Source organism: Gymnoscopelus braueri (assembly GCF_963280865.1).
Source record: "Gymnoscopelus braueri genome assembly, chromosome: 12".
Taxonomy (NCBI): Eukaryota; Metazoa; Chordata; class Actinopteri; order Myctophiformes; family Myctophidae; genus Gymnoscopelus; species Gymnoscopelus braueri.
This window is the reverse complement of record NC_137614.1, coordinates 4,223,726-4,295,814: the sequence shown is the minus strand read 5'-3', so window position 1 is coordinate 4,295,814 and position 72,089 is coordinate 4,223,726. Positions and strand designations below refer to the sequence as shown.

General features: G+C 41.3%; 4 protein-coding genes across 4 annotated transcripts; 2 read left to right on the top strand and 2 right to left on the bottom strand.

The window, feature by feature from the left end:
- Nucleotides 1-18,001: 18,001 nt before the first annotated feature.
- LOC308097360 (monoacylglycerol lipase ABHD6-like) lies at nt 18,002-27,498 on the top strand (the record flags this gene model as incomplete). Its single annotated transcript, XM_080445117.1, has 8 exons — nt 18,002-18,126; nt 19,436-19,595; nt 20,241-20,357; nt 21,415-21,547; nt 22,132-22,289; nt 22,766-22,820; nt 23,308-23,408; nt 27,316-27,498. 8 exons carry the CDS (start codon nt 18,002-18,004, stop codon nt 27,496-27,498), a joined length of 1,032 nt encoding a protein of 343 aa, XP_080301243.1.
- Nucleotides 27,499-30,529: 3,031 nt separating this feature from the next.
- Nucleotides 30,530-45,740, top strand: LOC308097164 (plexin-C1-like). Its single transcript, XM_080444797.1, has 24 exons — nt 30,530-30,625; nt 32,663-32,797; nt 32,952-33,052; nt 33,172-33,277; nt 33,757-33,925; nt 34,023-34,125; nt 34,213-34,285; nt 34,626-34,667; nt 35,127-35,260; nt 35,865-36,041; nt 37,483-37,591; nt 38,770-38,949; nt 39,137-39,304; nt 39,396-39,529; nt 39,938-40,046; nt 40,151-40,330; nt 40,946-41,113; nt 41,191-41,324; nt 41,786-41,894; nt 42,638-42,817; nt 42,985-43,152; nt 43,240-43,354; nt 43,467-43,571; nt 44,284-45,740. The coding sequence occupies exons 1-24, from the start codon at nt 30,548-30,550 to the stop codon at nt 44,376-44,378; spliced, it is 3,072 nt and encodes a 1,023-aa protein (XP_080300923.1). The 5' UTR covers nt 30,530-30,547; the 3' UTR covers nt 44,379-45,740.
- A 3,222-nt stretch (nt 45,741-48,962) lies between these two features.
- Nucleotides 48,963-49,901, bottom strand: LOC308097432 (beta-galactoside alpha-2,6-sialyltransferase 2-like; the record flags this gene model as incomplete). The annotated part of the gene is made up of 1 exon (XM_080445191.1): nt 48,963-49,901. One exon carries the CDS (start codon nt 49,899-49,901, stop codon nt 48,963-48,965), a length of 939 nt encoding a protein of 312 aa, XP_080301317.1.
- Nucleotides 49,902-53,899: 3,998 nt separating this feature from the next.
- On the bottom strand, nt 53,900-69,820 carry LOC308096740 (serine/threonine-protein kinase/endoribonuclease ire-1-like). Its single transcript, XM_080444177.1, has 11 exons — nt 69,810-69,820; nt 68,329-68,508; nt 67,905-68,072; nt 67,702-67,816; nt 67,489-67,596; nt 59,259-59,828; nt 58,984-59,144; nt 58,682-58,902; nt 58,410-58,533; nt 54,560-54,651; nt 53,900-54,136 (listed from the first exon to the last, which is right to left on the bottom strand). Exons 6-11 carry the CDS (start codon nt 59,617-59,619, stop codon nt 54,016-54,018), a joined length of 1,080 nt encoding a protein of 359 aa, XP_080300303.1. The 5' UTR covers nt 59,620-59,828; nt 67,489-67,596; nt 67,702-67,816; nt 67,905-68,072; nt 68,329-68,508; nt 69,810-69,820; the 3' UTR covers nt 53,900-54,015.
- Nucleotides 69,821-72,089: the final 2,269 nt, after the last annotated feature.

Below are 72,089 nucleotides of genomic sequence, written 5' to 3'. Positions count from 1 at the left end.
ACCATTTGGGTCACTATATGCAGTAGCCTACCTACAAGGTTATAATAGTTTTGGATTTTTCATTATAGTTTAGTTTTAGTTCGTTTTGGCTTATTTTTTTCTAATTCAGTTCAGCTATGAGTTTTTAGAGCGCGTTTCTGGTTTTTATTTGTTTCATCTTTGTGACAACGCTTAGTTTTAGTAAATTTTGTATTTGTTTTTAGTGTTAGTTATAGTTTTATTCATACTTTGGGTTATTTGTCAGGTGCAGGATTCAAAAAGGTCAGAGTAAGTATTGTGTAATAAAAACTCCAAAAGATACCATTTAAAAAATATATATATCCAGTTACTGTTGGACAATCAACAAGGACAACGAAAACTAAGGACATTTTGTCTATAATTTCAGTTTGTTTTTGTTAGTTTTGTAAACACAATGCAGTTTCAGGTTTTTTTTTACATTCATTTTTATTATAGTTTTTATTTAGTTCCAGTGGACCGGTAGGCAGCGGTTCCGGTAGGAGATACAAAGGAAACTCTTTGTGTCTCCTACCAGAACCGCTGCTGGTCATCAAATTATTGGCTTAGGAATGCAACAAAAACTAAAAAAATATCCATGAATTCAAGTCTCCATGGGGTGACTAATCCATAGGAAAAAAATGACATTTTGGTGGTGAACTATCCCTTTAAACCACCAAATTGTTTCTTCTTTCCTCCTCCAGGTCCTGAGTTGGGCTCCATCATTGGAGCCGGGGAGGAGATAGGCTTCGTGGTGAACACTCAGTCTGCGGGCATGGGGAAGGTGTCCTGTTTCGTGCTGACCCCCGACGGCAGCGAGGTCGAGGCCGATGTGGTCGAGAAGGAGGACGGGACCTTTGAGATCTGCTACACCGCCACTCAACCAGGGAGCTACATCATATCGGCATCCTTCGGCGGAGAGAGTTTGTTCACGAGTCCCTTTGAGGTCACAGTGAGTGATATTGCATGTTTTGGCGTATATCTAGCGTTGACAGCTTTTTGATTTGATTTATTTGAAAAAGCATTAGCCTTTAGGCATGTTACTGGTTAATACTAATTTGAGGATGATGCACAATTAAGTCAAGTGCTTATTTTCCATTGTGGTCCACACAGCACAAAATTGCAATAGTATAGTACAATAGTACTAGTACATAGTACAATAAATAATAACTAGTGCATAGTACAATAAATAAAACAATAGCCAACACTAATCAAATAAATTCAAAGAAATCAGCCCTCACTAAATGATTCAACTTAAAATCTACAGCCTATATCAAACAGGAACCTTTTCCAACAGCCATGATTTTATTAAAAGTGTAAAAGCTTTCAAAAGTCAGTTTGATTGCTGTGTCCATTTGGTTCCACTGGGCGGCGCCACATTGCAAGTAAAGGATCCGTTTCCCAACAGAGTCCTAAACTTATACAGGTGCCAGTGTTCATTTTGTCAACTAAAACTATTTGACTTTTTTTTTGTCGACTGCCTTTTTTCACTGACAAAAACGAAATAAAAAATAAGCTATGAAATAAGCTACTTTATAGTTGTTGTTTGTTTGTGTTTTTCATGTGCACACAGGCACAAGATGAGGATGTAAGAATGAACCATGGTCAGGTGTCCAGGTCCACTCATATGTCCAGGTCCACTCATAACTCTTCATCCACAGATCAGATCCAGCCTATGGTATGAACACACGTCATGACAATAAACAATAATGTGCAAGTAGACAAATGTACATGAATGAGGGTTGTTATACTGTAGGTGCTGTAAGTGATATGTCTTGGTTAAAAAACAGGGGTCTCTCCAGCGCTTTAACACATTCCATGCCAGAGTTTAATCTCATAATGTACTCACCAGTGCCAGCGTTTTATTGTTGTTTTTTTGTTTTTTTCATGTCGCCACAGACCTCGCTAAATAAGTTAAAAGTGCGCGTTCATTTGGTTCTAAACACACGGCGGATCCGTGAGAAACGGCCAGCGAAAATAGTTTCCAAATCCGTGCCGCCATCTTGAAGATACAGCCGATCAACGCTAAACAGTGATCAGCGAGGAGAAAAACAACAACCGAGAAAATCGAGTTTTAAACAGGATCCCAGACAGGAAGCGGATACGATCGAAAAAAACGGAACCCGAATAATTCTGTTTCCGACCGGAAACCGGAAACGGAAATGGATTAAAAAAAATCGGAAAGTGCACCTGGGGCAATTTCAATGGGAATCGGCGGTTCGCGTAGATCTACGCGACTGGCACACTGCGGCTTTAAATAGGTTCGCGTAGATCTACGCGATTGGCATTCAATGTGTTAATAATCAGAAAATGCATTTTCAGGTGGGTTACAAATTTCATCCAATTAGGAGATAGAATCTCACAAAGATCATTTATCAGCTTGTGTTTCAGTTCCAATTGTTTCGTCTCATTTTAGTTTTTGTTCCAGTTTCACTCGTTTCTGCTTTATCCTTTCTCTCTCCCAATTGGATCCAATTGGTATTCCAACCTGAGAATGTATTTTCTGTTTTGTAAAGAGCTGGAGAGAGGTGACCCCTGTCATTGAACAAACTCTCAATAGCAATGATTTAAATGGAAATACAGAGCGAGAACACGAAAATCACTTACAGCATCTTTAAAGAAAATGTTGCCCCACCATGACTTACATCTCCTCCTCTCACCATCTGTCCGTTCATAGATGAAGCATGGCTCCTACATTCCACTAAGCACTGTGAACCGACACCATGGACTACTGCCGTTTGACATAGTTATGAGCTTTGGTTTGCCTGATGCTGAAATAATAGGTAAGGTAACAAACACAGGCATTAAAACCGGGAACGCATCTTTGTAACCACTTTAAGATTGCTATTTTTTTTTTTATCGTGACACATCTGACACATGTGTGCACATCTTTGAATATATATATATTTTTAAAGCGAACATTTTTAACTAAAATCTTTGCTTCTGGGGGGTCCCTGGAACAACATATTTTGAGTTGGGGGGGGGGGGGGTCCGTGGCCAAATACATATCATTTTGGGGGTCCTTGATATGAAAAAGTTTGAGAACCACTGATATTAGAAGACATTTGTAGAATCCCCAGAAGCAAAGATTTGAGTTAAAAATGTTCGCTTAAATATATATATTCAGATTTTTCCAAAAATATCAGATCTACAAGCTAGCATATCTGTATATCTGAACCAAAGAAATCTAAAATGACACAGATGCCTTCCCGGTCTTGTGGGTTAACCATATTTGCATCCCTATTTTGGGCTTGTCAAGCTTGTCAAGCTCACGTCAAGCTCACAACGCATCGCGCTGCGACCCGTTGTGAGGTTATGACAGAATGCCCAGAATAGGGACTCTAGAGTTCATGTGGTCATTCCTTTCTCTTTCATTGATGCACATCTAATGATGAATTGCTGCAGGAGAAGTCCACATGCCGTCAGGGAGCAGGGCTCAAGCTGAGGTCATCGATAACAGAGATGGAACGGTCACATTGACCTTTGACCCCACAGAGGAAGGCTTGCATCAACTGCACATTAAAGTTAACGGTGCCACCATGTCAGGTACAGAAAGAGTCCTCTCCTTTAACCACAAAATGCGCCTTCATATAGACTATTTAACTGTTGGGATATGTTTAAAACAAATGTCTTATCCCAGTTTATTGTGACTTTTATCAGAGAGTCCTCTCCAGTTCTATGTGAACAACGCCAGCAAAGGAGAGCTGATGGCACACGGCCCAGGTCTGGTGTACGGCATTTCCAATGAGATCGCGGCCTTCACGATCTTCAATAAAGATTTAGTGCAAGGTGAGCTGTCTCAATCAGTGTTGATTTCGTCAACTAAAACTATGACGAAAAATGTTCATCGACTACCTTTCTGACGAAAACCCAAATAAAAACTAAGCTACGATGACTAAAACTAAGACTGAATATATTTTTTATTTAGTTAACAAATAAAAACTAGACTAAAATATTAGTGAGGGACTAGTGGAGAAGAGATCCAGTAGAACTAAAAGACAAGTCATTTTATGTTTGGTTGCGCTCGGGTGTTGCGCTCTGAAAATAGCAGATCTATAAGCTCACAACGCGTCGCGCTGCGACACGTTGTGAGCTTGTAGATCGGCTATTTTGAGCATGCAACCAAGTGTAAAATCAGCCATTACGACACCATCAAGGTACCGCCAAAATACATTTTAGTCGACTAAATCAACTGTAGTTTTAGTCGACTATAATCTGATGATATTTAGTCGACTAAAACTAGACAAAAACTAAAACATTTCAGAATGACTAAAATATGACTGAAACTAAATCAAAATATGCTGTCAAAATCAACACAATGAAGAAACACTGTCAAACACAAGATGGGTTTATTTGTCCCTCACACAGCTACAGCAAAATCCTTTAGTATGAATCGGTGTGCACTGTCTTAAATGACATATTTGACATATTTAGTTTCATTGTTACTCCAGGTGAATTGGACATTGCTCTGGAGGGTCCATCTAGGGCTGATATCCGTTGCCTGAACAATAGAGATGGGACCTGCACCGTCACCTACCTGCCCACCGTCCCCGGAGACTACAACGTCCTGGTCCGTCACAACGAGGAGCACATCACAGGCAGTCCTTTCACTGTGAAGATAGCTGGTAACTACACTGTAGTGTACAGTACTACCGCGTCTTCAAGACACATCGTCACTGTGGGGTGGGACCTGTTTTCCAATGGGTCTTATGTAGTCATTACTTTTCATTGGTGAAATATACATTATATTTCTTTGTAAAATATATTTTTGGGGGGTTTTCTGCCTTTATTTATACGTATAGTGGAGATGGACAGGAAACGGGGAGAGACATGCAGTAAAGATTGTCAGGAACGGGACCTGTACTTAAGTACCAAAAGTAGAAAGTACTCATTATGCAGAATATCCCATTTCACAACGTTTCAAATTGACGCATTGTGACCTTGTGAATGTATATAGGGCTGAAGTGGTTAATGTATGTTTTGTAATAATAATCAAAATCTACAAAGTAACTAAAGTTTTCAAATAATTGTAGTGGAGTAAAAGTACAATATTTGCCTCTGAGATGTAGTGGAGTAAAAGTAAAAGTACCGAAAACTGGAAATACTCCAGTACAGTAAAAATACCTCAAAATTGTACTTAAGTACAGTACTTGAGTAAATGTACTTAGTTACACCACTTGTCTCCAGGAGCCTGTGTGGAGGCGGACGGCGGCGGCGGCGGCCCGCTGAGGTCTCAGGTGCGGTTCGGCACGGTCCCAGACTTCACTCTGGACATCACAGAGGACGACATCAGCCTGCTGTCCGCCAGCATCATGTCCCCATCAGGACAGGACGTGTCCTGCCTACTGAAGAGACAGCCGGACAGTCACATAGGTCAGTGGCTCTCAAAACATTTTTTTTTTTGCTTCAGTCAGTGTTGATTTCGTCGACTAAAACTATGAGGAAAAATGTTGGTCCACTACCTTTTTTACGGACGAAAACGAAAAAAAGAAACCGAAAAAACTAAGCTATGTTGACTAAAACTAAGACTAAATATATTGACAATTTCGTCAACAAATAAAAACTAGACTAAAATGTTAGTGTTAGTGGAGAAGAGATCCAGTAGAACTAAAAGACAAGTCATTTTATGCATTTTATGTTGCGCTCGGGTGTTGCGCTCTGAAAATAGCAGATCTACAAGCTCACAATGCGTCGCTGTAGATCGTCTATTTTCAGCATGCAACCAAGTGTAAAATCAGTCATTACGACGCCATCAAGGCACAGCCATAATATATTTTTGTCGACTAAATCAACTGTAGATTTAGTCGACTGTAATCTTATTATATTTAGTCGACTAAAACTAGACAAAAACTAAAACATTTCAGATGACTAAAATATGACTAAAACTAAATGGAATTTCATTCAAAAGACTATGACTAAAACTAAATCTAAATTTTCTGTTAAAATCAACACTGTGACCCCTTTCCTTGATTTCGGGCTGATTTCGTCCCCCTTTACCCAACATTTTGAAAACAGAAAACACATGATTCTATGAATAAATAAGCCACTTTTTGAAGAACATCGTTGCTGTCGGGCAGAAACCTCTTATCTCCATATTCTAACTTTTTGTGTTTTTTTGGTAAAGTAATGCCCTACTTACATGATACATACTACAGCATCACACAAAAGTATCAAACGTAGCAGATCTACAAGCTCGAAATGCGGCACGTTTTGTAGATCTATATACAATATAACATTTCAAATTAAAAAAGGAGTGAAATAGCTACAACTAGTGCATCCAGAGTAGATTTATTTAAAACGGTGGCCAGTCCAGTGTTGATGCCAATGTGTTAAAAATGAAACAGCACAATAAAAAAATTGTCAAGTTTATGATTTATATTGGTTTATAAGACTTTATAGATCAGCAGGTTCAGCAATGCTTTATCACTACAACAGTAAAATACAATGTTCCATTTTCCACTTTCTTTACTCCCATTTGAGAAACACTGAATTAAGTCAGAAATCACGCGCAGGTCCTTTATAATATTCCTTTAACAGGTCCGTTCATGAAAGTCCTTACGGTCCTGTTTCCAATGAGGGCCTGTGAGCAATTAGGGGTTAAGAGTCTTGCTCAGGGACAAATTTCATTTCATCGACACATTTGCTGGCCTGGCCTGGAATCGTACCTGGGGCAACCAGGGCCTCTGGCTCCCTAGGTGGGCTCACTAACCACTCAGCTATGGCCGCCCCTCAAGGTTGTGAATTATTGCTTGCAGGTTGTGAATTATTGCTTGGATTTTTCAAATCGGAAAAAAGTTTCCTTTCTTTTTCTTGTTCCTTCCGTGCAGGCATTTCGTTCATTCCTAAAGAGGTTGGAGAACATCTAGTGAGTGTCCTGAAGGATGGGGAACATGTGGCCAACAGTCCCATTCCCCTCACCATCACTCCCTTAGAGATCGGAGATGCAGGTCGAGTCAAGGTGTTCGGTCCAGGGCTAACCGAAGGAAGCAGCTGTGAAATGTCCGATTTTGTGGTCGACACGCGCGAGGCAGGCGAGTAACTCTCTTTTCATTTATTTATACATTTTTACTAAATAATTTTGAACCATGAAAAATTACGACAAATTAACCTCTAACTTAAAGGGATATTTCACTTTCAATTTCAAACATGTTTGGTGTCATTTTATCGTCTACTCAGGCTTTTGTGAACCCCCCAGACAGTTTTTAAGTTGCTTGATTCTGTATTTTGATATTTGATATTCATTTTATCAGACACGCCCCCTTCCTATACAAACCCATTGTAACTTCAAACTCCATTTTAACCATGATAGATTCATCGAAAACACACGTCCTTGGTTTTGGTGACTGGTATTGTCCTTCTAATATATAATCTATAATACGTGAGGGGCCGTGTTTTTTCAATTACTTTTATTTAACTTTTTTTTGGGGGGGGGAATGAAAAAGTAAAATACAATAAAAAGATGAATGAAAATTAATGAGCAATTAATTTGAAAAGTAATAAAAAAAAAACACGCCCCCTCACATATTAGGAGGGCAGTCACCATACCAAGGACAGGTGTTTTCGATTAATTTATCATGGTTAAAATGGAGTTTGAAGTTTTGTATAGGAAGGGGGCGTGCAGTGTCTGATAAAATTAATATCAAATGTCTAGATACTGAATCAAGCAACTTAAAAACTGTCTGGGGTGAAACACAAAAGCCTGAGTAGACGTTAAAATGACCCCAAACATGTTTGAAAGTGAAATATCCTTAATGACATCACGAGCAGGTTACGGAGGTCTCACGTTGGCCATCGAGGGTCCCAGCATCGTGGAGATCCAGACCGAGGAGTTGGAGGATGGAACCTGCGGCGTGTCGTTCTGCCCAACGCAGCCTGGAACCTACAGCATCTCTGTCAAGTTTACAGATGAACATGTTCCAGGTACTGACCTTCACATGAACCAGGGTTAATGTTGACAGATCATTTAGATTTAGTTTTCGTAGTCATATATTTTGAATAAAATTCCATTTGGTTTTTAATCACATTTTAGTCATCTGAAATGTTTTAGTTTTTGTCTAGTCTTAGTTGACTAAATATCATACGCTTATAATTCTACTGTCTGGATCTTGTGTGCACTATCCTCCCTAACATTTTAGTCTAGTCTAATTTTTTTTAAGAAATTGTTAATGTATTTAGTCCTAGTTTTAGTCACCATAGCTTAGTTTTTATGTAGTTTTCATCAGTGAAAGTCAAAGATTTTTTTTGTCATAGTTTTAGTCAACAAAATTGACAGTGAAAGGAACATTGTTAAAGAATGGTACATGTGCATGGAAGCACTCAAGGATAAAGCGCTAAAGGATCATTCAGCTTGGAATTAAGCCATACTGTAGATCAACGTGCCTAGTGATTACTAATTGGCACATTGATATATTTTGATATTGGTTTTAAAATAAGTATTGAACTGGCAATGAAAGGTACAGTAGTGCATTGTTTAATGTAAATTGGCAGAACAACTACAGTACATCGGGGAGAAAAATGAAAACAAAAAGAAACACATTGTAACTTGCTCAAACATTTTGGAGATGTCTCTGCATTCCCAGTGTGTTGTCGTCCCTCCAGGCAGCCCTTTTAAAGCTACGGTGACAGAGAGGGGCCAAAAGATGGAGAGTATAACTCATTACCAGGGAGCCGCCACTGTTGCCAACGTGGGGAACGTATGTGGCATCAACCTCAAAATACCAGGTACACCTTTGACTCACGCTCTCTGCTTCACTCGCTGTAGCTTAGTGGGTAGAGAGGCCGTCTGGTAATCAGAAGGTCACCGGTTCGCCTCCTGGCCCCCGGCCTATGTGTGGAAGAGTCCCTGAGCAAGACGCTTAACCCCTAACTGCTCCCCCCAGAGCACTCATCACATCTGAGCAGCCAACCGCTGGGTGAAGCTGAAAAACTGAATTTCCCCCACGGGACTATTAACGTAATCTAATCAAATTGTTGTGAAGTACTTCATCATACAACGGTGTCTCTCACTGAAAATAGCCAATCCACAAGCTCAGGGCTTGTAGAGTTTGTGAGCTTGTAGATCTGCTATTGTTGGTGAGCAACACTGTCGTGTGACTTCAATGTATCCATTGAAGTCACACATGTTGTCAGAGTATAAGATGCTCTTTCACAATATGATACTCCTGGCCAATTTTCTGTTCTATATTCAGTCTATTCCTTCTGCTTATATTATGCTTCTAAATGCCTTCTACATCTTTTAATGCCTTGTTATGGCTTTTTTTGTGTGTAAAACACAGAACAAAGCACAAAGCTCAACTGAAATGAAATGTGCGAATAAACTTGCCTCACCATGATTAAAAGCATGGGAGTCATCTTGATAAGACTTGGTAAACTGGACCTTTTTTATGTCAACACCAAATCTCTTCGCCAAAAAATAGCCGATCTACAAGCTCACAACGCGTCACAACGCGATGAATTGTGAGTTTTTAGATTGGCTATTTTTAGCTAATGTTCCCCCCCAGAATATGGATGCAAGTGGTTAGCTGCCAGTGGTGGAAAAAGTACTAAAATGTTATACTTAAGTAAAAGTATCAATACTGCAATGTAGAAATACTTTGTTACAAAGTAAAAGTCCGGAATACAAAATGTACTTGAGTAAAAGTACAAAAGTATTAGTATCAAAATGTACTTAAAATACCAAAAGTAGAAACTAATCATTATGCAGAATGTCCCATTTCACAAGTTTTCAAATGTATAAAAAATCTTTTGAAAATAGCAGAGATCTACAAGCTCACAATGTATCGCATCGCAACGCATTGTGAGCTTGTAGATCTGCTATTTTCAAATGGCCGAAATATATATACAGTAGGGTTAATGTATGTTTTGTAATAATAATCTAAATCTGCAAAGTAACTAGTAACTAAAGTTTTCAAATAATTGTAGTGGAGTAAAAAGTACTTGAGTAAATGCTCTTTACTTTTACACCACTGTTAGCTGCACTGACTGGTCATTTTGAGCTAACATACAGAAATGTTGTCTTATTGTCTGACCAGGTCTGGATCTCCAGCATATCTCCGCCGAGGTTTCCAGTCCCTCGGGTTCCGTAAACAGAGCCACCGTCAGCGTCACGGGACATGACACCTGTACGGTGAACTTCGTGCCCAAAGAGACAGGAATCCACGGCGTCAGTGTCAAGTACCGCGGCCAGGCCGTCCCAGGATGCCCCGCCCTCTACCGCTACACCGTGGGCCCACTGGGGGAGGGGGGGTCGCACGAGGTGCAGGCATGGGGCCTGGGTTTGCAGGGTGCTGAAGCAAGTGTTCCAGGTAACATGGTTCATGCAATGAAATGTACTTACTTACTTACTTACATACATTCACAGTGGTGGGAAAAGTACTACTTTTTTTTTACTAAAGGTAGGGTAAGTGATTTACTTTTGTTAAAATAAGTGTTAAATAGCTCTATATTCTGATAGTACTCATTGCTATAGAGTGTTTGTTCAGTAAAAGGAATATCCATGTCTCTCCAGCTCTTTATTAAACAGAAAATGCATTTTCAGTGCTCTCTCCTGATTGGCTTACATTTTGTCACCTACCTGAAGATGTACTCTGTTATATTCTGTTTACTAAAGAGCTGGAGAGACCCCTGTGACCGAACAAACACTCTGTAGCAATGATTACTATCACAATATAGTACTTTAACCTTAAAAAAAAAAACATATCACTTACCCTACCTTTAATTAAGTAGTGATAATCTATATGGCCAGTTTATAAAGACCAACATGAATATTGTCTCTCCATTACAGCTGACTTCAGTATCTATATGTACAGTATATAATGATGAATGTTGTTTCTCCATTACAGCTGACTTCAGTATATTATATATGTACAGTATATAAATGATGAATGTTGTTTCTCCATTACAGCTGAATTCAGTATATTATATATGTACAGTATATAAATAATGAATGTTGTTTCTCCATTACAGCTGACTTCAGTATCTGGGCTCGTGAAGCAGGATCTGGGAAGCTGTCAGTGACCATGGAGGGACCTGGGAAGGCAGAGCTGCTCTTTGAAGACAGAAAGGACGGATCCTGTGGGATCTCCTATGTGGCTGCACTACCTGGTACACATAGCAAACACACAAAGATCACAGAGGTCCCTTTACAGGTCCCATAACCCTGAGGGTTATGGGGGTCCACATAATCCTACATGGAACATCAATACTTACAATGCTTAGATTGTCACACATCCATCCCTTAATAATCAATGTCTTATCAGAATGTAACATTTTCTCCAAATTAATCATTATTTATTATATTGCATCAACGTAGTTGAGGTATGAACAGAAAGCAGCTCATATTATTTCATATACTGAACATTCCTCACATTAATTATATAATTAATGTTGGATACTGGCTAATAACAAGAAACAGTTTCACATTAATGATACAATTAATGTTGGATACTGCCCTAATAACAAGAAACAGTACAGCTTTCACATTAATGATATAATTAATGTTGGATACTGCCCTAATAACAAGAAACAGTACAGCATTCACATTAATGATGTCATTAATGTTGGATACTGGCTAATAACAAGAAACAGTACAGCATTCACATTAACCACTCATACCCTGTACGCAGGGGTATAACCACCTTCCTCTTGCTTTTCAGAGTAATCCTTATCCTTTCTTCTATACTAAAAGAAAGAAGGAGTCCGTGCTGGAGAACTGGTGATTTAATAACAAAAATAGATTCAATAAATCCATGTGAACAGGGTTCTAAATGGTATCCGTAGTAAAACATAAAATATATCACTTCCTTGCTTTCAGTGCGACCGCTTCCCTCTACACCAGAACAGAAGTAAACAAACAACAGAACCATCCCATAATACCTTTCGCCGGTGTGCTCAGCCCGCCAACCAGGAACATACCCCTCTTTTTCTATCATAGGGTACAGGGGTCTGTACTGGGCCCCTTCATTTTTGCCCGCTCTACTGCAAATAATCTCTCAGCCGATCTACAAGCTCACAACGCGTTGCAATATGACATGTTGTGAGCTTGTAGATCAGCAACTTTTTTGTCCGAATGTTCGCCTGTTATCACGACATGCCCAGAACAGGGATGCTAGGGTTCATGTGAACATTAAGATCTTCTTCTTCCAGGTGACTATGTGTTGTCGGTGAAGTTCAACGAGCAGCACATCCAGGACAGTCCGTTTGTGGTGCCGGTGCTTCCTCCTCCTTCTGGAGCCAACAAACTCACAAGTAAAAACCTCTGCTCTAAAACCTCTGCTTCATTTGGGAATCAGCATTCTACAAGTGCCTTCTAAATCGGTCGTTCTCACACTTTAGAGATTTTTTCAAAATTGTTCAAAAATAGCAGATGTTCAAGCTCGCTTGCGTATCTGATTCTTGAACAAAGTAGCACGCTGTGAGCTTGTATATCTGCAATTTTTGAATAGCCAACGCCAACATCAAAAATGACACAGATGCATTGACATTATGACCATGTGATCGCAGATCATCAGACGAAAAACGGATCGAGTGGCGTGCGCAGCCTGCCGTCCACATCGTGGCCCTCGTTTACGTCCGATGCGTCCAAGGTGTGCAGCAGTGGCCCGGGCCTGAAGAGGGCTTTTATCGGGAAGAAGAACGCCTTTGCTGTGGATTGCGCCCATGCAGGTGAGCGTGTGTTAGGAGCTCTTTTACAGACTGTGTTTTCTACAAAGAGACTTTGCATACACCTTTTTACGTCAGTGGTTTTCAACCGTTTTCATATCAAGGTCCATTATTTATTCGGCATTGCTATTCCACATGCTGTATTGATGTTGGTACCAATAGGAGAGATTAACAGGCAAACGTTGATCAAAATAACAATTCTTTAACTAATTCACTGCCAATGATATTTTTGGGAGCTTTTTATGCCTTTATTTGACAGGACAGTAGGCTGACAGGAAATAGGGAGAGAGATGGGGGGGTGACACACAGCCAAAGTCGAACCCGCGATACGCTGTCAAGCTGGATTACCAGCATATGTGGTATGCGCCTGGACCGCTAGGCCAGCGGGCGCCCCCCAGCCAATGAAGTCTTTTGACGGTTCTAAATCGAAAGCCGTCACTGCCAATGACGTCTTTTGACGTCTTTTATAATTTATATTTTTTTAAATTATTATTATTATTATTATTTTAATTTCGCACACAGAACCAGGCGATAACACGATCCAAAGATTTACTGCTCCATTCACTTCCTGGTTAAAGTATTTGGGAAATATTCTGTATCTCCTGTGTTTTACTATGTATTTTTGGCGAGACATGCTATTTACAACGGCGTATGACAACCGAATGGGAGGTTGCGATTTTTTCGCGGAAGCACAGTGAAATCCTCCGTTATTAGCAACCATCAGGGGATCGATCATACTGGAGATAAATATTCTGTGACTACTTGAAAAGCTAATTAAGTAATTAAATAAATAAAGTTAATTATCTATAAGATAAGATCTATAAGGGTCCATTTGGTCACCAACTCTCCATCATTTAGCTGGGGACCACCTGGTTGAGAACCACAGTTTTACGGCATGGCTCTGCAAGAGGCTAGCCATCTGTGTGCGTGTGTGTGTGTGTGTGTGTGTGTGTGTGTGTGTGTGTGTGTGTGTGTGTGTGTGTGTGTGTGTGTGTGTGTGTGTGTGTGTGTGTGTGTGTGTGTGTGTGTGTGTGTGTGTCTGTGTGTGTGTGTGTGTGTGTGTGTGCGCGCCTATATGTGTGTGTGTTTGTGTCTGTGTGTCCAGAGCTATACTCTCGAAAACCGTTGGACCGATAAGCACCAAACCTCACATGCACACTGCCAGTATATGCCACAGAAATATTTTCACATTTCACATGTTTTATACTTTCTGAAAAAAACATAAACCGTTGTTGATGTTTATCATGGATGGAAGCCAACGGGGCCTGAATTTAGTCATACGTCATAGATCATTTCATGACCAGTGGTTCTCAAACTGCAGTGCAGGGTTCCATTTTAGATTTCTTTGGCTGTTCAAAAATAGATAAGCAGATATACAAGCTCATACTGTAGCTCAAACCGTTGGACCTTGTAGATCTGCAATTTTTTTGAAAAATCGTGAAAACATTTGAAAATCTTATATATATATATATTTTTAAGCGAAGATTTGAAACTCAAACCTTTGCTTCTGGGGGGTCCTTGACATGAAAAAGTTTCTGAAAACTGTTTGTAGAATCGGCCTCAGGTCTGAATGGATTAAATATTGGTTTTTTTTACCGCTCCTTGTTCGTGGTTTCCAGGCACCAACCTTCTCTTGGTGGGCATGCACGGCCCCACCTTCCCCTGTGAGCACATGTCCATCCAGCACCTGGGGAGCAACCACTACGATGTGAGCTACGTGGTCCGGGAGACGGGCAGCTACATCCTCATCGTGAAGTGGGGAGACGAACACATTCCTGGATCCCCCTTCCACGTCCACGTTGCATGAGATGCACTCAAATGTTTTACTTAAGTAAAAGTATCAATACCCTTCTCAATTACCGGCTCTGAGAAAACATTCTATAAGACCTAGCTGGGGTCCGTTCATGACATTCTACCACAGCACACAAACTACATAGTGTGGTGTACTTTGCTTTGACTATAACACCAATCTACAACAAACCTAAAAATCTTTATATTATCTGCTCTGGTTATTTTTCATGCTTTTATTTTTTTTGTTTTAATCTTGAGATTTTGCCTTACAACTGTCCTGGGGACTGAGGGTGGGGGGAGGGTGGGATAGGGGAACATGGTATATATATTTTCTCTCTCTCCTCTTTGTATATCTTTGTGATGTATTGAATATTAAGATGCTATGTATACTCGCCCCTGGGCTTTGTCTAAAAACAGAATAAAAAGATTTTGAAACGAAAGAAAAGTATCGATACCCTATTGTAGAAATACTCTGTTACAATTAGGCTACAAGTCCGGTATTCAATTTTTTTTACTTGAGTAACAGTACAAAAGTAATTGTAGTGGAGTAAATGTACAATATTTGCCTCTGAGATGCAGTGGAGTAGAAGTAAAATTATGGAAAATTGGAAATACTCCAGCAAAGTAAAAAATACTTGAGTAAATGTGCTTAGTTACTTTCCACCACTGTGCATAATGTTGGTTTATCAGGTTTACTGCACACAGTACAATCCTCGCTGTTATTTTCACCACACCCTGCTGTCGGGCAGATCAACCTCTTATCCCCATATTTAAACTTTTTGTGTTTTTCTTTCTTAAATTAACGCCCTACTTGATCATACTACAGCGTCACAATTCACGAAGCACACGTTTTGAGCTTGTAGATCTGCTATTTTTGCTATATTTGAACTTTAATTCAGTAACAGTTGCCCAATCGGCCAAGGTCCAGGAATGCAACTTTTAGGTGCATTTATTCTTCTCCAAAACGAACACCAACAGTCTGTGAACAAATAATATACAGTGCTGGCCAATGCAAAAAATAACGTATTAAATAACAAAAATACTCTTGAGAAAAGACTTGAGAAAAATTTGAATAAAAAATAAACACTTCAAGGCAAACACTAAGGAAATAATAACAACCCAAACAGTTAGGAACTCTTGCAGGCTATATACCCTTTCACAAAGGGCCCTGCAGCTCTCTCACAAAGATGTTTTACAATAAATTCAAACATCATTTGTTGTTTCATTCAAAATGACAAGTTTACCAAACACATTACTGATAACAGCACATACAAACACCCCTCTCCTCCACAGCACTTGGCTCCTTCCTAATCAAGAGGATTGCCACCAGCAGTGCATGAGAGACAGGTGACTAACACAGTTTGCTTTTTACACAGTTTTCAATACACAAGTTTAAAACAGTTTACAGTTTAGGCATTTAGCAGATGCTCTTAATCCAGAGCGATTTACAGTAAGAAAGGACACAAGATGTAATACACAATACATCAAATGCATAAAAGAGTTATCTAATAATAAAGTAATGCATTTGTAAACCAATAATCTAATAACTAATACATACGTAAACCAAGAACCTATCATCAGCCTACATTGAAACTACACACACTATAGGATGCCAGGCCAACAATGACCTGGCATCTGTCTACATAACATGCTATTCTAAATTACATTTTAGCCTTTGCATAATCCTGCCAGGTCAAGGCTGGGGCAAGTGCTACAGGCTGAGATGGAGTCTGAAGAGGTGAGTCTTCAGATTACGGCAGAAGATTGGGAGTGAGTCTGCAGTTCTAACTGCTATGGGGAGTTCATTCCATAGTTTGGGAGCAGTTTAGCAGTTAGATATATGATATACTGTAGGGCACGGGCTGCCAATGTAGAAGTTACTGCAACTGCACCTTTAGTTATTTATATATTTTTTACATTATCCACTTGAACCCTAGCGTCCCTATTCTGAGGGGAACATTTGGCGAAAATAGCCGATCTACAAGTGCACACAAGCTTGTAGATCGGCTATTTTGGGGGCGAAGATGTTTAGTGTCGAGGAAAAAAAGAGCAGACCAAGTAAAGAGCCAATTAAGGCCAAGTACTGAGCGATTAAATGGTTAAATGTCTGAAAATACACAAAAAAAACATGAATCCAACACAATGCTACACAACACTGATGATAGCGTCTGTTAAACAAGTCTATGAGGCGATCTATGAACTCTATGAAAAAGTGTAATCTACACAATTTTATACAATATGTAGTGGAGGGGGGGGGGGGGGGTGGCGTGGACCCCCATTTCAAAATGTTTTGTTCCAGGGACCCCCCCCCCCCCGCAGAAGCAAAGATTTAAGTTAAAAAATGTTCGCTTTAAAAAATATATATATTCAAAGATGTGCACACATCTTTCACGATTTTTCAAAAAATAGCAGATCTGATATTATTGAATAGCCCAAAGAAATCTAAAAATGACACAGATGTGTTCCCGCTCTCACTGGATTAAGGAGTCCCCTGGCCTGAAAGAAAAACTGTAATGTAGTGTAATCCATGTTGTAATGACATTATTTACTCACTCATTCCAGTGGTCTGTCTGTGCGTTCACTTTAAAGGATTGACCCAGTAATGCTGTGGCCCGTTTTTCATCCGTTGCAAAGCATTAATCAATAGTCTCATCAGAACCTCTGTTATCTGTCAGGAGTCAGGACTACTGACTGTTCTCTGGAAGCATTGTTGCCACATTTGATCAGAGCAATCAGAAGATAAGTTGTATATATTTTTTTACTTTCTTCAAACTCCTTCTATACATGAATCTATGTGTAGATAGACTTAGAGAATCTGCTGGATCATCATCGTCAATAGTTGGCTTGTGACTGAGGAATTGAATAATCATCTGATAAAGTAAGTTTAGATATTTATTTTCATAGAATATAGCAGCAATAAGGTGTATAATGTATTTGGATTAGAGCATGATTAAACACACTGTTTACAGCATGCATGTTAGATGTCAATGTCGTATGCTATTTTATTACTGCCCTACAAAGCCAAAGTGCAGTAACTATGGGGGAAAATATAACTGATAAATGGGTTTAAAAGTGTTTCAACTGGTCAGACAAATGAGATATTGGGCATATAAGTGATGTTGTTTATCCTCCAACATCACAAAGGCTAATTTGACCTTTGGGATACACAAATAAGTCGGTGTGTCCAAAAAACGTAGTTACTGCACTTTAGCTTTGTATGGCATCCCCTCATATGCTACGTACCCTGGTAAAGACTAAATACTGGTACTCTTCTGTGTGCTATTGTTAAGTATAGATCAGTTTGGAGAGCTATTGTGAAGCTTTTGAAAGAGTCTCGCCATAACATAACAAAGCATTGTATGTGTGTCAGATATTGATTACAACCCTCCCCCACCATGTTATCCATGAGTTATCATGTGGCATGGGCATGATGCACATCATACAATACATGAGTTACCATGTGGCATGATGCTCATCATACAATACATGAGTTACCATGTGGCTTGGGCATGATGCACGTCATACAATATAATGTGTTCTTTCTGTCAGGTGAGCCATGGCTGCTGATCCAGAGATGTTGAACCTGTTTGTCATTGCTGGTGCGACATTGGCCATTCCCATTCTGGCTTTTGTAGCTTCCTTTCTCCTGTGGCCTTCAGCGCTCATAAAGGTTTATTACTGGTAAGGCTGATTTGTTTTAAATAAATGTCTTTATCGAAGGGGTTCCCAGATTGCGGTTGATGATAATAATATCAACCGCAATCTGGGAACCCCTTCGATTAAAAAAACCATAATAAATTGCCCCATTTGAGGGATTTAACATCTTAACATTTATATTAAAGGTAGGGTAAGTGATATTTTTGGGTTAAAACAAAAAGTATTTTTTTTAAAGGTTAAAGCACTATATTCTGATAGTAATCATTGCTATAGAGTGTTTGTTCAGTAACAGGAGTCTCCCCGTCTCTCCAGCTCTTTAATAAACAGAAAATACATTTTCTGGTAGGTGTCAAAATCTCAGCCAATCAGGAGAAAGTACCCATTTTTAAGCTTCATTTTTAAAGTGTTCCAGTTCCAATTTTGCCTGCTCATTTCTTAGTGTCATCACTTTCAATTTCACTTGTTTAATCTATATCCTGATTGATTTCTCTATCCTGATTGGATAAAATTGGAAATGAAACTGAAACGAAAATGCATTTTCTGTTTTATAAAGAGCTGGAGAGACATGGAGACTCCTTATATGGACAGGACACTCTATAGTAACGAGCACTATCAGAACATAGACCCATTTAGCAATTATTTGAATAATTGCAAATCACTTACCCTACCTTTAACTAGACCATACCCATCGGGGGATATGAGCACCCAAAGTATGTGCAGTTTGGGTTATGCGCTGTGCACAGACAGTACATCAGGCATACACGGATGTGGCAACACCAGCGCTTGTTTCACGCACATGATTTGGCAACCCTAGAGCCAGCGAACACAAAACGCTAATAAACAGCTGACATTTGGGGAAAGTGAAAAATGGGCCTCGGTGTTCTGTGCACATGGTCAATGGCTGTGTGCAAATGCAAAGCAATTGCTCCAGCCGCTGAGGAGAACCGGGCAGAAGAGATTTTGGGGACGCACACACGCATTATAAGATATATTAATTTACTAAATGAATACATAAATCCATACATACAACACTGTACTATACATACACTAGATAAATCTAGAACATTAATTATATCTGGCACTGCAGGGCCTAGCCCCACATAAGTGTGTGTGTGTGTGTGTGTGTGTGTGTGTGTGTGTGTGTGTGTGTGTGTGTGTGTGTGTGTGTGTGTGTGTGTGTGTGTGTGTGTGTGTGTGTGTGTGTGTGTGTGTGTGTGTGTGTGTGTGTGTGTGTGTGTGTGTGTGTGTGTGTGTGAAGAAAGACAACACTCTGCTAAGGACAACATGACACAAGCTGCAGTTGAACATTAAAGCTGAACATCCTCTCCTCCAGGTACTGGAGGAGGACTCTGGGCTTGCAGATCCGTTATGCAGACTGTGGAGGATATCGCTTCTGCTACTCCTCCAGAGGAAAGGCAGGAGGCCTGAGACCTTCCATCCTGATGCTCCATGGCTTCTCAGCCCACAAAGACTCATGGCTGACTGTAGTCAAGGTACCTGGATCCACAACATACTACTACTACTACTACTAATAATAATAACCATTCTACTCCAGTGATTCTGAACATTTGTACTGTCAGACGCCTCAGTTTGATAACAGGCCCTAGACCCCCATTTTGGCAGAAACCGCTTATCTCCATATTTTAACTTTTTGTGTTTTTTTCGTAAAATGAACGCCCATACTTGATTATACTACAGCGTCACACAAAAGCATAAAAAGTAGAAGCCCCTTCCGGAACCCTCTATACCTTTTTGTTGTATGTGGGATGACGGTAAAGGTATACAGTGTTCCAAAAGGGGCTACAAAAGCAGCAGATCCACAAGCTTGTAGATCTGCTACTTTTGCTACTTTTGAATTTGAATCCTGAAAAGTAACGGTTTTGGACATAAGAGGTTTTCCCCCGACAGAGACGATTTGATACAAAAAAAAAAAAACTTTAATCTCTGGGACCTCAGTCAACCCTAAAATAACTCAAGAGAGTTACAAGCTCTATGAGTTACACTAACACTCAGGAATAGACAACAGTGACATTTACACACTCAATATTTGAATCATTTCAGGAAGAATGGTTTAATTGTGGTGGTTATTTCATTAATAATTGTATTTATTTATTTTCCTCTTGACTGCCTCTCTTCAGTATCTGCCTAAACATTTGCACATAGTGTGTGTGGACATGCCTGGTCATGAAGAAACAACTCGTACCAACAACACAGACGACTACTCCATTGAGGGTCAGGTCCGAAGAATCCGTCAGGTAACGCTATATAAGCTTTCACACAGTGATGGAAGAAGTACTCACATGTTTTACTTAAGTAAATGTATCAATACTGCAATGTAGATACACTCTGTTACATGTAAGTCCCGTATTCAAAATGTACGTAAGTATCAGCAACAGCATATATAGACCCACTTATATAGTCGCTTTTATTACCTAAAGACTTTTACCCATTGTGTCCTACTGTATTGCTGCATAATTTCTTTTTTTTTATTGCTTTTAAATGTTTTCTTATTTTTGTGCTCTCCTACTGTATGGTGTATTTTATCTCTGTGAAGCACTTTGTAACTTTGTTTCGAAAGGTGCTATATAAATAAAGCTTTATTATTATTATTATTATTATTATTATTATATACTTACAGTACCAAAGGTAAAAGTACTCATTCTGCAGAATGTCCCATTTAGTAAAAGTAAAATAATTATAAAACATCTTTTGAAAATAGCAGATCTACAAGCTCATAATGCGTTGTATCGCGACGCATTGTGAGCTACAATAAAGCATATCATAATCGCAAAGGATGTAATAGACGTTTAACTTCAGATTTGGTTGTGAATTGTTAAATTCATTTCAATCTGATACTTCATCTTCCAAGATTCATTTTCCTCTTCTGAAATATGGAGTTAGTGTAGGGCTCTGTTTAATTTATAGCCAGAAATGAAAGTCAAGGCAAGGGATCATCTCATATTCTTAGAAATGTACCTTCTGTGAAAGCATGAACACTGGCATGTCAAAGGTGACTGTAGTTTGATGTGACATCAATCCAACAAACCCCTGTCTGTCTGTGTGTGTGTCATGTAGTTTGATGTGACATGCGGTCCACTGAACCTGTGTGTGTGTGTGTGTGTGTGTGTGTGTGTGTGTGTGTGTGTGTGTGTGTGTGTGTGTGTGTGTGTGTGTGTGTGTGTGTGTGTGTGTGTGTGTGTGTGTGTGTGTGTGTGTGTGTGTGTGTGTGTGTGTGTGTGTGTGTGTGTGTGTGTGTCATGTAGTTTGATGTGACATCAGTCCATTGAACCCCTGTCTGTGTGTGTCATGTAGTTTGTAGAAAGCATCCGGTTGACCAGGAGAGCCTTCCACCTGGTTGGAACCTCCATGGGAGGAAACGTAGCCGGGGTTTATGCAGCCTGCTACCCTTCTGATGTCTGCAGCATCACTCTCATCTGTCCTGACGGTCTGTCTGTCTGTCTGTGAGATTATATTACTGTAGTCTATATTGTATTATATTATTAGAAAAGTAAGGTATACTGTATAAGATGAATTGGCTTAAATCTATCTATATAGAACATATATTATGTACACAAACTTCAAATATATATATTTTTTATTCGGATTTTCTATCAATTACACACCCCATGAAGCCTTGAATTCATGGAGATTTATTTTGTTTCTTGTCGCATTCCTGAGACAATAATTTGATGACCGGTTGTATGTCCGATAGTAGACACAAAGAGTCTACTTAAATTGTGTCTCCTACCGGATACATTAGCATCTTTCCATCGGTAAACAAATTATTGGCTTGAGAATGCGACAAAAACAGAAATTCAAGGCTTCATGGGGTGTGCAATTGATAGAAAATAAGTCATTTTTTGGGTGAACTACTCCTACTGAAACTGACAGCATGTCCCTCTTCACAGTTTAGACAGAAAGAGAGAAATATGTTATTGAAGTATATGCTTCAAGTGCTATAACTGTTTATAAACTGAATCCAGTCGTGTGTCAGTTGTTCAGTAGAATCTTGGCTTTTTAAACCCACAGGTATAAGACATCCTTGTGAGAGTAAATTTGACAACCATCTGGAGGACCTGGAACACAATCACTACATGCTGAGCATCCCTCTGATCCCTGCTACGCCAGAGGAGATGGAAGACATGCTGAGGCTCTGCTCCCATGTCCGCTTTAAGATCCCACAGCAGGTCTGTCTGTCTGTCTGTCTGTCTGTCTGCTCCTATGTCCGCTCTAAGATCCCACACCAGGTTTGTCTGTCTGTCTGTCTGTCTGTCTGTCTGTCTGCTCCCATGTCTGCTTTAAGATCCCACACCAGGTCTGTCTGTCTGTCTGTCTGTCTGTCTGTCTGTCTGTCTGTCTGTCTGTCTGTCTGTCTGCCTGCTAGTATGTCCGCTTTAAGATCCCACACCAGGTCTGTCTGTCTGTCTGTCTGTCTGTCTGCTCCCATGTTCTCTTTAAGATCCCACAGCAGGTCTGCTGCCATAACACATTTCAGTCATTTGGATTCAACATGTCTTCTATGGAAGCATGTTGCGCAGTCGCCGCAGTGAAATAAATTGTTTAAAATAATTATGTAAAAAAATATATAAAGAAAATGTTCGGTCTTCTTATAACCATGTGTCCCTCTTCCTTCTACTTTGTGTTTGTACATGATTCATGATAGATTCTTCAAGGCTTAGTGGACGTTCGGCTTCCTCACAATGACTTTTATCAACAAGGTCAGTACAACCTGATGTAGCAGTAGCCTATTAGATACCTCCTACATGACACCATCATCTAAATCAGTGGTTCTCAAACATTTTCATGTGAAAGACCCCCTAAAGCATATGCTGTGGATCCCTATTTGAACAGATTTCTTGTCAGGGTCCCCCATAAGAGAAGATCTTTGCTGTTAGAGTATTTAGCACAAAATTAGGCAACTGTCTATAGTACTATAGGAGAAGAGAGAGACACCCTATGATGTGAATAGTCATTCTTATACAGTACATTCTCTCATTGGGATAACTTCTAGTTGGTGTAATAGTATAGTGGAAATGTCCTGTTCCTCATTTTACTGGGGACCCCCTGGAACCCCCCCAAGGACCCTTTAGGTGTCCCTGGACCCCACTTATTATACTATATACTATAATACAAATTTAAGAACCAGTGGTCTAGACTTATAGGCTGAAATGTGTCTGATAACTTCTATGTCTATGTTCTCTTTAGTTTTCATGGAGATTATCGGTGAGAAGTCCAGATATGCCTTACAGGAGCACCTGCATCTGATCACTGCACCGTTACAGGTGATCTGGGGGAAACAAGACCAGGTGATAATATTAAGCATGGTGTAACATCAAATTCAAATTCAAATTCAAAGGGCTTTATTGGCATGAGAAAACATACGTCTACATTGCCAAAGCAGAAAGCACAATACAACAATACAGCAATACAATCAAAAACAAAAAATATGTAATAACATAAAGACCAGGTGATAATATTCAGCATGGTGTAACATCATAACATAAAGACCAGGTGATAATATTCAGCATGGTGTAATATCATAAGGTTCTGATTCACAGGGGTGGAAAAGGTACTCACATTTTTTACTTAGGTGAAAGTATTAATACTGCAATATAGAAATACTCTGTTATAAGTAAAAGTTCAAAATTCAAATTCAAATTTTACTTGAGTAAAAGTAAAATATTGGTATCTTAAAGTACCAAAAGTAGAAAGTACTCATTATGCAGAATGTCCCATTTCACAACTATTCAAATGTATAAAACTAGATTCTCGGCGCCCCTCGAACCCATCCGCTGCGCGGGGCTTTGTGTTTGTTGTGGCCTGAATAGTTATAGTATAGTTATACTATGAATAGTTATAGTATATAGGGCTGAAGTGGTTAATATGTGTTGAAATAATAATCAAAATCTACAAAGTAGATATTGTAGCCCTATTATACATTAGTATAATGTAGACGTTCATTGCAACAGCGGTCTCTCTTTCTCTCTCTCTCTCTCTCTCTCTCTCTCTCCCTCTCTCTCTCTCTCTCTCTCTCTGTGTGGAGGGAGCATGGTCGAGTGAGCATCAGTTTGTATTGAGAGAGAGAGTGGACAATGTTGCCATGTCCATTAATTGTAAGCGACTTGTAAGCTACTTTGAGCGAGGAGGAATGGAGGAAAATTCACAGACCGCATTGCTTATTTCTCGCGCGCAACCTGGCAACGTTGTTTCTCCGTGAATACTCTAGCGTTGTTGATAATGTTGTCTTTGGGATGTACATGGCACGTGAATGACGGACATATTACCGTGAGTGTGCTGTGATAGAGGCATGACTAAAGTGAAAGCAACGGCGCGGGTTGAAGCGAAGTGGTCGCGTGTGTTGTTGTTGTGGGGAGATTTCAATGGCGGCTGCGTTGTGTTGGTTTCGGTTGCACTCGGCGGTGGTCGGTGCTCACGCTAAAGGGAACAAAATGGTGTACCCGTAATGGTGTCAGTTTGTGCTGGTCGCAATTAATTATGCTCCGAGGAGGCAAAATGTGTGGTGAGCAATGAAAAGTAGCCTACGCCACCTGTCAATTAATCGCGCACGTTGTGGCTTGTGTGGTTAGTGACATGCGATATGTTGTGGTTGTGTTAATGGAAGGGAAACAATGATAACGTGAATGATGACGGAAGACGGGACTTATCTGCAATGTATTATAGGATGGATAAAAATATTTAGAAAATAGCAGATCTACAAGCTCACAATGCGTCGCTTTGCGACGCATTGTGAGCTTGTAGATCTGCTATTTTTTTTAGATTGGCTATTGAGCTTTGAGATTGGCTATTTTCAAATAGCCTAACTATGCATAGGGCTGAAGTGGTTAATATATATTTTGTAATAATAATCGCAATCTACAAAGTAACTAAAGTTGTCAAATAATTGTAGTGGAGTAAAAGTACAATATTTGCCTCTGATATGTAGTGGAGTAGAAGTAAAAGTTACTAAATACTCCAGTAAAGTAAAACATACCTAAAAAGAAAAGAAGCCTGTATGAATTGGTGATGACATGTTACTCCAACTTGCTTGAAGTTTCTTTGGTAATAATGCAATATGTATTACCTTAGTTCAGAGGTGGGACAAAGTCCCTATGTTGCAAGTCCAAGTCGAGTCTCAAGTCTTTGCTCTCAAGTCCCGAGTCAAGTCCAAGTCAACACAGCCAAGTCCCAAGTCAAGTCCAAGTTCTCAGCTTTTTGTTTCGAGTCCCACACAAGTCCTTAGCATTTTGGTTCGAGTCCCACACAAGTCCTAACCTTTTGTTTCGAGTCCCAAACAAGTCCTAACCTTTTGTTTCGAGTCCCACACAAGTCCTAACCTTTTGTTTCGAGTCCCACACAAGTCCTAACCTTTTGTTTCGAGTCCCAAACAAGTCAAAATGTTAATTCAAGATACGTAAAGATTTACATAAATCATGAGCATTTTTCACAATTTGCATTTGTTTTAAAACAAGGGTTCTTCCAGGCCAACAGAACGCAGATACTGTACTTTTAATTTCATCCTTGAGGACAGGGTTTAAAAGGGCCCTTTTTAATGAATATAATGCAATTTTGTACAATCTGTATGGTAGAGTATGTTACTACAATATAACTTATACAATCAGGGTGGTTGTATTTTGTCTCCCTGCTCTTCTATTGAGACATTTAGATAATGTCAAAGGTCATGTCTCACCTAGACACAGGATCTGACACACATTCAGTGTATCCTCTGATCAAGCAGGCAGGCTCTATTATCACAATGGTGAAATTTCAGCACTTGCACTGGAAACCGCGTTCAAATCCGGGGTAGAAGAGGAAATGTATATAGCGCTGAAGTGGTCAATGTATGTTTTGTATTAATAACCAACATCTACAAAGTAACTGGTACCTAAAGTTTTCAAATAATTGTAGTGGAGTAAAAGTTGGCTAATATCTGCCTCTGATATGTAGTTGAGTAGAAGTAGGTAGCTGATATATTGCACTTTTATCTTAGCGCTAGGTATTCTCTTGGTTGCTTGTTTTTGCAGAAAATGCACTTAAGACTTCTGGTGTTTAGTAGTTTCGTTCCCTACCTATGTTGAATGCACTTACTGTAAGTCGCTTTGGATAAAAGCGTCTGCTAAATGACTGTAATGTAGAAGTAAAAGTACTGAAAATTGCAAATACTTCAGTAAAGTAAAAAATAAGTCAAAATTGTACTTAAGTAAAGTACTTGAGTAAATGTACTTAGTTACTTTCCACCACTGGTTATAGTTTGCTCTTAGCACGCAGTAATGTTAATGTGAAGTATAGGTCTTGCCTTGCATACTGCTTTTCTCGTCTTGTCTTCCACCTTGTAATCTTTAAAACCGAAAGCTATAACTGCTGGAGTTGACATTTTATTCCACCTGGCTTCAGTTCCAGCAGCGACGGCAGGAGTGAAGCCGGTGTGTTGTTTGTTTGGTAATGTGCAACATGTGGACCAGTGTTGCCAAGTATCGGGAGAGAAACAAGCGAACCGACTTCCAAAAACAAGCCAAAAACAAGCCAAAGTTTGTCCAAAAGTTAGGGTAAATAAGCAGCTTTGGCAACACTACACTAGGTGTCACTGACGGCCGGGATTTCTGACTAATAACATTATAGTTGATGCACACTTTTTAAACATTTTTGGCTTGCTTAAGTGACTTGAAAGTGACTTGAAAAGACTTGAATTTTCAAGTCAAGAGGGCTCAAGTCAAGTCAAGTCTCAAGTCTTTAGCATTCAAGTCAAGTCAAGTCTCAAGTCTTTGGCATTCAAGTCCCAAGCAAGTCCAAGTCTATTTTTGATTTGGTCAAGCAAGTCTAAAGTCATCAAAATCGGGACTCGAGTCCAAGTCGAGTCTCGAGTCCAAGTCCCCACCTCTGCCTTAGTTAGCTGTCTATATTTAGTAAAGTCTGTATTTTGGCCTCTGTACTCTGTACTGGCTCTTTTTGTTCACCTCTATGCCAAATCTCTTCGTCCGGAAATAGCCGATCTACAAAACTCACAACGCGTTGCACTGCGACGCGTTGTGAGCTTGTAGATCTGCTATTTTTGTCGAATGTTCCACCCAGAATAGGGATGCTAGGGTTCAAGTCGTTCAATCAGTAGCTGTGTCACTCTTCAATTCAGCTATTGACTGGTAGCCATGGTACACCAATATCTGTGATGAACTGCAGACTTTACTCTCATATAAATGATTAACATTCCTCCTTTCCTAGGTGGTGGATGTGTCTGGAGCCACGGTGATGGCAGAAACCTTGCCTACGTGCAGAGTGGACCTGCTGGAGAACTGCGGACACTCAGTGGTGATGGAACGGCCTCGGAGGACCGCCAAGCTCATCCTGGACTTCATTATAACTCAGCAGGCCACCAGGGGGACCACTAATAAAAAGTCCTCATGAAATAAATGTGTTTTCCTCCTGCTGTATAAGCTTGTGTGTGTATTCTTCTGTGTATCTGTGACACTTAAATGTACATACAGATAGCAAGGCCTACGCTGGACCAGCATTCATGAGATGTGAGTAGAATTTGCGTGAGAGCAATTAACCCATTAAGACCTGGAACGCATCTGTGTCATGTTTAGATTTGAGCTAAAAAGCATTATTTTACACTTTGGCTATTAAAAAATAGCAGATATACAGTGCCGAGCTACGAGCTTGTAGATCTGCTATTTTTGAAAAATCTTGAAAAAGTTTGCAAATCTTTGAATATATATATTGTTAAAGCGAACATTTTTAATTCAAATCTTTGCTTCTGGGGGGTCCCTGGAACAACATATTTTGAGATGGGGGTCCGCGTCCGGTCCGGTCCAAATACGTATGATTTTGGGGGAGACTGTTTTTGCTCCCGTCCTTCCATCCGTGTGTATGTATGTATGTATGTATGTACAGTTTGTACATATGTATGTACAGTTTGTACATATGTACGTATTGTATCTCTGTCTTTCCCCTCAAACGTAGAGACCAGTCACAACTCATGCCACTGCTGTATGTGAATGATGCCGTGAAACTAAAGCACCTCCAGTCACTAGTGAAGTAAAAGTTTAACTCAAAGGGGAAATTCCACTTTAAAACACGTCCGGGGTCATTTTTACATCTAATCTGGCTCTTGTGTGCACCATATATGACAGTTTTTAAGTTGCTTGTTTCAATGATTAGATATTTGATATATTAGCCCACTCCTATATTAACCCATTTGAAGTCCATTTTAACCATGGTGGTGACTGATAATTGTCCTTCTGATGGTAACAGGATAGGAGGGCACTAGGGACATCTGGGCACCTCAATGTGAAATTGTCTATTTTGTCAAAAATGTTAAAACATTTCATATTTGAAAAATGGTCTCAAGTAAAATAAAGTATACATGATTAGAACATGCTTAAACATGGCTACAAATGTCTACAAAACCTGTATATCTGATGCGTGCATGGAGGGCATGTTTTTTCCTTTAGTTTTTTTTTCTTTTTCGAAAATGAACACACCGAATAATAATAATATAATGAAATAAGTCACTGTAGGAGATTAGAGCATTCTCCTCTACTCCCCCCACTCAACATCGAAAAGTTATACAAAATAAAATAAAATAAACAAAATATAGGTTATTAACAAACATCTTAATTCACCACACACAGATGTTATTCTAATATCTTTCTACGCTTAAGTGTTTTTTGTTGTAAAGAGTAATTCTTTCTGATGTAGCATATCTCTAATTTATATGTAACACATACTGTAGTGCCTATAATCAGGTTTATTTCCCCTTCCTCATTCTGCACAACCGGAACATCACATCACACGTTTAGGCTACTCAGCACTTGTGGTGCAAGCTGGGTGGTGAGAGTAAAGCATAGTACAGGCTGGGTGGTGAGAGTAAAGCATAGTACAGGCTGGGTGGTGAGAGTAAAGCATAGTACAGGCTGGGTGGTGAGAGTAAAGCATAGTACAGGCTGGGTGGTGAGAGTAAAGCATAGTACAGACTGGGTGGTGAGACTAGCAGAGTGCAGGCTGTCATTCATGCTGTCTGTCCGTCCCTCGGGACTTGACACTTGGTATGGCGATGAGGGCCGTTCTACTCCAGCTGCTGTTTGTACTGAGTATGAGATGTGGTTGGTGTGAGGAGGATGTAGTTTTCACTTTTGATGGAGACGTCCGCGACTTTGCTGTTGGCAATGATTCCGTTTACGTTGTCACCAAGGAGCGACTGTACCATCTGAGCCACTCGTTGTCCCCGCTACAGAGTCGATCTCAAAGAGGACACCTGACAGACGACAGTTTTCAGAGGGTTCCAGAGGGTGACCATGGTAACGCAACTTTCGTTGTGAATACGATGGTGCCGTTCGTTAAGAACGGTACTTTGATCACCTGCGGTCTGACGTTACATGGATGTGACTACTGTGAGTTACTGGACTTAAAGAATATCTCAAAATCATTGCATATGGAGAAGTATAGTTTGGGGTCTGGACCCAACGACACGTTTACTGGAGGCCTGGTTGAGGTGGAGGTGGGGGCAGGGAAGACTGAGGTGTACATTTTAGCTGCTAAACGAAAGTATCAAGATTGTGGCAACTTGGCGGACAGAGGGATTTACCTGCATGATACAAATGACCATCAGCCAGGGGGTGGGGGTATATTTAACGTTGTCGGTAAAATTGGCAGGCCTCAAATCTGGACAAGATCTGATATAAACTTTGAGTTTGTGGATGGCTTTCAGATCAATTCAACCATTTACATATTCTCTAAAATACCTCCAGATGGAAAAAATGAAGGTAGAATTCGCCTTATTTGGCTCGAAAGCAAAACGCATAAGACGGATACTTTAAAGTCCCTGCGAGGTGCAACACTTGAGTGTTGTGCTGACATAAAGCGCACCAGTCTCCGCTCTTCCTCAGTGGTTCCAGGCGGCGGTCCACAGGTTCTGTGGGCAGGTGTGTTTGAGGCCAGTGGCAGCGACTCGCAGGACGGTGCAAATACAGCTCTTGCCATCTTTGACATCAGCCCACGGCCAGGCTTGGGATGGACCGATGACGATCCAGACTTCTGCAGCATTTGTAAGGACAAGGATAAGGTACAGTAGGCCTACAGCAATTAATAAGATCATATACTGTAGGCCTAAATTATAGATCCAATCCTATACAAAAGGGTTGCGTTTAAATTTGCAGAGCTCTAATCTTAAGAATGTTGCACAACTGGTGCATTCAAATAGGCTAGTTATTTGATTCAAAAATTAGTTTTTGATTTTTTTAAGGTTTCATGAAATTTCGTGTGTGTGTGTGTGTGTGTGTGTGTGTGTGTGTGTGTGTGTGTGTGTGTGTGTGTGTGTGTGTGTGTGTGTGTGTGTGTGTGTGTGTGTGTGTGTGTGTGTGTGTGTGTGTGTGTGTGTGTGTGTGTGTGTGTGAGACAGGGCAATAAGCCCAGGTTGCTGACACCAGAGTCAGTGTTGTTTAAACACAACTCCATGACCTCAGTGCTGGCAGTGAGACAGAAGTCCTGGCTGGTGTTCTTCATCGGAACAGGAGATGGGCAACTCATGAAGGTCTGTGACTGTCATATGCATTCAGTTTGGACATGAACATGAACATGTGGATTATTATATATTATTTTATTAATTATAACAATATAACACACCACTCCCCTACAGTAGGCTATATCAAGTTGCTTGCACACAACAAGGACATCTAATGTATTCATGCAGTGCACACAGACCAATATGTACATGGTTCAATCTCCCATGGTTCCATTTGGAAAGCAGAACAGTATTATAATGTTTATAATTGTCTAATTTGGAAAACAGTAATGTTTTTAAAACGTTTTTGAATAGGCCTTTGAAAATTAAAATAAAATACATAATTTTTTCTACCTTTTAGAGTCAATTAGAGCATGAGTCGACATCATTTTGTCACATGCATAAAGTGGTTATCCTAGCCTTAAAAAGGAGACTCTGAACCACTCCTATAGGAAACAGGGTTATTGTTGGACAAATGATAGTGAGAATTCACAAATTGGTCTTGCACAGCTGTGACGACACTCAAGCCCCTGGAACAGCTATATTAAAGAGCCATAAAGTATTTGATTAAAAAAAAAACATCACTGCAGCATCCTAAAAATATATAGTTTTTTTCCCTTTGATAACGGGCATGTGCCGTGTATAAAACTTCACATGGTTTATGCCCGCCTCCTATGGAGGAATTTATGAAATGGAAGCCCGACACAGGCATCAGTACAAGGGCTGTCACCAGAGGGGATTGTGAGCTGCAGTCTAGAAGACACACAGCCTTAATAATCTTAAAGTAATACTAGGTAACGTTTTCAACAAAACTAAAGTTAAATTGTATATCTTTTGCGAGTGGCAAAAGTTTCACAACACCCACTCCGTGAATTTCACCCCCGGAAGCCTTTTATTTATATATTTTCTATTGAACGTGTACGGGGGGGACTTTCCCGGGAAAATGACGTTCCTGGCCAACGTCATGACGTCGTGGCCGACGTCCTCAGGAACTACCGCAACGGTTTCCTGTTTGGCCAGGAACTACCGCGCTATTAACAAAAAGGAACCTCACGCTGATTTTAAGATAATGTAGGATTGGAAGATCGAAAAAGAACAGAAAAAGAAAGCACAGCTCATGGTAACTAATGCTCCACTGGCTAAGAGAAACGATCCGTAGATAGTATAAAACAATTAAAAGATCGCTTTTTGAAACGCTTCCGGCTTCCGGTGAAAACGAATGGAATTCTGGGTAATCGAGGACTAGGGAAATTGTATGCAGTGACGGTAGTGACCAGCAGAGGTTGCTAAAAATCGTTAGTTGTGATTTTGCATTGTACAACTTTAACTAACATAAGAGTCCATCCTTTATATACTTTAAGGTCCTACTAAAAGGATGGATCATGGACAATCAAACAATGAACATTTTTAAATAGGCTTAAATGTAGTTTTTTTCGTTTTAGTTTTCCTGAGTCTGCGGTATTTTAGGTCAAAACTAGGCCTTTTTTTACTGTTGCTTTTTTCTCTTCTCTGTTTGTACCCTCTTAGTAATGTTTATATGTGCTCTTTTTGTTATGTTGCTTGTTTTCTGTTTGGGGACTACGGATGGAAATTAGCATCCTTGCTAAATCCGGCGTATTTACATTGCATTGTATGTGTGGTGTTTATTAATATGTACTATCCCTCCCAAATGAACGTATAAATAAAATAAAGAATAAGAGAAGTTTTAGCTTTGATTTAAAGTAGCCGTAGTAGCTTCCCTGATATCTGTAGCGAGAGTCCAATTCAAGAGAAAATAGAAAAGTGAAAGCCCTGTTGCCTGCTGATTTTCTTTAACTCTAGGATTGTTAAGAGGCCCCATAGTTACTATATCTGAGATACCCAGAACCCAGTCATTAGCTGTAATCATGACCCCAGTCTGTACAGTACAACACTACTTTTACAAAGGTCGTTGAATGCGGTGCAATATTTTTGCTTACTTTATTTCATCTATACGTTGCGTGTTACTATGCCATCCTCTATGCAGGACTTCTGACTGTCACAAATAAATTAGATATACTGTATTTGTTGATTTCCTCTTCATGTCAGTTTGCTGTAGACAAGGCCTATCAGAATGTCTGTCCCAGGGTGCTGTACCAGACCGATGATGACCGCAAAGTGTTTCACAAAATGCATCTGGACCCGGTGGACAGGAAACATGTATATGTGGCATTAAAAAAACAGGTTGGTCATAAGTGTACATAGATAATATTATATGTAACATGACTTTATAACTATGATGCCATATGAGGTGTGTGTGTGTGTGTGTGTGTGTGTGTGTGTGTGTGTGTGTGTGTGTGTGTGTGTGTGTGTGTGTGTGTGTGTGGGTGTGTGGTAGATGAAGCGTGTGCCTGTATCTCAGTGTGAAAAATACACAGATCTGGAGGCTTGTTGGTCTGCACAGGATCCCTACTGTGGCTGGTGTGACTCTAAGAATAGGTGAGACACATACAGTATTTGTACTGGTTCCTCATCATACTCGTCATCTGTGATTGTTCTCACGTTATCTTATTCCTTGTTCCCCGCACACTTCATCATTTCTTTTGACCCCTTGACAGCTGCACATTTGAGGATGAATGCCCAGGTTCAGTTTGGCTGTCCATTCCGGAGGACTCCAGTGAATGGAAAATTGTGTCTCATCGAGTAGAGATGAACAATGGTCAGGTACAGATACACAAAAATGTGTGGAACATCGGTTGAGTCCATTTCACAATTCAATATGCAGTTTATTATTATTTAGGATTGAGATACTTTTTATTTGCTTCTTTCAGTTACGGCTTGCGGGAAAAAAACATTGTAAACATTGTTTTGGAAAGTGTTATGCAAATAAAGTTAATCTAGTATTATTATTATTATTAGTAGTAGTAGCAATTATTATTATTATTATTACATTCTCAGCCTTTATTTTCCCTGGGTGGGGGGGGGTGAAAAAAGGACATGGAGGATGATATTAGCTAGGGCTGATATGGCATTGGCAGCTGACAAATCAGTGCAATCTAAATTGCAACCACATGCTAGCTGTCACCGTAAGCGACCTTGCTGCTGAAGGAACTCACCGTGTCAAACATGGTTGCTGTGGATGATGTGGTAGATTTATGAATTATTCTATGAATAGTGACATTCAATGGGTTTTCCTTTCCCAGATCATACTAACCATCCAGAGCCATCTGAGCAGCAGTGGGGATGTAGCACTGACTAATTTCGCCTGTCAGTTCAGCACCACAATTGAACACGTGTGTGACTTGGGAGGTCCAGCCCCGCAGTTTCCACTGTGCTCCTGTGTTTTTCCTAGTAGCAGGCTCCCTGCTGAAGGTCAGTGATCTTTGAACACTGAAAAACTCTTCATATCAACAGAAACTGTGAGAAAACCAACATCTCAGACCTACATTGTATTGTGTTGTATTTACAGGGCTGATTCTCACAGTCAGGGTGAGACTAGGGCAGACACAGCTGAGGAAGCAACTGACGCTGAGCAATTGTTCTGATATCACTGGACCGCCCACTTTAGTCCTGTGAGTCATTATTTGTCATGGTAATATTTGAGTGATATGACTTGATATTTTGTACTTTACATTGACTTTTGTATGTGTTCTATTCAGGTGTCATCAGTGCATCATGGCTGGATGTGGATGGAGAAACAACACCTGCTCCTGGACAAACCTGGGTGCTGATGTAATGATGCATGCTGTCATTGTCTTAGATTCACACACAGATATTAATACCAGATGTGCCAGGTCTCGGAGAGTCTGTCATAATTTAGATTATTACAATAATCTATTGGACTCCTCATATCGATTGATTGATTGATTGATGGAATACTCTATTAACACGATTATTAACAGTACAGGAGTATAGCACAACAGGGCTTGTTTCCATTGTGGTCCATTGTACTCAATTAATCAAAAAGGGAATATATGTATTGTATTCTATATTCAGCTTTTTAAATTCCATTGTTAGAGTGTGGTTTGTTCGTGGCCAGCATCTCCATTTCACCTTTCACTTCCATCCACAGGACAGCGTTTGTCAAACAGCTGAGTCAGACATGAACTACCCAGTAAGTTCTCTGCAGTTTTCTTTTTAACTTTTTTTGTTTAACTGATACATTTATTTCAGCCCTTACCCCTTTCTGTCAAGATGCTTTACCCTTTGCCAGGCCAACATTGTAAATAGAAATGTGTTCTTTAATGACTTGCCCGGTTAAATAAAGGTTAAATAAAAAATGAAATCAAATAAAAGTTCACCATTTGCATCGGCCATTGACTTTCCTCTTTAACCAAATGTTATGTGTTACTACAATTCTCTGGAAGAATTACAGAAAAAGCTGAAAGAATATTCATATCACTTGTCAGGGTGATGGGTTAGATTATAATAGTTTCTAACCGTTAGAATAAGATCATAAAAAAGACATGTGTGTGTGTGTGTGTGTGTGTGTGTGTGTGTGTGTGTGTGTGTGTGTGCGTGTGCGTGTGCGTGTGTGTGTGTGTGTGCGTGCGTGCGCGTGCGTGCGTGTTAGAAACCAGAGATCTCCTCCATCACTCCCAGTGTCGTGTCCTTCCATGGCAGAAACCATGCCCTGATGACTGGGCGTAACCTCAACCATGTGACCAGGGTATGGATCCAGGGAGACATGGACTGCAGTCCAAAAGAGTGAGTGGACATTATGTTCCCCATGTATTGATAGGGACAGTAGAGATAGACCAGGGGAGTGACATGTACTGTAGTAGCAAATGGTCTGTGTGGCCCAGGAGTCTAGGGACTCACTGTCAGGCATTGGAGCCTATGTGGTACGGGCCTTAAAGGGATAGTTCACCCCCAAAATGACTTTTTTTCTATCGATTAGTCGCCCCATGGAGACTTGAATTCATGTGGAAAAAATGTGTTGTTTGTCTCATTCCTAAGCCAAAAATGTGATGACCGGCAGCGGTTCCGGTAGGAGACACAAAGAGTCTCCTTTGTGTCTCCTACCGGAACCGCTGCCTACCAGGTCCACTGGTCATCAAATTATTGGCTTAGGAATGCGACAAAAAACAAAAAATGCATAAATTCAAGTCTCCATGGGGTGACTAATCGATAGATTTTTTGTTTTTTGGCGAACTATCCCTTTAACTATCCCAGCTCCCTAGAGTGTGTGGATTTAAGGTTATTCATGATTTGGCACAGTAATGTATGTGTGGCAGTTTGCTTGTAATTTGTTGCAGATAGTAGAACTTGTCTTGTTTGTCTTTATCTTTCTCCGTGTGACTGTGTGTAGATCTCCAGTATGGAACAACACAGGGGTCAGTCTAACTTTCCACATCCCCAGAGCTGACAAAGGCTTTGTCAGAATATGTGCCGTCCTCCCTGATGGCAGTTGCCATGGCAATGCCATCGTTATCTACGGCTCATCACCAAAATGCTCCAGGATCATACCAGACACTACCTGGGCCAGGTATGGGCACATTCAGAAATATTCAGTACTTAACTCAGATCCAAGTCAAGTACAGATTTCCGCGTCTGTGGCGTCTGTGTTAATTTATAAATGGCTGTAAACTAACCCTGTATTATATGACGTATATTGGTATCATAGTTGTATGATATGACAAATTTTAAACCTTTTGTAAAATTTGAACAAATACTTTTAATATCTAGTTCGACAGTCTAGACATCTACGTAGTTTGACAGTCTTTGACATCTAGAAATAAATAACAATTTAAGTGCATCCATAATTTAGTAAAATATTTTTTAAAACAATACAGTAATAGTATGAAATAGTAGTACAAGAGCAACTTAAAAACAAAATAAATCAAGGAATAAATCATTATTTTAATAAATTGTTAAATTGCAGCCATAATGCAACACATATGACTGGCATTACTTGGTGATCTTATTATGCTCTTTTGTGTGATGCATCTTCAAATGCTTTATAAGATCTGTTGAAATTGGCAAGACTAGTGCCACGGCCACCCATCAAAACTAAGTCCTTGAATATTGTAATATACTGTATACTGTTTGGTACGTACCTCAGTTTTGAAGTCACGGTTCTTTTTGTCTTTTTGAGTGGTGCCAGCCACTCCTACACTTGACCGTGTGTGTGGGTCTGTCCGTCCGTCCATTTGAGCACGGCCTCAACAGCTGCAGCTGAATGCAACACAAGGATGCAACCAGTTACACTAATTCAAAGGCACCACTCTCTTCACACTGGGTGTGATTTTTTTGTACAGTACGGGGGGAAAATGCATTACATAAAATGACTTGTTGTTTATTATGAACTATTATGAAAAAGCTGATCCAGATACAGGGTTTCCGCTAGGCACTTTTTTGGCCGGCCACCTCAGAACCCTGCTCTGATTATCATGTGTAGCCTAATAACCCGTAATCGGTGCTGATCAGGAGGAGAGAAACACAGCTGTGTAACTCACCTGATTAGGCTGATCTCAGATCAGATAACTGCAGCGCAACCAGGCAGCAGGCTGTCGGGAATTAAACCACACTGACCATTCACCAGTCAAGTCCTAATTAAATAGCATTTCATCCGACCACGGTGGGCGGCAATGGTTATATTTAACGGTCAATTAAGGTTTTAATCAGTCAATGGCCGGCAACGGTTGATCGGTTCAAGCACACAGCGTGTCAATACAGGCTGCGTGCATTATGGATATCATGATGTCCATAATGCCTTAACCCTAACCCTAACCCAAAGCGCCCCTCAGCTCAAAAGGCTACACACTCCATTATAGACAGCTCACGGAAATTGGCTAATTGAATGGCCAGCCTCTGCCTCTCACCTGTTTTTAAATGTCACTGTAGCCTATGTTTGATATGACCTGACCTGACGAAGATGTACTCTTGAAGATGTAATCTTGACATGGAACTGTTGTGTTTTTCCTCAGTGGGAAGAGGAGGATCATGGTCCAGGGTTCATATCTGGAGTTTGTGGAGGGAGTCATCCATAGCCATGTTCCTCACACAATCTCCTATCCCACAAACACAAGCATGGAGGTGGGGACTTCACAACAAAGGCGCCGGCATGGGGGGGTGTGGGGGATTAGTTGTGGGCACTGTCAGGTTTGGCGTAGCTCCGAAGAGTAGCCTGTACACATGTAACCACATTGTTTTGGACTCCTCAGTATTTAATGAACTAACTATAAGCACTATTGTGTTAGATGACAATTGTGAGCTCTGGATAAAGACCAGGTTGTAAATGTTAAAGTAATTTTCAGACTTTCTATTTAAAGGAGAATACCGGACAAATTAAGTGTTGTCTTTGATGTCTCGTTACTCACCTATTGACGTGAAAAGTGGCGTTCTCAACACGAGTTGCCAGGTTCTGGAAAGAAACAAGCATCCAGTGTTAAATCGTTCGGCAGTAGCGCTAGCCTCTCAGGCTAGCTACTCTCATGTTTGACTATCATGAGACTCCACAATGACTAGCAGTAGAGAAAAAAACAACTTTGCATCGGTTATAATAGACGAATCTCCCTAACCCACGCGCTCCCATTATGACAACGGAGGGGGTTTAAAAAATGACGACAGGGGAATCTATGAAAAAAAAGAACGCCACTTTTCACGTCAATAGGTGAGTAACGAGACATCAAAGACAACACTTAATTTGTCCGGTATTCTCCTTTAAGGGAAATTCAAGCTTACTTGAAAGTTAGAAGAACTACATTAAACATTGCATTTCAATAAACAAAGCACTTAGGCATAAGGAAGGCAGAATAATACATTGTAAAACTGGAGCACGGAAGCTCTGATCATGAGTAAACAATCACGCAAATTTATCCTAATATAAATCAAAATCATCTAAACATATGTAGCTTGCTTCTTAGCAGAAAAAATAGATGTAAAGACATTTTTAAACATATTTTGTGAACGGAAATGCCAGCTTCCTCTCTCTGATTTCGGGAGGTGTAGTTCCATTCTCTTTATAGCATTCGGAGATTGTGGAACAGTTGTCTGGCTACGCATTCTAGTGATAGAGCAACTGCACATAGCCCTGTTATTGCAGTGAGAGGCGTGCAGCCAATACACAACAATTGCGCAACACAATGGGAAATCCCCCCCTGGCGCCTTTGCTTCACAACACTAAAACACACATACTGTATGTGTATCATCTACACACAGACATGCACAAGGCTTCACATCAAGTTTTTCTCATGTCTTATTTGTCACTATAGACTCTATTGTATGATACACCTGGGGCTGCAAATGCTGATGACACATCCACTAGCACTGTGTCCCTGAGAGTAGCCAATGAAACCCTGCCCTGCCCAATGAAGCTCACCTACCACCCGGATCCACACTTCATCAACTTCACCTCCACATGGACAGGAGCTAAACTGCTAATCGTTATACAGGTACAAGATTCTCATGAGCATGCATGCGCACACACACACACACACACACACACACACACACACACACACACACACACACACACATGCACGCACACGCACATGCACACACACGTTTCTATTGATATACTGTACACATACATATACACAGGCTGATACATAAAGGTAAACATTTGTCTCAATCTTTCAGAAAAAGCCTGACAAACTGAGCATGACCGTGGCTGATTTGTCAGTACAGGGAGTACAGGATGACAAACAGTACGAGTGTGTTGTGGAAACCATAAAAACCAGCAGTACAACAGACTTCGTCATCTGTGAGATTCAATACAAACCTGATGTTAAAATTCAGGCCCTGAAGGTATCTAGCTTCTAAACTACTGTACATTGAGCTAGTCTAGTTGATATCCTCAGTCTTTAAGCAAACACACTGAGCTATTCCTGTGTTTCAGATCAAATATGGAAATATCACCGTAAGCCTCCCTCTTGACCCTCCATCTCTTGCATCTAACCATGACAATGCCAACATCAGCAACCACTCATCTCCAGTCTGCTCCATGATTATACCAGATACTACCTGGGCCAGGTATGAGCACAATCAGAAATGTATTTTTAGTACTTGTTTCAGCTGCAAGTACCTGTACTGGTACTTGGATCCACATAAAGGTGTGAACTGACGATTAGTCACTAATATACTCGTTCTAAAGAAAGATATTGAATTTATATAATGATGATTGGAGAAAGCAAATAATAACTTTTTGTTGAAAAAGTTCCATAATTTCAATGTAGAACTGTTTGATTGTTTTAATGATTTTATTTCACACTGCACTGTCTTTTAATACTATCCATGTTATCAAGTAAATTAATATTAATATTAATGATATCCTGCAATGTTTACATGTTCATGTATGTTACATGATCATGTATGTTATTATTACTGTTATTATTACTTATTATTACTATCACTTATTGGCTACTGTTGTGTTTTCCTCAGTGGGAATAGGAGGATCATGGTCCAGGGATCACTTCTGGAGTTTGTGGAGGAAGTCATCCATAGCCATGTTCCTCACACAATCACTTATCCCACAAACACGAGCATGGAGGTGGGCCCTTCACAACACTAACACACATACAGTATACTGCATGTATATCACAGACATGTACAAGGCTTCATCATGTTTTTCTCTTGTCTTATTTGTCACTACAGACTCTATTGTATGATACGCCTGAAGCTGAAAATGTTAATGAAACGTCCACTAGCACTGTGTCCCTGAGAGTAGCCAATGAAACCCTGCCCTGCCCAGTGAACCTCACCTACCACCCGGATCCACACTTCATCAACTTCACCTCCACAAGGACAGGAGATGACCTGAGAATCATTATACAGGTACAAGATGCTCACAAGCACGCACACATGCATGCACACACACACGGGTGCACACATACGCGCGCACACACACCTGCACACACACACACACACACACACACACACACCCCCACACACACACACACACACACACACACACACACACACACACACACACACACACACACACACAACCCCCCAACGCGTCACGTTGCACGCTAGAAAACCATGTGACTTCCATAGGAAATTAATTCAAACGGATGTGTGTGTCTCTCTCTCTCTCTCTCTCTCTCTCTCTCTCTCTCTCTCTCTCTCTCTCTCTCTCTCTCTCTCTCTCTCTCTCTCTCTCTCCACACACTGATGTTGCAGCTCATCATTGAGATTTTATAAAAAACAGGAGCATATACCGAAACTGCCTACTGAACTGTTCAATACGAATATGTGAACCATTACACCCCTAATAAACACACACACACACACACACACACACACACACACACACACACACACACACACACACACACACACACACACACACACACACACACACACACACACACACACACACACACACACACACACACACACACACGCACACACACGAAAAAGTAAACATTTATCTCATTGATCTTTCAGAAAAAGCCTGACAAACTGAACATGACCTTGGCTGAGTTGTCAGTACAGGGAGTACAGGGCAACGAACAGCATGAGTGTGTTATGGAAGCGATAGAAACTGGTAACGATACAGACCTCGTCATCTGTGAGATTCTGAATAAAACTGATGACACAATTCAAGCCCTGGAGGTAAATATTTAGCTGATAAACTACTGTACATTGAGCTAGTCTACAAACAAACACACTGAGCTATTCCTGTGTTTCAGATCAAATATGGAAATATCACTGTAAGCCTCCCTCTTGACCCTCCATCTCTTGCATCTAACCATGATAATGCCAACATCAGCAACCACTCATCTCCAGTCTGCTCCATGATTATACCAGATACTACCTGGGCCAGGTATGAGCACAATCAGAAATGTATGTTTAGAACTTGTTTCAGCTGTAACTTCAACTGGTACTTGGATCCACATAAAGGCGTGGATGATCCAATCAATCCAAAAGACGATTTGTCGCTAATATACTCGTTCTAAAGTTTTTAAAAGATTCTGAATTTATCCAATGATGATCGGAGAAAGCGAAAAATAACATACTGAAAATATTGAAAAAACGTTCCAGAATTTAAATGCAGAACTTTTGGTTTGATTGTTTTAATGTTTTTTTTTACTTTTGTTTTTAGTTTATTTTTAATAAGTACTTTCTATTAATATGAATGATATCCTGCAATGTTTACATGTTCTGGCATGTAGCCTAAGTTATTGTTACTGTGGTTAATTAAATTACTTAAAGTATAAAATTAAATCTTTGCTTCATTTCTTTCTTAATGTTTTGCTTTATATATACGGTTGTGTTTTTCCTCAGTGGGAAGAGGAGGATCATGGTCCAGGGATCACTTCTGGAGTTTGTGGAGGGAGTCATCCATAGCCATGTTCCTCACACAATCACTTATCCCAGAAACACAAGCATGGAGGTGGGCCCTTCACAACACTAACACGTACATTATACTGTGTGCATATACACACAGACACGTACTGTACAAGGTTTCACATTGTAAAAATGGTCTGTTGTTGATAAATATGGCGGATGAAAACGATGGTCATTTAAATATCCCGCTCTCGTTTTAAAGGTCTCGTCGACACAAAGAAGTGGAATACGGCCAAAACAGTTTTGAAAGTCAATAAGAAAGGGCAGATTCGCTGATGTGGAAATTACCCCTCCAATCATATCAGTTATGCTCACGTCAAATTGACGACAGAGTTGACCGTACACAGCACATAGCGCACTACATCCATAAGTGACACAGACAGTCGTAACTCGTAACAAGTGCAAATCCAATCAAACTAAATATGTCAGAAGAATGCGGTCAACAGTGGCAGAGATACAGTAGTAAATCACTAACTTCAATCCTTCAATGACACTTTAAAAGATATATCCAAAACGAAAACCGTAATGCATGAATTACACAAACATATTTTACTAAAGGTGCATTGTCTATTTACGGTACCCTATTGAATAGGCTACTTGAACTTGCAACATACATTTAGAAGTCATGAATGAGGTGCCCTCTCCGTCGCACAGTCCCCATTTGGGTATGTGCTCACGTCAAATCGATGACAGATTGATAATGCCGACAGTTGAGTTGACCGTACACCCATTTTTTTGGTCTGCGCAATTTGATAAAATGTTTTTCTCTTGTCTTATTTGTCACTATAGGCTCTATTGTATGATACACCCGGGGCTGCAAATGCTGATGACACGTCTACTAGCACTGTGTCCCTGAGAGTAGCCAACGAAACCCTGCCCTGCCCAGTGAACCTCACCTACCACCCGGACCCACACTTCATCAGCTTCACCACCACAAGGACAGGAGATGACCTGAGAATCATTATACAGGTGTGTGTGTGTGTGTGTGTGTGTGTGTGTGTGTGTGTGTGTGTGTGTGTGTGTGTGTGTGTGTGTGTGTGTGTGTGTGTGTGTGTGTGTGTGTGTGTGTGTGTGTGTGTGTGTGTGTGTGTGTGTGTGTGTGTGTGTCGTAAACATTTGTCTGGTTGATCTTTCAGAAAAAGCCTGACAAACTGAACATGACCTTGGCTGAGTTGTCAGTGCAGGGAGTACAGGGCAACCAACGGCACGAGTGTGTTATGGAAACGATAGACACCTTTTATGGTGTATACTTTGTCATCTGTGACATTCTAAATAAAACTGATGACACAATTCAGGCCCTGGAGGTAAATATTTATCTTCAAATCTACATTGAGCTATCCTATCCTTGATACACTCAGTCTTTGAACAAAGTCACTGTGCTATTCTTTCAGATCAGATATGGAAATATCATGGTACGCCTCCCTCTGGATCCTCCTTCTGCAGCAGCTCATGACTCTCGACTGATACTCATCGTATTATTGCTGCTGATTACATGTAATATTGCTGGTCAGTAAGCCATTTCTATAGTAACCCCCACCATCTACAGTATATGTGTAACATGTTATTCATTTGGCTGCATGGTTTAAGTCACTTGCCTTGTTTGTGCCATTTACTGTAGCTGTGGTATTTCTGTACTACAAAATACAAAAGAGACGTACAGCTCAGATGAAACAACCCACTGAAGAAGAGCTGGAGCTGGACATCAGGAATGATATTACACAAGGTCAGTAATATGAGTTAAAACTCATTTAGCTAAAACACAGTGTGTGACTGCCTCCACAAACAGCCACACACAAACACACACAGGGCCCTATTTTTGCCAGTGCCTCACCCATTATCAAAAAACATAGCAGATCTACAAGCTCATAGCGCGGCACCTAGTGCTGCACTATGAGCTTGTAGATCTGCTATTTTTTGAAAAATCGTGAAAATCCCTGGAAGGTCCCTGGAACAAAATATTTAGAAATGGGGTCTGCGGCCAAATACATACTATCTAAAAATGTTCTAAATCCTAACAGTATGTTGCTATATCAGTGGTGCTCCAACTTTTTCATTTCAAGAACCCCTATTGGATTTAAAACGTTTCGCTTAAAAGATATATACATATTATATACAAGATTTGCACACATTTTCACGAATTTTCTAAAAATAGCAGATATACAAGCTCATAGCTATGAGCTTGTATATCTGCTATTTTTTGAATAGCCCAAAGTATAAAATAATGGTTATAGCTAAAAGAAATCTAAAACGACTCAGTATGTGTTCCCGGATTGAATGGGTTAAATATATGACCCTTAGTAGCCTGCCTGGTAGCATGACTATGATGATTTCTCACATAATGTATTTGTGAGTACAGACAAACTGGTTGTTTACTATGACAAATATTCCTAAAGAAACTCACTAAATTGCATGCCAACCTCTCCTCTCCTGACCAGACCTGCACCTGTATGAAACCATGCCCCTCTCTTCACTCTCCACCCCTCACCGGTATGAAAACGTGGCCCTCTCTTCACTCTCCACCTCCTCCTAACCCATCGGAAAAACCCATCAGAGGCGAGGGGAAATGTGCCACGAACCATCTGAAACCCCATACGACGTCTCTTTCTCGCTGAATGCTCGTCAACAGGAAGAGACCACTTATCTCACATGATCAGTTGGTCTTATCTTACACAATCTACTACCAATTTTGTTTTTCCGAGAACATAAAATAGCTGAGCTCTTTAAACGCATAGTCTGGTGCATGGAGAGTAGAGAGAGACACACACGCACGCACGCACGCGCGCACGCACGCACACACGCACACACACTCACACTCACACTCACACTCACTCACTCACTCACTCACTCACTCACTCACTCACTCACTCACTCACTCACTCACTCACTCACTCACTCACTCACACACACACACACACACACACACACACACACGTCTGGTGCATGACTATGCAAATAGGATGAGAACCAAGTCTTTGCTCAAAGAATTCTAGTTGCTATGGTACACTGTGGGTTTGAGGTAGATTTTTTTAACTCAAACTTTATTTTTCTCACACTTTACCACACACTGTTACTTTCCATGCCATACATTATCGTGTATTATTACGTGTATTATTAACGTCAGTCATAATTACTTTTCAATATTACAGAGTTAGTTGACTCATGTTATTGATTATGTGCATTTTAATGATTCTTTTCACTTTTGCCATTATTTATCCTGTTTTGATTACTTTATTGATAATTATTGTATTGATAATTTCCATATCATGGAAATTCTTTTAACTGTTTATTGATATTTTCCATTGCCTTTATTGTCTCCGCCGGAGAAGGAGAGTATGCTTTTGCTTCGTCCAACTGTGTGTCCCCCCCCTAGCCAAGCTAACATTGGTCAAGCTCCACGTGACACGTGACAATATGTTGACACCAATGCTTTTGATTGGCTCGAGGGACGCATGACGAAATAAAATCCTATAAATAGGTGTGTCACTTCAAAAAGCCATTTATGTCTTTTGAAGTGAGGTAAGACAGGATCAATCAGTCTTGATTGGAACAGTACCTTCCAGTACAAATCACCCGTCCGTGCGTGTGTGTGTCCCTCTGAGAACACCTAACATTGGTCAGTTTCACGTGACATCACAATATGTAATATAAATATATAAATAGCTTAGACAGGAGAGGCTGAGATCACACAATGAAACTAACTCCCATTACGCAAACTGAAGAAGCAGCAAATCATCATCTGAAACCTGATGAAGAAGCAAAGGCGCAGAAGGCCAAAGCTAAGAAACAGAGAGAAAGAACACTAAACAGAGACAAAAAAATCCCTAAATGACAAAAAACGAATGTGTTTAACATTCACCTTTTAACAAACTTTTTGTTTAACTAAAAGATATATCTTTTACCCTACTGTATCTCATTAGTTATTGTTATGATAATATAATTGCTATATATCAGATGCGTCATAGTATATATAATTTTTTGTAATACAGTAATACATTTCTGACAATTAATATTATTGTCTGTTCTTCTTTTTTAAGAAATACATAAATAACCTTTGATGTATGAATCTTTTTTTGTTCTCTTTTTTCATCTTGTTTTTCTTTCAACAGTGCAAGACAAAATATGGTTTTTAGAACATTTGTTTGACAATAAATATTTCTTTAACATTCACCTTTTAACAAAGAACTTTTTGTTTAACTAAAAAATATATCTTTTACCCTACTGTATCTCATTAGATACAGTAGATACATGTTCTATTTTAAGTAAGAATTAGAACATTCATAGAGAACTATGGTTAAAGATAGGGTAAGTGATTTCATTTGATTAAAATAGCACGGGTCTGCTGGCGGAGACTTGTGCATCTCCGCCACGCGGCGAAGAGGTGGAGATTATGTATGTGAGTTTAAACTCAGCTAAACCTGTCACTGCCACAAACATGTAGTGCACGCTGCCAGTAGACAAAGGACGACCAAATATCTTATACTACAATTAGAAAAGGGTGGAATCATCATGCCGCTTCTCCCAACAGTTGTACAATTGGCTCCAAACTTGACACAACTATTGGTTGTGGGCTCTGCCCTTTGACAAACTACTTTCTTTTAAAATTCAGTCTTCTCAATAGATTTTACAGTTTACATTAATATTAGATTTTTGGCCCATATTTTGGCCACTAAGGCACCCAGCCCCCACACCTCACCCACTCCTGCCTTCCAACACAGCGGCCAAATGGCACAGAGCCATTGAGATAGAATGGAGTTCACTCCGTTGGGCCACAAATGTAGGCTTTCTGACCCCTCGTTGATGAAACTCTTCTAATTATTTTCTTTATTTTCATCAATGTCTGACGTGCTTTCATGTTTGTCTCAGACATTTTAGTCATTTCTGCAGACAGACAGGACAGAGTATGTGCTAGCTCTCTCCATTAATTAATGACAATCTTGTTGTGTTTGTTGTAGCTTAGAGCCATGTATTTTCTTTTATTGAATAAAATGTTATTTTCCCTCACTTCCTGAGACAGGAAAGCTACATGGTGCAGCTTTATATTTATGTGTAACTATAATGTCACAGACGAACGTACATGGAACGTATCTGACAGGTTATGTAAATAAAACAATGTCAACAAGCGCATGGAGTGTCAGATTATAATCACACAGGATGTTCCAGTGTATGTCAGTGAGGCCAAGTAAGAACCTGCACCCCAACTATTTCACATCGGCCTCATGGTGGCGCTGCAACAGCCTACTTCACGTTTTGGCCAATAACTCATGAACCGTAGTCCGTAGGTCGTACTATACAAATATTTTGTTCCCCTGCGCATTCCTTGGATCCTCACTCTCCATATAGGCCCCAGCCATTTGTCCCAGACTACGTTTTCCACCATTTATGTTTCCTTCAAAACACAGTTTTTGCTACTACTCCTGCATATTTTGGTTCATGGTGGAAGGGGCCAAAATGGCCAAATGCCTGAAAGGGGGCTTTTTTTTTGTGTTATCAAAAAGCAGCAACATGCCCTGCTGCTGCTGCTGTTCAAAGCCGTTCAAAAGGATCTTGCGCCCTCCTGAGGACAAACTGTGATATGTTAGTGGACTTAAATTGCTCTATATCTGTGGGCTTAATAATGACAATGCAGTGAATTATGATTTCACAGTATTATACCTGTTTGACTCTGATCAACAAGTAGCATTGCAGAGATCTATTACATTTCATCTAATCCTTTTTGGTGCCATTAAGTATTTGCCCATCACTAGCTTCAGAGATTAAACTTGTCTACGCTTTATGATTTGCCAATTTGACGATGACAAACTCAGATTTCAATCTTGGAACTAAAACCTACAACCAAACTAAAACCTTTGTTTTAGTTACATTATTTCTCCAAATCCTACACTGTATGATGGATGTTTGATTTACAGGTTAAAATGTATAAAATATACCAGCTAGTGAAGCAGAGTGAATGCCTTCCCTTTCTAAAACTAAAAGCATTTTACAACAATTTTTCAACAGTTTAATTTTATGTGGTGTCCCACGCTTTTGCCAACACCAGACTATATTAACCAGGCTCTGTACCGACGCAATAACTTTAGTGGTTGCATATTATCTGAAGGCTGGGGAGTGGGAACAGAGATTATATTTTGTGTGTGTGTGTGTGTGTGTGTGTGTGTGTGTGTGTGTGTGTGTGTGTGTGTGTGTGTGTGCGTGTGCGTGTGCGTGTGCGCGTGCGTGTGTGTGTGTGCGTGTGCGTGTGTGTGGAGAAGTTCTCCTGCACTATTCTGCTGCCAATCATACTGTTAAAACATTATTCTGTGAGCAACCCCCAAATTATGATTTGCCTTAAAGAGTGATATTCAGTGCACAAAAACATTTTTTATGAGATTTTATGATGAAGAACAACTGTATTTGTAAAACAAAAACAAAAACAACAATCCTGCCATGCAGGATTGTTGTCATTGTAGGATTTATTATCCTATTGAACAATTAAGTTCACCCGCCCTCTCTTTGACCTGTTTCCCACACTGGCATCCATAATAATAGTCCAATAAATCAATAAAATAGTCTATAAAGTTCACACTTTGTTCACACACAGCCACATGTTTGCCATATCCTCCTATCTCTGCCGGCCGAGCGGCTGTACCCCTCCTCAGAAGAGAATACAATCAAAACCAACTTCATAAAGGAACAAATAATAAATTAATCCCTTTCTACCCACCCATTCATTCCTAAAAAATAGCACAAAGGTCAACAAAGAAAAAGAAAAAATATATTGTACAATTGTAATGTTAGTTATATACTGTTATTAATATTATAATTATAATTAGTATTATCATTACAAAACATAATAGTTAAGCCCTATTTCTTACGTCAGCTATAAAAAACAATTATTCTATTTTTTTATTGAAATGCTTTTTGCTATATTTTTAATTGCTTATTACCATGTCATGTAAATGACAATTTACAGTAAATCCTGAATAATTTAAAATAAAGCATGCATTTATTTGAAATTAAATTAGAGATAAAAAAACAACAAAAAAACATTTTGTATCAAATGGGGGGTCTGTGGCCTATTGCGTATCAAACTGGTGGCCCTTGCAGTTAAAAAGTTTAAGAATCATTGTTTCACATCTCAAATGTCACAGTTGTTAACCGTGCTGAATCCAGGAAGCGTGGCCACGCCTCGTCTAAGGTCACTCTCACTGCCTATATTGATTCTCCGGATCAACCTCTTCTCGAATTGGACGGGGTGCCACTCGTTCTTTCCGCCCAGGGTGCAGGCGATGTCGTAGATCTTCTCGTAGTAGTGGCACAGGTTCGTCTGCCTCTGGGAGGGAATGTACTCGTACACGTGCACTTCATCGCACAGCGCCATCATCACAAGGATGCCCATAAAGCCAGAGGTAGGTGGCCTGGGTGAGATGTTCACCTGCGTGTTTCCCTGAATCACATCCCAGAGCTGCCAGATGAAGCTGGGGTGAAGCGCGTAGAAGGGCTGACCGGGGTCCAGAGTGCGGCGCTCTGCGTACGGGCTGAACAATCTTCCAACGGCGTACCACTTGTTTAGGTTGAGGTCATAAGGGGGAGATTCCCAGGCCACCAGGGTGACATTCTTGTAGAGAGAGCTGGTGCTGAATTTAAATATAGGTTTGGTCAGAACGTTTGTGTTAATGAAGCGAATAGTTGTCCTGCTTCCCACGTCTTTCTCGTAACCCTCTGTCGGTGCGTGATTGAACCGCATAACTTCGTCATGGGAATCAATCTCCTTACCTAGTCCTGAGTGCAGGATGGCCCCAGTGGAGGCCACCACAGCGCAGGTCTTGACGGTGCCCCGGTTCTCCTGCCGTCTGTGTCGCTGCTCCAGAGGAAGGGGGGGAATCAGGCGGGCCCAGCCCAGCGAGGAGAAGGGCTCCTCCGATCCGTCCACTGTCCTCAGCCTGGCCTGGGTCTTCAGTTGACACAGCACCTCCTTCATACTCTGGTCAGGTCTGCGAACGCCTTTGTATTCTACATTCCAGACGTTGTCCAAGAGGTGCCATATAGGTGGCGCCGATGTCGGTGCCTCCTTCATTGCCGGTGACGATGGAAGAGAGAGAGCCACCAGTGCCAGGATTCCTGCCAGAGTAACTGCCAGGAACGGCAGGATTGGCCGACACCATTTCATACTGGACTGCCGACAACTTCAAACTTCTGCTTTCGTTCAGCTGTAGAGAGTTTTGTGTGATCCAGCAAGTGACGTCTGCAAAACGGTTCATGAAGCTGACTGCTTTGGATGAAGGGCAGGTTGATTGATTTCAAGGGAGAAAGAAGCTGTAAAGCTGGAGACTCTCAAAACAAACAGACACATACTGTACAGTACCTTCCTGGTTCCTTCCTTTACACCTCAAAGTACACAAAGTTTTGCATGTGTGTGTCATGGTAAAGGTTGTGTATGTGAGTGTCATCATGCCTCCATTTGAATGTTGTCTGTCTTGTTTTTGCAAGTGATGTATCATGTTTCATGGACTGGTATCATGATGTGCATGTGTTGTACAGTATGACCACTAATAGATCCCTGCAGAAAGGAAGCTCATCTCAGGAGCAGTGGTGGAAACTCAAGTACTGTACACATTTGAGGTACTTTTACTTTACTGGAGCATTTTACATTTTCTGTATTTTTACTTCTACTCCACTACATCTCAGAGGAAAATATTACACTTTTACTCCACTACAATTATTTGAAAACTTTAGTAACTTTGTAGATTTGGATTATTATTACAAAACATACATTAACCACTTCAGCCCTACAGTATACACATTTCGGCCATTTGGAAATAGCCGATCTACAAGCTCACAATGCGTCGCAATACGACACATTGGGAGCTTTGAGATCTGCTATTTTCAAAATATTTTTTGTACATTTTATACATTTGAAAACTTGAGAAATGGGACATTCTGCACAATGAGTACTTTGTAGTTTTGGTACTTCAGGTATATTTTGATGTTAACGAGATCAAGCAGAAGGTGTCACATTACTCCAGTTTTGGCATCTTTGCACTGGCTTCCTATAATTTTTAGAGTTCAGTTTAAGGTCCTGGTGCTCACTTTTAGAGCTCTGCACAGCCAGGCACCTGAATATTTAACTGACTTACTTGAACCATATGTGCCCAGCAGGACCCTGAGGTCAGCGGACCAGGGTCTATTGGTCATTCCTCGTACCAGGTTAATCACCAAAGGTGACAGAGCCTTTCAGTCTGTAGCACCTAGACTCTGGATTCCCCTTCCTCATGGCCTGAGAGCTGCAGTGTGGATATTTTTAAGAATCAGCAAAAAATACTACTGTTTCAACATGCTTTTGAGTAATGTTATTGAGCTACTCCTCCAATGGTGAAATATGTCTGCTGTTTTGTTTTTCTCTGAGATGCATTGTGTTTTTGTTTCTGTTTCTAATCATTTGAATGTTTCTTTTTTTGCTGTTTTTATTTCTGCTGTATGTAAAGCACTTTGTGAGTCATCTCTGTGAAAAGTACTATACAAATAGAATTTACTTACTTACTTACTTATTTTGAGAACATTATGATGGCCTCATTGATTCTCTGGAACATTGGTAAAACTAAAACTAAAACAACAATCCTGCCATTCTGCATTAATGTATTATCTTATTGAACAATGAAGTTCACCCGCCCTCTCTTTGACTTTGACTAAATTACATCACTCCTGTTTCCCACTGGCATCCATAACAATAGTCCAATAAATCGATAAAAAAGTGCATTATGGCCACCTATATCGTGCATTATAAGGCACTTATAAGGCATTATAAAACTTGTTATAAATGTTTAGAATTATACAACTTATAACAAGGTTTATGAAGTATTATAACTTATAATAACATACTGTATATGTGCTGGTCATAAAGCATTATAAACTCAATAGAACAGCATGTTATAACTACCAGGTAACACTTTACTTAAAGGTTGGGTCTATAATGCATTATAATAACATTTATAATGCATTATAATTCATCATAATGCATTATAATGCACTTATAATGCTTCATAACACTTGTTATAAATGTTTATAATTATGCAGAACAACTTAAAACAAACACACTTTATAACTAAGTAAGTTAAGGTAGTTATAATGTTCTGTTCCACTGAGCTTATAATGCATTATGACCAGCACTTATAATATGTCATAAACGTCGTTATAAGTTGTCATACATGATTATAAACATTTATAACGAGTGTTATAATGCCTTATAAGTGCATTATAATGCATTATCAATGCGATTTATAATGCATTATAGACCTGACCTTTAAGTAAAGTGTTACCCTTTGGGTTCCTTTGCTTCTATGCCTACACCTGTTCTACTGAAGAGCACCTATTTTGAGCCACTGTGATTGAACCCAGGCAGCGCTTCCTTCCTTTTGTTTGAAACTGTCCACATTGTTATTTACAAGTGAATCAGATTTGTATATTCAGACAATGCCAACATTTGCTGATCTACAAGTTCACAGAGCGTTGCTGGATAGGACAACAATGTGATTTGGGCTGCCAGTCTGAACAGGGCCTTTTAGTGAGCAGAGAGACCAAGGATGGAGAAAACAGAACAGCTTCATTACGTTGAAGGAAGTGATGTTGTAGAAAGCTCATCTTCCAGATGGTTCTATGGTTCCTTGCTTTTTAAATACTTTATTTGAAAAGAAATATAGCAAAAAGCATTTCCATACAAAAATAGATTTTTTTTTTTTACAGTTTTTTTCTCTATTTTTTTTTATAGCTGACGTATGAAATAGGGCTTAACTATATATGTTTTGTAATGATGATGATAATAATAATAATAATAATAATATAATAATATAAATCTGCAAAGTAACTTACAACTAAAGGTGCCAAATATGTAGACGGGTAGATATGTGATATCACAATTTAACTCTTTAATCTAACCAAGTTGGCATCCATATTTTTGTCAAACTGTACACCACTGTCTTAAAGTGAACAGGAAACATCAACATCTGTTTCTTCACATCATGTTTTCCCATTCAGTGTTGGGTCATGGTTGAGTCAGACTTCAGCTGCCCTCTCGTGGCCTCATGGTGAAACTACATCACTCACTCTGGTATCCATGACAGTCCAATATTTATACAATAATAATAATAACAACAATAATAACTCTATAATGGTATCTTTACGGAGCCTGTCAGCTCAGAGTGCAGGAATTCTTCAACTCTAATCATCCCAGGAAGGAAACTGTTTGGAAACAGTTCCCACACAAAGTCCAACTACAGATGCACTGAAGCTTAAAAAACAATGTGACAGAATCATGTAAAAATACTTTATGAAACGTATTATTTCATATCTCATCACTGTTGGGTGGAAACCTTGTCCCAAACTGTTACTTTTCAGAAAATGGAAACCTGTGTTCCAATGGATCAGTGGGAGAAGTGGGATGCAAATTCCTCTGAAGTGTCATGTCGTGCAACGTCCATTTCTGATGACAACAACACAGCTGACAGCTGCGGCCCCTCAAGCCCCTTGTAGGGGTGTCAACTTGGAAAGTCTTCCTGATAGGAAGCACTTGGGTTTCCTACGTCCTAACTCCTCATGTATGCTTCCTAATCCTATTTCCTTGGTCCTTCGAACTTGACCCGAGTAGCCAAATGGCCGACTAACTTCAACTTCCTATAGGAGCTAGGATGTATGAGATAGGACAGATTAGAATAAGGACCTGAGACCAGTGGTGGGAAAAGTACTCAAATGTTTTACTTAAGTAAAGGTATCCATACTGCAATATAGAAGTACTCCATTATAAGTGAAAGTCCGAAATTAAAAATGTACTTGAGTAAAAGTACAAAAGTATTGGTATCAAAATGTACTTAAAGTACCAAAAGTAAAAGTACTAACATGTTTGAAAATAGCAGATCTACAAGCTCACAAGGCGTCGCAATGCGACGTGTTGTGAGCACAGTACAGTACACAGTATAGTACTTGAGTAAATGTACTTAGTTACTTTACACCACTGCCTGAGACGCAGTCCTCCCGGTAGGGACAACTATTGGGAGGGGAACAAAATATTGTTACTACAGGCTAATGCATATTGGACTCTTGAATCATGAGAGTCCTTCGAGTCACTGAGTCGTTGAATACTGATTCTTGCATTGGTAAACTGAGATGTGTCTTTCTCTAAAGGGTTTGTACAGAACATGTCAGAACATGTCCTTCAGGGTTGGCCTCGAGTTCCAGTCTTGTTCTTTTGCAAACTGGTAAACACATCCGAACAGAGCAGGAAACATCTCCATCAGGTCAACACCAGCTGCCTCTTCAGCACTGTGAACACAAAGCAGTGATCACTGGAGTCACAACATCTGATGATGAACACACACATCCACAACCATATAACTATGGCAGTCTTATGGCCAAAACTTTCCTTTTGTAAGCAGTAAAACACACAATTATTTAATGCATGCTCCTAAACCAGATTCAATAGAAGACAAGGCATTGTGTTGATTTGTTTGATACATTTTACTGTACGTGCAAATCAATATCCGTAGTATAATTTTCCTACAAATCAAGTATAACACTGATAAATAGAACAGACTTGGACCAACAGTCAGGGAATTATTGTGTTTTACACCCACGGAAAGTGCTCCATGAGAAGTGCTCCATACATTTTGAGGTGATCAAATATTTATTTATAAATGGACAGGATTGACTTCTGTTTGTGTTGTTTTTAAATGTAATTAAACTTACTAGTGCTCATGGAGATTGTGAATGAAGCACAGCAGTCCAAAAGAGTTCTCAGGGTACGACTTCATTTCATCCATCTTCAACTCAAGTGGTAACTGGAAAAAAAAAATACAACTCAAAGATCAAATGAAAGGGAGGTGCAGTATGTTGTAAGGGAATTATGATGCAATGCAATATTTATTCATTCCCATTTCTAGTGTGTATCACCAACTGAGGGCTCCGGTGAGACTGGAGACTGACTTAAAGGAGCATTACACCCCTGGAAGAACTTGCAGTCACTCAATGTTAATCATATATATATTAATGATCTATTATAATATAGTAGATAACAGTAGCAAAATTTCAAATTTGCACCCTATGGCCCGAAAAATATAGAAGTCTTGACATTGACTGGATGACTGGGGTTTGGCTGCATTACTACAATGACCACAATGCTTTGTGTCACTGCACTTCCTTATGGGGAGGAGGCTGCGTGGGGGCGTGGTCTACATTGTAACTTTCCCCTCCCAGTTCTCACTACAACAACATCAACAAACACATACACCACATTGGCCAGTGTTGCCATGTCTGCTTATTATAAGCGGCTGGTTTCTAAAATGTAGTTGATATTTGGGCTCGTTTCCAAATGTTTTGATTGTTGTTTAAACCAGTGGTTCTCAAACATGTTCATGTACTTTTCCACGGACCCTCATCTGTGCACTGCGCGCCAACATATTTGCCAGGGAGACCCTACCAAAAATGTGTTGTTAAAATGTTTAAAAAATATTCCACATTTTGCACTTTTTTCCCCTCAAGATTTTTTGGAAAATAGCAGATCTATACAAGCTCACACTGCGTCACATCGTTACGCGTTGTGAGCTTGTAGATCGGCAATTTTCAAATAACCCATGTCTAGGTTTCAAGTGCTCTTGGCACAGGTATTTTCTTTTGGGCTTGTTTTCATATACCTGGTTGCTTATTTCTCTCACAAGATCTGGCAACACTGAATGCTTTAGAATGATGAATGTTACAACTTTTCCGACTTTTTTGTCTACCTTTGGATCACAAAACACGACATCGAAGCCATGTTCTTTCTTGGACCACGTGAAATCTGCCTCTGTTGAACCAGTACAGTTGGACCAGCAGGCCTACCCACCATTGCAAGTTTGCTATATACCAGGATGTCAGTATCATCATCACCGTGTCTTTGTTGCGCCAGCAAGGTGAAACTATAGTCTTGGCTGCTGTTGTATTGTGTTCTGTATTGATTTGATTGTATATTATAGTAAACTAAATATATCATGTATAAATTAGCATAGTAACACTAAACGTGTGTGTCTGTGTGCGGGAAGGGGGGGGCTATGGGGGCTGCAGCCCCCCTGGTGATGGGAGCAGCCCCCCTGGTGATGGGAAGAAAAAAAAAAAAAAAAAAAAAGTTTTATTTTATTTTATTTTTTTATAATATATATATATTTTATGGATCATAGCAGTCTGTTACGGTCATGGATGAACTTCAACCTGGTGTTTACACTGTCTTTCTGCCTTTTTGTGTTTTCATTTTCTACATTCCATCCCACCATGTAGACAGTCCGGTGCTGGTGACGTGACGTCCATCTTCTACTTGGGAGTCGGGACATCCATGGAGATGCAGCATAGTCAACAACAATATAATAATAAAACAAAACGTTTCATACTCATGTCATGTGTGACTCCTTATCTCTGAGAGCATAATGTTTCACTGTCATTTCCAGTTATATTCTTTGGACTAAACTTATAGAAAACATGGGCATTACTTTAGAATGACATGCTAATGTTCAAATACTCTTGTCATACACAGTGTAATCGTTTTTTTTCTCTTTTTTCAAATGAGACCGTTTCATGCTTTCAATTGGTGTATATGGATAATATTAGATTTTACTATAGCCTATTGTATCTAAGACTAGTAAAGTTGAATCCAATGTGCTGGGGTCCCCAGAAAAATTATGATTACATGTAGAAGTAAATACTAACAGAATGTACAAGAGTTTTTCACTATTATATCTGTAATGCTTACAGTCATGTAATTATGTACCATTCTGCCAAATGAAAGACCATCTCCTATCATGAAACAGTTCAAAAGAACCCTTATAGAATTGGGTGTAAATACATTTTGTCATTATAAATGCTTACACAATGTAGAATATACCAATGAGTAGAGCAAGCAGTGTGTAAATGTAACCGTTTTATTTAGAAAAAAAAAATATGGCTGTAGTGTCCCAGGTCTTCATCTGCAGTTCCTTCATTTTTGCAGGCTGATGACAACTTTCTGTCCTGTCATTGGAAAGAACACATTAGATTAGATTTAGTTTACATGGATATCATCCGACGTGATACCTAATTTATTCTTAGTTGCATGCGCACCAAAAATAGCATACCTACAAGCTCACAAAGTGTTGAGTCCGCGACGCGTTGTGAGCTTGTAGATCTGCTATTTTCGGGACCTGACGTCATGTACTGAGTAGCTCTGAAACATGTCAGTCATGGCGGAGCTTCAACCTGGTGTTTGCACTTTCTACATGTACAGACCTTACATCTACATAAACGTTCATATTTCAAATATAAAGTGCTGACCTCATGCCACGGATGTTACAATTTGAATCAGGTGGGTCTAAGTACCAGTATCTTCCGTATTGTTTAATAAAAAGCATTTTAATCCAATCGGTGGCCATTTTCTCCTTATGCTTTCAATTACGCGACCCTATCGGTTGGGATGTATATTGCACTCTGATACATTATACATCTAAGAGAAAATGGCCACCATTCGGATTTAAATGTTTTTTTATTGAAAAATACAGAAGATACGGGTACTTAGACCCATCCGATTCCAATTGTAACATCTGTGGCCACGGGGTAAGAACTTTATATTTGAAATATGAACGTTTATGTAGATGAAAGGGTTGTGATTGGAGAAAGTGCCAAAACCAGGTTGAAGTTCCGCCATGACAGTCATGTTCCCCCCAAAAAAATACATGGGGTTCCGTGACTACAGGCAAAGTCAACAATAACAAACGTTCCGTTCACGCCACGGCTCCACAAGCTAGTTTAGTCTACCCGAGGGATACAACATGAGATTATAGTGATGGTGGCAACTTTACAGCATGTTTACTTACTCGAGAGACAAGCGTCCACCGTCCACGGTCCGTATACGTTCTGTCAGTTCCACTAGGAAACATCCCCGACAGGTTGTTGCTCCTCACTGTCCGCATATAGCTGCGTGTGGGTCCGGGTACTAAAGTATTACTCTGATATGTTTGCAGACGCCATGATAGTACATGTTTCCTCCGAGGTGGAAAGACTGGTGATGCGAGGTTAGTACATGTGAGGTAGCTAATGGGAGTGGTCGAGTGGGGAAAGAAGGTTGAACAATGTTACGGTGACACCTTCGGGGCCGGTCCTTTGAGCTATGGGGGTTGGTCTGGATTTGAACTACACCTGTAGTCACCTGCAGTCATGTAGTGCGGACATAAGGTGAGAGCTGCGGAAAACGTAATTTGACGCTATGGGCAGCAAAATCGGCGAAGTTCCCCTTTAAGGCCGGGATGAACATTTTCAGGGACATAACTTTTTAGGTAACCGTAGTATAAAGATTCTTATCTATAATGCCAGCTGTTGACTCAACACATTTTAGATCTTTTCTTTCATGTCCAACTGTGCCTCACGTCACAAGATCTGACACTAGTAGCAAAGCTGACATATAGAAGCACTAACCTCGTCATCTACTCTGACCTTTCTTGTAAGAAATGTATTCATTTGGTTGTTAAATAGAATGCTGGTGCTGCATGATAGGCCTACATATAATGTTGGATGCATTTAACACTATTAGTAATAAACTCACCTTGTGTTTCCATGTGTTGAACTGTCCCTGATCAGCATAACGGTCCAGTACAGTGATGAGGTCCTTGTCATCTTCTGGACAGTTGTCAACTTCCTTTCCAATCCTTCTCAAGTACTCTGCTCTCCTGGAAAAAATGATACTGAAAGCATTAGACTGAGCTAGAATATAAGTACCTTCCCACTGGATCAAACTGATTATCGAACTGAAATAATGTTCAGATATCAGTGAATGAATTAATAAATTATGTGGAAGGGACAATGTTTCTATCGTACCTCTTGTTTGTCCAGAAGTAGGGATGATCCAAGCATTCCTCCACTTTAGGTCTTTTCTTTGGGTCTTCATTGATCATCCTCTCGATGAGATCTTTGGCAACCACATCCGGAACATGGTCCAGGTTGTACTTTCCATCCAGAATGTTGCTTTCACATCTAGCGCCTGTACCAAATGGATGGTGTCCTCCAGACAGGATGTAGTATATCAACATCCCAGCCACCTTTAGAATGAGCATGAAAATGAGTAATAACATTTATGTTGTCATTACTTAAATTGTTCTCATGCAGAATAAAAGAACAACCTGGATATCGGTGCTTCTTTTATATGGGAATTGAGCATTGTCCAAAGTCTCCTTTGCCTTCCAGTGTTTCGTTCCTACAACATTTGTGAGTAGGGTTGTTTTTCCTTTGTCTAATCGTCGGCTTATTCCAAAATCTGACAATCGTGCCTTGCTTTGAATATCTGCAGGGAAAATTGGGTGTATCAACATAATAAAGGGTTTTAGAAATACATTCAGTATAAGTTTCTTATATTTCTCATATTAGCTGCTTGTTTTCTATTTATTTTGTAGCTTACCAATCAAGACATTCTGGGGTTTGATATCCCGGTGAAGAATAGTAGGATTTTGACAATGAAGAACACTTAAGCTCACGAGAAACTGGTTTGCAAGCTGTTTCCTCATCAGTTCAGAAAGGCTGTGTTCAGTGATGTATTCTGCCAGGGAGTATTCACATAACTGAAGAGCAAGGTAACCAAAGGTCTCATCCTCTGCAATGTCAACATATCGTACAATTGAAGGATGATCAAGCTCTGGTAGACGTAAAAACTGTTCTTCCTTCTCCAGCGCTTTGAGGTTGAATCTAGACATTCTCTTGATCGCGACTTCAGAGCCATCATCTCTTAACCCCAAGAAGACCTCAGTTCCTTCACTTCCCATTGCGATGCAGAATTCTTAATCTTTCACAAACACAAGACTCCCAACTTTGGTAACTTTACAGTCATCAATGTTTGCAAGCTTCTCTAACTGTTGGTTCCATCTTTTACTGACTGAGTGCCATTTCCGTGGTTTTGGTGTGACAGCTTTCAGCTCCTCCTCTCCTCCTGACATGTCTCTCATGTTGGTCTTCTCATTGGATCCTGATAGCTCTGTAATGGTACACATGGAAACTTCATATACTGTGTTTATATATATATATATATATATATATACCGCAGAAGTGATGGGAATGGGAATTATCGTTCTTTTCACTAAAACGTTTTGCCTTTACAGTCCAACCGACGTACAGCGTCGGGTGTGATTAATCTGACACGCGCTTGTGACATTGTTTTATTTCCATAATCTGTCAGCTACGTTCCATGTACGTTCGTCTGTGACATTGGTTACACATAAATATAAAGCTAAAAGACACGCACATCCCAGACCTACTAGGGTGGGTGCTGGATCAAAAAGTGCCAAAAATAAAAATCTGCACACCAGTATTACAGCAATTTAATTGGTAACGTTTCGAGCCACCGGGCTCTTCCTCAGACCTTTAGATGGGAGCAGATTAAACGTTTTATCAACTACCCAGGAAGTGAACCTCCCACGCAAATGCTGATTTATTTTACCACAGACAGCCTGCCAAAAGCATCCCTGACTAATAAGCATTATATGCCTTAATACATTATAATTGCCCTCTATAACAAAAATCTAATTTAAAACCTTAAATACTGTATTTTATTTATTTATTTTAGAAATAGTTCATCAACACCTGTCGCAAGTTGATGATGTCATTTGTCCATGTGTGGTCCAGCCCTATGGAACGCATGTGCAAATAAAACAAGACCAGGAGACCTGGTTCTGCCAGACCCGGAATAAGTACTAAGATCAGAGCACTACGTCACGGCTAAGCCGGACTTCACATGACGTGTCAGCCTGTGTCTATGCCTATGTATGGACGAAAGGGGCACAGACTTTTATAAGCCGGTCTTCACATGACGTGTCAGCCTGTGTATGCCCATATATGGACGAAAGGGGGACAGACTTTTATGGCTGGGGCCTAAGGGCAAAGGGGGCATGCCCATGTATGGAGAAAACAGGTACAAATATGCCCATGTATGGACGAAAGGGGGACAGACTTTTATGGCTGGGGCCTAAGGGCAAAGGGGGCATGCCCATGTATGGAGAAAACAGGTACAAATATGCCCATGTATGGACGAAAGGGGGACAGACTTTTATGTCTGGGGCCTAAGGGCAAAGGGGGCATGCCCATGTATGGAGAAAACAGGTACAAAGCCTCATGTAGGCCGACCCCTTGGGTCTAGCAAAAAATCACACCCAGTGTGAAGTGGGCGGTGTGGTCATCACAGTGGTCATCATAGTGATGGAAGCTCACTTAAAAAAAAAATATTTTCTGAAGTGCATAATCCTATTTATAGGTTATTAATGTCATCATGTGTCTCGCTAGCCAATCACAGTGCTGAATAGAGTCAGCCAGTAGAGTCAGTCAATCACAGAACAGCTAGGGGTGTACTAATGAGCCAATCACAATACAGCTAATGAGGTGTCCCAACCCCACTTATAGGGGCGGCTACACCGCCCAAAAACAACTAGACACTTCCTAAGGTTAATTTGAGCATAATTTGAACAATATTATACATTTTATTAACACATGCATTCCATACAGTCCATAGGGCTGGACCACACATGGACAAATGACATCATCAACTTGTGACAGGTGTTGTCCACCTTGAGTAAAATAAATCGATAGTTACGTATGTAACTACGGTTCTATGAGTCCTGAATGACCGCCAGAGGCGGTGCTTAAAAGCACTGAATACGACCGGATGGGATGGGATGGCCACTCGCCCCATAGGCGTGGATGATTGTGTCCACAATCCAGTGGGACAGGCGCTGCTTGGAAAGCGCGCACCCTCTGTTAGGGCCGCCGTGACAAAGGAACAGCTGTTCGGACCGCCGAGTATGGGCGGTTGCTCTGATAGAAGCTCTCAGGGCCCGGACTGGGCACAGCAGCTCCATCCTGTCGGACCTCTCCCCAGGCGGAGGGTTGAACCGGGCCAGCCTTATGGGCTGGTTGAGGTGCGCAGTCGACAGCACTTTAGGGAGGAAGGCTGCGTTCGGCCATAGGGTGACACCTGACCCGTCTGAGTTCCACCTCAGACAGGACTCGCTAAAGGGACACCAGACTGTGGCTCCCTACAGTGGCATTATCCATTTTAGCGTGTCGGCTCGAAATGGCTGCCACATAAACCTTTAGGGTCGAGGGAGATCGGCTCTTACCCAGGAGGGACTGTAGGAACTCCAAGATGGTAGGCACGGAGCAGTGCACTGGGTCTTTGTTCCGACCCCTACACCAGTCGGAAACAGCTTCCACCTGTTGTCATATTTCAGCCTGGTGGATGCCGCTCTTGCGTTTAAGATGGTGTGCCTGACCGGCCCCACACAGCTGCTCAACAGCTCCAGGAGCCAGACACCCAGTTGAAGCCGTCGAGGCTCGGGATGCAGGATCCGACCTCCTAGTTGTGAGAGCAGGTCTCTCCTGTCGGGGAGGCGCCATGGCGCCCCGCGGCAAAGCTTGTGGAGCAGGGAGAACCACGTCCTCCCTGGCCAGAAGGGGGCCACCAGCAGTATGGTGTGACCCTCCAGCATGACTCTCTGAAGGAGAGCGCCTCCGGCCAAGGGTGCGCCAGCGCATCCTGACCCAGAGGGCTGGTTGTCTCCGCCAGGGAGAACCAGCGCGGGCAGTGGGTCGATGCCTCTGAGGCAAAGAGGTCCACCCCTGCCCTGCCGAAGCGGCCCCAGATGGTGTGCACCACCTCCGGATGGAGGCGCCACTCCCCAGGTGGGGGCTTTTGGCGGGAGAGGAAGTCTTCCACGTGGTTTCGCTCTCCCGGTAAGTATATTGCCCGTAGGCTCGTCATACGGGGGGCTGCCCACGTAAGGAGGTCCGTGGACACCCGTAGCAGCCGAGCGGATTTGGTGCCGCCCTGGTGGTTGATGTGGTACACGGTCGAGGTGTTGTCCGACCGTACCAGGATGTGCCTGCCCACCAGAAACGTCAGAAAATGCTGTAGGGCCAGGTGCACCGCTCGCAGCTCCAGCACGTTTATGTGGTCGGCACGGTCTTCCGGGAACCACTGTCCTTGAGCCGTCCTGCCCTGCCACACCGCGCCCCAGCCCGAGGGGCAGGCGTCGGTGGCCACAGTCTCCCTGCGGGATGGGACAGACCCCATAGGGACACCTCTTGATATGTAGGCCCTGTCCCTCCATGGGAGTAGGGCGAGGAGACACTGTTTCGACACCCTTATTTTCCTGTGTCTGTGACGCTCGGGGCTAAGTGAAAGCTGTTCAGCCACCTCTGCAGGGGGCACAGTGACAGCAGACCCAGCGGAACGAGCTGAGGAACATGAGGAGCGGCAGCCGTCTGCCTCTCAGGAACGTGGGCAAGAGTTTCAGGATGTCGTCCGCCCGGCGGGGGGACGGACATGCTGTCATGTTTATAGTATTCAGGGCAAGCCCAATGAATGTGGTGGTCTGGGATGGCGTTAGGCAGATCTTTTCTGTATTTACCTTTAGACCCAGGCAGGCCACGTGGGACAGGAGCCGTGCTGTATCTTCGGCTGCCTGCGCCCGGGATGGTGCGCATACCAGCCAATCGTCCAGGGGCTCGAAATGTCGGCGAGCGGCCAGCGTCCCGGGAATCACGGCCCTGCCTCCGCGTAGGACACTGAGGGAAACGCTGGCTCCTAGCATGGGCAGGTGGTAGGCGAGCTCGGGGGGCAGCCGAGAGGCCCCTGTCCCTGTCAGAGGGAGGCCTGTCGGGGGGAGGCCTGCGCCCCAGACCTGCCAGTTGCTGCCTGGTCTGCCCGGCCTGAATGGTACGCTCCAGCGCCTCCTGTGCGGCTGGGCCAAACACCGCTCCCGGCTCCACCGGGAGACTACGGAGGGTTCTTCTAGCTGCCTCAGTGAGATTTGACTGAGAGAGCCAGACCTGGCGCAGAGTCTGGACCAGGGTGGACATCATCCTCCCGAGCTCCCGTGACATGAGGCCAAACGCCTCCAGCGACGCGTCACAGAAAGCGATGGAGTCTGCGTCCGCGCTAGCACTGCCCTCCTGCAGAGATGCTGAGAGGGCCAGCAGTAGGTGCGACAGGGAGTTGCCCAGTCTACCGGCGCGCGACCGTGTCGTAAGCCCTCGTTAGCAGGTCATCAGTGATCCTGCACTGTGCACTGGGGCATCTAATGTCCCGCCGCAGAGCCTCATCGGGGGAGACGACGAGGGATGCGATGCCAGGTTCAATAGCCGGCATACGGTCCAGGCCCACTGCTGCAGTGTCAAGCATGGCCGACAGAGTACGCCCGTCAGCCGAGAGACGGGAGCGGGCACTCGCGTCTCTCCAGCAGGCTTGTAGCTCACTTATGTAGTCCCCTGAGTGAGGAACAGCGAACGTGGAGGCTGGCCTGCGCCTGAAGAAGGCGCTTGCAGGGGCTGCAGCCGTTGCTGCTTTAGAGCCATGCGCAAAACGGTCCGCATGGAACTGTCCTCCGTCTCGCCCAGTGAGGACCGAGCCGAGGAGTGGGAGCCCGGCTCCGAGGCCTGGGAGACACCGTCTCCCCTATCCTCCCCATCAAACTCACGGAAATGAGTGGCTGACGCCGCCAGAGAGAGTGCGTCATCCTCTGGGGTCAGGTGTGGCATTGGAGGCGTAGGCGCCTCTGCCTCCTCCGAAGGGGGATCGGGCCGGCGGGCCATGAGCATGGACTTCATGTGGGCCAGCTCGGCAGACAGCTTCTCCACCTCAGACGACAGACTGCGGTCAGACCTTCTCTTGGGAGGGGGGGCAGCAGCCACCCCAGCCCGACGTTTCGAGTGTCTGGTTCTGGTTGTAGCCAACTCGCCTGATGGGGGTAGGTCGCCTGCACCCTGTGGCGGTTCCACCTCTGCCAGTCTGGCCACCCTCACTGCCCGATACATGTAACTGCAGTTCGTGCAGGAGTTGCCATCCAGTGCCTCACTCAAATGTTCATAGCCCAGGCACACAGGGCAGAGGTCGTGTCCGTCATCTGGCTGGAGAGGAGCCTCACAGGAGGCGCAATAATGGGAGCTATGCTCGGTTTATAGGAGCCGTAGGCTGGGGGGAGGGAGCGCTTACGCTGCCTGTACCAGCGGAGGCTACTAATGGCTGGGCTGCTATGCTGGGAGAGGGTTGACTGCTATATAACGGGGGCTAACAAAACAAAAAAAGAAGCCGCAAAAGAAGAGAACACTAGTATAAAAGAATAGTGTTAAATTATGCCGCCGTGGGCAGGCAGCGTCGAGCTTGCCGTCGCTAAGGCTAATCAAAACAAAGCTATCGTCGAGCAGCTCGCTTAATTAGCTTATCACAAACAAAGGATACTGGTGTAAACAAAAGCGTTAAACTTACACCGCTAAATTACACCGTGCCTGTAGCAGGCAGCGCTGACGCTTGCCGTCACGAGCAGATGCTAATCAAAACAAACAAGCTATTAGTCGAGCAGCGTAGACTATAAACAGCTAGCCGTTCATATGCTAACGGATGCTAACCGGAGCGCTCACGCTACCGTTAGCAACGTGCAACCAATGCAGGAGGGAGGAGGCGCGCACGCAACCTGCACCAACAGAGGCTGATTTATAATGGAAAAACTTAAATCCCAGTTTAGCAGCAGCAACCTACCTTGTGGGGACCGAGGGAACGTCCCCGCCGGTGGAGCAACGGACGCCCACAGCGTCCGTGTGAGCTTAACCCCGCTCAGGGGGAGAGAAGTCGCAATTCTTAGAGGGCGAAATAACGCTACTCCGACCTATGTGGTCACAGAACTACCAGCGACCTCTTTTAAACAAATGATAAGGTAGGTTTGTAATAATAATAATATGGCTTGTGCAGATCTTTTACAACCTGCGCGCGAGAAGAAAAAAGGGACTGACCCCCTGGTGACGCCGGAAGATATAGCCTCTTCCGGTTCATCCTGGGGTCACAAGTGACGTCGTTGGTATACGTACTCGAACTGCGCATGCGCGAAGGGAACTATTCAGTGCTTTTACGCACCGCCTCTGGCGGTTAGCAGGGACGAAATAGAAACAATATTTCAGGTGCTTTTTAATTTTAAAATGTTGTTATAGAGGGAAATTATAATGTATTATAATAATATAATATATTAGCATATAAGGCTTATTAGCCAGGGATCCTTTTGTGAGATAAGTGGTCTCTTCGTGTTGACCCACTCAGCGAGACACAGACGTCGCACAGTATGTGGTATCAGATGTGTTTGTGGGTGCGTGCATGGCACATTTCCCTTGCCTCTAATGGGTTTTTCTGATGGGTTAGGAGGTGGAGAGTGATGAGAGGGCCACGTTTTCATGCAGGCGCGGGTCAGGTCACAACAGTAGGATAAAAAGGACACCTTAACAGTTTTGGAGTCTACCTCTTTACATGGTCACTTTTCTCATAACATCTCACATATTCTAAAACATACTGTGTATGTGTGTGCACAATGTAGTCTGTGTGTTTGTGGAGGCAGTCACACACTGGCCCTCATTTATCAACGCGGTGCAGCCCAAATAATGGGCGTATGGCGAGATCACCGCACCTTTCGGCATTTATCAATATATCCTGACGTGGGCTTCATCCTACCATACGCTGAGATCTCGCGTCTGGTCGAGACCAGTTGTTGACGTTGGCTGCGCCCGTTTATTCCATTCTAGACCTGCGGAGCAGCATTGTCTGACTGTCTGACAGGCATCTGGACACATAATCCACTCCTAAATGTATATCTACACTAATAAATAATCCCTGTGAAAATATAACATTTTATAAAGTAATTTAAACAAACTGCTTTAACAGTCATTCAGTTGCATTGGCTATTTTAAAATAGCAGATCTGCAAGCTCAAAAACGGGTCGCATCGCGACGCGTTGTGAGCTTGTAGATCTGCTATTTTCAAAATATACAGCGCTTCTGCGAGCGCATTTTCGGGACTCCCGACGATCTTTTCATGGACAGTGAGGTGTACAAACTTACAGTAGCTTGTCCTATGTTATGGAGTTATGTCATAGAGAGTTTTGAAGACTACAACCTGGCTGGGTTAATTAAGGATATAAACCCGACGCTCCAATCTCTTATTAATGTGGCGGGACGGAATCACTGCCGCCCGTCCGAGTCTCACGGGGAATATCCTACATGAGTCATGACTGCTTGTGCACTGCTCGGTATGGGTTAAATAAATTAATATACAAACGTATTCCATTCATGGCGATGTGATTGGTATCATAACATGTCATTCATGTAGGCTACAAGCCTACGTGACAAAGATTGTACCGCTACGGTACGGATTACATGAAAAACACAGCTGGGCGGGCGTGTGTGTGTGTGTGTGTGTGTGTGTGTGTGTGTGTGTGTGTGTGTGTGTGTGTGTGTGAGAGAGAGAGAGAGAGAGAGGGGCGTGTGTGTGTGCGTGTGTGGCGAGGCGAACGGGGGAAACTCTTTCTTATTGGCTTTTCATGATTATGTCTTTGGTCGTATTCTGGTTCTTCAATCTTCATGTCGTAAAATCGGGGCGTTTTGAGAATATTTAAGGCTGTGTTATTTAAATGACGCTCGTTTTCAGACGTTTCAACGCTCCGACCTGATATACGCTAGGATCGGCTGTATAGGATCCTTTGATAAATGTGACTTCGACGTTGGTGTACGGCCGAATATATGGAAAAATTAACGCCGGTTTATACGCTGCGTTGATAAATGAGGGCCACTGTGTTTTAGCAAAATGAGTGTTAACACTTATTACTGACCTTGTGTAATATCATTCCTGATGTCGAGCTCCAGCTCTTCTTCAGTGGGTTGTTTCATCTGAGCTGTACGTCTCTTTTGTATTTTGTAGCACAGAAATACCACCAATCCTAAATGGAACAAACAAGGCAAGTGACTTAAACCATGCAGCCAAATGAATAACATTTTACACATACTGTAGATGGTGGGGTTTACTATAGAAATGGCTTACTGACCAACAAGACTACCGGTACATAGAAATAATACGAAGAGGCCTATCAGTCGAGAGTCATGAGCTGCTACAGAAGGAGGATCCAGAGGGAGGCGTACCGTGATATTTCCATATCTGATCTGAAAGAATAGCACAGTGACTTTGTTCAAAGACTGAGTGTATCAAGGATAGGATAGCTCAATGTAGAATTAGAAGATAAATATTTACCTTCAGGGCCTGAATTGTGTCATCAGTTTTATTTAGAATGTCACAGAAGACAAAGTCTGTTGTAGTGATGGTTTTTATGGTTTCCATAACACACTCGTACTGTTTGTCATCCTGTACTCCCTGTACTGACAACTCAGCCACGGTCATGTTCAGTTTGTCAGACTTTTTCTGAAAGATTGAGACAAATGTACCTTTATGTATCAGCCTGTGAATATGTATGTGTACAGTATATCAATAGAAACGTGTGTGTGTGTGTGTGTCGTGTGTGTGTGCGTGTGTGTGCGTGTGTGCGTGTGTGTGTGTGTGTGTGTGTGTGTGTGTGTGTGTGTGGAGGTGTGTGTGTGTGTGTGTGTGTGTGTGTGTGTGTGTGTGTGTGTGTGTGTGTGTGTGTGTGTGTGTGTGCGTGCGCACGAGCATCTTGTACCTGTATACTGATTAACAGTTTAGCTCTTGTCCATGTGGAGGTGAAGCTGATGAACTGTGGATCCGGGTGGTAGGTGAGGTTCATTGGGCAGGGCAGGGTTTCATTGCCTACTCTCAGGGACACAGTGCTAGTGGATGTGTCATCAGCATTTGCAGCCCAAGGTGTATCATACAATAGAGTCTATAGTGACACATAAGACAAGAGAAAAACTTGATGTGAATCCTTGTGCATGTCTGTGTGTAGATATACATACAGTATGTGTGTTTTAGTGTTGTGAAACAAAGGTGCCAGGGGGGGATTTCCCATTGCGTTGCGCAATCGTTGTGTATTGACTGCACGCCTCTCACTGCAATAACAGGGCTATGTGCAGTTGCTCTATCACTAGTCTTGTGTAGCCAGACAACTATTCCACAGTCTCCGAATGCTATATAGAGTCTGGAACTACACCTCCCCAAATCAGAGAGAGGAAGCTGGCATTTCCGTTCACTAAAATGTTTTAAATATCTTTGCATTTTATTTTTTAATTTCCTTTTCTGCTAAGAAGCAAGCTATATGCTTAGATGATTTTGATTCATATTAGGATATATTTGCGTGACTGTAAAGCCGAAACAGAAGTGGGGAGGAGGCTTCAGCTTTACATCTTACTAATGATCAGAGCTTCCATTGCTCCAGACTGTATGGAAAACCGGAAACATTTGAAAATTGTGGAAGGCAACAGTCTGGCCACTATACTCTCTCACCAACTAGGTGCCAGACAAGCTAATACACAATTAGTTGATCTTTCTATGCTGGCTGTTACTGTAGTTACTGTAGCTACAGTATGTGTGAAAGGAGCAGACGCCCTCTGGGCTCGGGCTGCAAGAATGAAGTGCTATGATGATTAGACTGACTGACCTGGTATCAGATTGCTGTCTGCAGCGTAATGTTTAGGGAAACAAAGTTGTGCTGTGCATGCTGTCAGTTCAGTGAGAGCGGAGAATTCACAAAGCGCATCAAACTATACCTCTGTGGAATCAAAGTGGAATCAAATCTCGGAAGTTGAGTCTCGGAATAAATGTCACATGTCCATTAGTGTTCGTGTCCATCATTACACCGGTGAAGAGCTCTAGTGTGCCTATATATCTAACAATTTATTATTCTGACTTCCTTCTGCCTTCCTTATGCCTAAGTGCTTTGTTTATTGAAATGTAATGTTTAATGTAGTTCTTCTAACTAAAAAAAAAAGTAAGCTTGAATTTCCATTAAATAGAAAGTCTGAACATGACTTTAACATTTACAACCTGGTCTTTATCCAGAACTCACAATTGTCAATTGTATCTAAAATAATAGTGCTTTTAGTTAGTTCATTAAATACTGAGGAGTCCAAAACAATGTGGTTACATGTGTACAGGCTACTCTTCGGAGCTACGCCAAACCTGACAGTGAATGTCATGACGTCAACCCCCCCCCCCCCCTGGCGCCTTTGCTTTTGAGGGACCCACCTCCATGCTTGTGACATCTAGATATGAACCCTGGACCATGATCCTCCTCTTCCCACTGAGGAAAAACACAACGACAACTAACGACAAGCCAATCACCGAATATCTGCTAAAGCAAGCTGTGCGGTGACGTCAGATGTAGGCGGATCCGTGGATCTCTTATGATTCGTTTAGGGAAATTCTAATCCCCTCCCCCTTGTAATCGCCGACACGGGAGCCAATTTCAGAATGAAGCTCCACGCAGCTTCAGGCTGATAATCAGGCTAGGGTTCCGAGGTAATAGAATCGGAACCAATCCGGACCCAAAACAATCTTGCTGGTCATGGTAGCCGGGCCAAAAAAAGTGTCATTTTATGGTAGGCTATGCGTTTTTTCCCCCTTACTGTACCAAAAAAGAAAAAAAGCGGTCAAAAGCTGAATTGTTTGTGTACCGTTACTCCCCTAGTTACAGTATGCAAGGACTTTTTTTTTTAAAGTTATTATAAAAAAAATATAAAAAAAAACATTTCCATAATTTTTCAAAATAAAATTTATTTAAGAAATTCCATAAATGTAAAAGAAAAAAAAATGAAGAAGTGAAAATAGCCGATCTACAAGCTCACAATACGTCCCATTGCGACGCATTGTGAGCTTGTAGATCGGAGACTTTCTCTTTTGTGTCTCGAGCTAAAACGTTTGGGAACCATTGTTATAAAGCATTTGAAGACGCATCACACGAAAGAGCACAATGAGTTCACCAAGGCACGTAATGCCAGTGTTGTATTGTGGCCGCAATTTAACAATTTATTAAAGGAATGACTTATTGCTCGATTTTTGTTTGTTTTTAAGTTGCTGTTATACCACTGTTTTATACTGTTACTGTATTGTTTAAAATATATTTTACTTAAATGGTCAAATATTAATGCCTGACCGAGTCCCAGGTTTGACTCCTGGGCCAGACAGACCATTTGCTGCAGTACATGTCACTCCCCTGGTCTATAGCTGGTCTATCTCTACTGTCCCTATCAATGCATGGGGAACAGAATATCCACTCACTCTTTTGGATTGCAGTTCATGTCTTCCTGGATCCGTACCCTGGTCACATGGTTGAGGTTACTCCCAGTCATCAGGGCATGGTTTCTGCCATGGAAGGACACAACACTGGGAGTGATGGAGGAGATCTCTGGTTTCTAACGCGTGCGTGCACACACACACACACACACACACACACACACACACACACACACACACACACACACACACACACACACACACACACACGTTGTGAAATAATGTGTCATTGGCGCATATGAGTGTGAGGGTACTTGTCTTTTTTATGATCTTATTCTAACGGTTAGAAACTATTAGAATCTAACCCATCACCCTGACGAGTGATATGAATATTCTTTCAGCTTTTTCTGTAACTCTTCCCGAGAATTTTAGTAACACATAACATTTGGTTAAAGAGGAAAGTCAATGGCCGATGCAAATGGTGAACTTTTATTTGATTTCATTTTTTATTTAACCGGGCAAGTCATTAAAGAACACATTTCTATTTACAATGTTGGCCTGGCAAAGGGTAAAGCATCTTGACAGAAAGGGGTAAGGGCTGAAATAAATTACATTTCACAGTTAAACAAAAAAAGTAATAAAGAAAACTGCAGAGAACTGACTGAGTAGTTCATGTCTGACTCAGCCGTTTGACAAACACTGTTCTGTGGATGGAAGTGAAAGGTGAAATGGAGATGCTAGTCAAGGAACAAACCACACTCTAACAGTGGAATTTAAAAAGCTGAATATAGAATATAATAAATATATCCTTTTTTGATTATTGAGTACAATGGACCACAATGGAAACAAGCCCTGTTGTGCTATAATCCTGTACTGTTAATAATCGTGTTAATAAAGTATTCAATCAATCAATCAATCAATCAATCAATCGATATGAGGAGTCCAATAGATTATTGTAATAATCTAAATTATGACAGACTCTCCGAAATACAGACTTTATTTATGACAGACTTTATGACAGATTTATGACAGACTTTATTATGACAGACTCTCCGAAATAATAAATTATGACAGACTCTCCGAAATAAAATGCATCCAAAAGGCACAAACCCGGAAATCACTGGGAACTGAAAATGCAGAATAGTGCCTCCTCAGTTGAAATAATGAATTGCACCTACCTAGTTAGTGAATATCGCTACAAAGTGGTTTATTTAATTTAATAGTAATAGTAATAGTTATAATAATAACTATTAATATTATATTATTATTATATTAATAATATATTAACGTAAT

Bases quoted from the DNA above. Each gene is read 5' to 3' on its own strand.
- LOC308097164 (XM_080444797.1), top strand. From the start codon at position 30,548: ATGACCTCAGTGCTGGCAGTGAGACAGAAGTCCTGGCTGGTGTTCTTC. The intron at 33,926-34,022 runs GTCAGTGATCTT...TTGTATTTACAG, and splicing joins TAGCAGGCTCCCTGCTGAAG to GGCTGATTCTCACAGTCAGG. The intron at 43,355-43,466 runs GTCAGTAAGCCA...CATTTACTGTAG, and splicing joins GATTACATGTAATATTGCTG to CTGTGGTATTTCTGTACTAC.
- LOC308096740 (XM_080444177.1), bottom strand. From the start codon at position 59,619: ATGGGAAGTGAAGGAACTGAGGTCTTCTTGGGGTTAAGAGATGATGGC. The intron at 54,652-58,409 runs GTGAGTTTATTA...TTTTTTTTCCAG, and splicing joins TCAACACATGGAAACACAAG to TTACCACTTGAGTTGAAGAT. The intron at 54,137-54,559 runs GTAAGTTTAATT...TTGTGTTCACAG, and splicing joins CACAATCTCCATGAGCACTA to TGCTGAAGAGGCAGCTGGTG.